The sequence below is a fragment of the Dioscorea cayenensis genome, chromosome 15, assembly GCF_009730915.1.
Source record: "Dioscorea cayenensis subsp. rotundata cultivar TDr96_F1 chromosome 15, TDr96_F1_v2_PseudoChromosome.rev07_lg8_w22 25.fasta, whole genome shotgun sequence".
Taxonomy (NCBI): Eukaryota; Viridiplantae; Streptophyta; class Magnoliopsida; order Dioscoreales; family Dioscoreaceae; genus Dioscorea; species Dioscorea cayenensis.
In genome coordinates, this window is record NC_052485.1 from 7,004,731 (window position 1) to 7,065,678 (window position 60,948).

Below are 60,948 nucleotides of genomic sequence, written 5' to 3' on the forward strand. Positions count from 1 at the left end.
AAATCATGCATGACTCACGAGTTTGTGTGGCAAACTCGTGACTTGTGTCCGTTGACCCGTTTCCCATCTGACTAGGCCCAAGAAACCCAAAAACTCCACCGCCCGGCGAATTACTAAAATACCCTTCAGTCACTTCGAGCCCCACTTCCGCATGAACGCGCATGCCATCTCCTCAATACGGCCCGCATCAGAATGGTAGAGTGCGATTGCGGAAGCGTTTATCTTAGAATCACACAAAAGGGAAATCAAATGCAAGAAGAACAGATAGAGTTTTAACGTGGGAACTCCGAGTACCGGGAGAAAAACCCACAACGGCAAAGGCTAAGAAAATCCACTAAGAAATAAGAAAGAGTACAACAAACTCTTTCAAAGAGGTATGAAAGAAGAACACTCTCTCTACAAATTTTGTGGAAATAGAATAGATGGATTCTCATTACAAATATAATGAAAGAGGCTCATTTATGGGAAGTGCCTTGGAGGATTCTTAATCATGAAGATTGCTTAACAATGAAGAAATCTTCTTAACCATGAAGTTTACTTCACAATGAAGAAATCTTCTAGATAACATTTGGCACACTAATCAAGACATGCCTTAGTGATGAAGAATTCCAACCGAATGAGGATATGAGGCAACTTCAACAAGTTGTGTTATATATATGTATATATATTTGATAAAAGTGGATAAACCACTCATTTATTAAAAAAAAGATCCCAAACAAACCGATTGAGACTGAAAAGAAAAATAACACAGAAGCTCACACCAGAGGTGAGGCACTCTTAGGGAAATAAGAGACCAAGTACAACGAGATAAAGGAAAGCAGAAAGGCAAGCGAAATCACTATCCAGAGACACAGGTCGGCCTAATCTGAAGCTTGGGGAGGACTATTCCTGGGAAGTTTCTTGGTTCATCTCACCTGCAAGTTCCGAAGCCCATTCACTCATAAAGTCGAGATAGCGCTTAATCCTTTGCATAGCTTCACTTGGTGGATGATGAAGAGGGTCTGAAGCTGCAGAAATCCAAGAAAGGAGCATGTAATAGTCTCGCAAATAATTGAATTGAAATTTAATATAGATAAATTGAAAATCCAATTATTTCGATCAAGCCATATGTTCCAGATTAAAGCTCTAGAGATGAGGTCCCAGAGGATTCGAATCTTAGAATTTAATGACGGTATCCAGGAGGTCCAAAGTGTAGCGATTGAAGTAAGAGACGCTTGGAGATCTAATATTTGTTTAAAGAAGAACCAAATCCGTTCAGAGAAATAACAATTGAAGAATATGTGCTCTACAGATTCTGAAGCTTTGTGACAAAGGACAAAAGTATCTGTTGACACTTGAGTTTCCAGAAATTGGGATAAAGTGGGCTGTGAATGCCTCCATCTATTAAGAACTTATAGAATGATTTGACTTTGAAAATTCCATTAGAGTTCAGTGTCCAAGAGTTAAAATCCTCCTATCCGATAGAGCAGTCTGGGAGAGAGGCCAGATTTGGCAGAAGATCTACTGCTAAGGCTATTTAGAACATTGAAATTTGGGAATCCTGGAGTTGGATGAATTGCCTTAAAGTTAACCATGAGAGGTTGCAGTCATGGAAAAGATGAGGCCAAAGGTCTTTAAGGGCTCTCCCATTAGACCACTTATCAAACCAAAAGGAAGTGGTAGCACCATTCCTGATGATTTTGGAAAGACAAGAATGGAACAAAGGCAATAAGGAATCGATTCCTTCCCTAAAGAAAGACATATTTCTAGGTGGAGATTGAAAGAGAATTAAGCAACTGTTCCTCACCCACCATTTACCTAGTAGGGCTTTATTAAATTCATGAAGGTTGAGAATTCCCCAACCTCCCATGTTCCAAGGTTTACAAATTCTATTCTATGCAACTAATCTAATTCCTTTTGAATCCAAATCTGGACCTTTCCAGAGAAAATCCCTTCGGGTCTTGTCTATTTCTTTGATTACCCAGGAAGGAAGTTTGAATACCGACATCCAATAGACTGACATTGTAGAGAGAACCGAATTGATGAGAATCAATCTTCCTCCTAAGGAGAGGTAAATAGCTTTCCAAGGTGTGAGTTTGGAGCCGATCATTCCAATTAGTTTTGCCTAGTCTTGACATCTTGGTCTTCTTCCAGAGAGAGGAACTCCTAGGTAAGTAAGAGGAAGGCAATTCCTGGAGCAGTTTAGAAGTAAAGCAGAAGCGACATTCGTTTGGAAGCCATAATTTGTTGAGTAAAGGTAGATTTTTGAAAAGTTAATGGACAAACCTGAAGATCCTTCGAAGAGGTAAAGAATGAGTTTAATGATTCGAAGGTCCTCTTGTCCTCCTTGCTAGAAGATAATTAGATCATCTACGTATTGAAGATGGCTGATACTCTCATTTTGAGAAATTTGCACACCAACTAGAACTTTGGAACTAAGGGCGTGGTTGAAATTATACTTAGAGCATCAGAGGCCAGTGCAAATAGGAGTAGGGAAAGGGGGTGACTCAATCCACTTTGCAGTGAATATAGCCTTTGGTTGTTCCATTTATGAGAACCTGAAATTTTCTAGTTTTGAGAATGGTATGAATCCATGTTATCGATTGAGGTCCAAAACCCCTAGCGGCTAGAACGTCTAGGAGGAAGTCCGAATCTAAGGTGTCGAATGCGTTAGCGAAATCCACTTTGAAGGCATAACCGAGAAGTTTCTATTTTTGAAGGTTGAAGATTAATTCTTGAGCTGCTATGATATTGTCTGTTATGCATCTTCCTTTTATGAAAGCAGACTAGGAGTCATCCACCAGTGAATTGATGACTTGGCTCAGCCTTGAGGCAAGGATTTTAGAAATGATTTTGCAATAGGAATTGATCAAGCTGATAGGCCGGTAATCAGTAACTTTCATTGGCGCATTTGTTTTGGCTATTAGAGCTATGTTGACTCAGTTTAAGTGTTCAAAGTTAATTGAACCTTCGTAAAAATCTTCACAAATATTAACCAAGGTGTTCTGGAGAATGTTCCAATGTTTTTAGGAGAAGAATATTAGAAATCTATCTGGGCCATCTGCGTTTAGGTAGAAGACTGCTTGCTTTATTTCCTCTACAGAGAAAGGTTGCTCAAGAGGGGCTAGGTCAACACTTTCCTTGTAAATAAATAGATTGCTCCAGTCTAATAAGAATCTATTGTAAGAGGTGGATCCTTGCAAGTTTTTTAAATGATCTGTGAATATTTTGCCAATGGCGTGCATACCCTCAATCCTCTAACCAGTGTGGAGGATGCGTGGGATGTAGTTCTTATTCCTCCTCCCATTTGCCATTAAGTGAAAAAATTTTGTATTTGAGTCTCCTTCTTTAAGCCAGGTGACTCTAGATCTTTTCCTCCAATAGATTTCGTCTTGATTAAGGATGGAATAACGACCCAGACAAGATTGGTTAAGGCGAAGTGATTCTGATTCGGTGAGGGTTCTTCTTTCACTTATGGTATCTAAAGTATTTAATTCCAGAAGTAAGCTCTTTTTTTGGATGTTTGAAGAACGAGCGTTCTCTGAAGCCCAATTTCAAACGTTGGCTTTGAGTCTTGTCAATTTTTTGGAAAGGATGTAAGCGCCACATCCTTCAAAGTTTGAGGAAGACCACCATTCTTGAATGAGGTCTCCTAAATGATCATTGGAGTACCAAGTTTTCTTAAATTGGAATTGTTGGGGACGCGGGGAATGGTCCCCGAATTCCCCAAAATCCAGATATATAGGAGAGTGGTCTGAGCCAAATCTAGGAAGGACATATGGGTAAAATCTTGGATTTAAGAAAAACCAATCATGAGATTATAAAAATCGATCTACCAAATCCATAGAGATTCGGCTTGACCATTGGTCCAAATAAATTCTCGCCCGTGAAGAGGTGGGTCGATAAGATTGTGATCACCCAAGAATTGTACAGAGATAGATCACCCAAGAATGGTCGGGTGTGCAATTGTTATATTTTCTATTATATATATATATATATATATATATATATATATATATATATAATGCTTATTTATTGTTTATATCTTTTAGTAAAAGTATAATCTTAATCAAAAACTTATTGTTGAGTTGGCTTGCATAATGGTGCTATAAGGGTACTAGTGTCATGAGTTCAACCTTGTTAACAACATTCTTAACATTTTATCATAATTTAGATCTTTTTTTCACAAAAATATATTGTTAACATGAAGATGGATAAAAATCTATAGTTAAAATAATTTTGTATTAATTATATTGAAATGAAAACTTCTTTTTTAATTTAACAAAATTTTAAATTAATTATTTATTAAAAAAAATTTCAGAAAATACTATGATTTCAAGTTAATAATATGTTAAAAAATTACACAAAATTTTAGAGATTCCATTAAAAAGAAATAAACAAAAAATGTTGTACAAAGGATTATGATTTTAAATTAATATGTTTATACTAGTGCACACCAATGAATTTATGTTACTTTGTATAACAATATTTTTTTATATAAATCATTCTATATAAGTTCTATTCATTCTACTCACACTGTATTGAAAGCATAAAACATAAGAAAATTTCTTTTGCAACTAATTAAACGAATGTGGTACAAGTTTCCATTACCTTGCAATCATTTAATGATATTTAAGTTCATATCTATGTTGTGCAACAATTATGTGTATATATATTAAGTCCCCCAGTTAATCATTGCAGTTGGTTGTCTTTAAGCTATCACATATAGGTCATGCGTTCAAACACCATAGAAGCAAATTTGGTTTTTAATCATTTTTTTTAATAAAAAAGGGTCAAACCAACCAGCTGGGTTGATCAGGCCAACCTGCCGAGTCATGGGTTGGGAAGACCCTAACTAGTAATTGGCCCATTATAATGAGGGTTGGTTACAAGTTGCTAGCCTGACTTGCTCGGCCTGTTGATCCAACAGGTTTGGCCAGGTTGGGCCATGCCAACTGTCAGCCTGTGCCCCCGCCCCAATTATGAATTATGAATTGGTTACCACTATATTTAAATAATAGAATAATTGCACTGTGGTCTGTAGGACCACCAAAGTCAATCAGTCCAAAAAATATCATAGTGACAATTCTCAATCATTCATAGCTTGTGCATATTTATTAAAAATAAACTCAAGATCAATTTTACCCACTACCAAGAAGGAAAAGTTAAATAATAAAAAACCCAGAGCTGTAACGATTCAAGCCCTATGCCCCAAACCTTCACTTCAAGGAAAGTGGTAAGGAAGTCACCAAAATGGGCTGACTTCACCCCAATTCAGATATTTATTTACCCTAAAGTGACAAAATTGCCACTTTCCAATTTCCTCACTTGAACACTTCTTTAATTTTGAACTAATCTTGCTTCAACATTTTTTATCAAAGTGAGGGAAGTTAAATTTTATATAAGCCACTTTCTCCTATTTTCCCCACTTCTGGAATTCTTTCACTTTTTTATAAAATAAACATCGAAAATATTGGAAGTGGAATTAACTCCCAACCACTTCAAGAAACTGTCACATTTTCCTACTTTTGTACTTCAAACCACTTTTTCCTAAATGAACACGTCCTTAGAGTCATCGGATTGAAGAATAGGGATGGCTAAATTTAGGTGAAAGGAGGAAGAAGATAAGCAATAGAAGAGGAAGAACATAGAGAGAGGAAAGCCAAGGAAGGGGCAAGAGGAGCAAAAGAGGAGCCCCAAGGGGTGGCGCAGAGTAGAGGTAAAATAAAGAGAATCATCCATACCTCCTCCTTTAATGATTTCATTAAATCTATATAAATATTATTTGTTCATAACAACCTTGCCATATAGGCTCTGTCATTCTGCTAACTGTAACAACTCTGTCATACTCCAATATACTGTAATCCTACTACTTAATAACCCAACCTACATAATTCTATTAATGAAATGTATGAAATGTATTACATTATGAATGAATTCTTCTTACTTATGTGATTGGTTTTTCTCACAGGTGAACCCAATCTATACTTTTTTTTTTTACTAAAGAAGATTAACATCAAATTTATTAAGAAAACAAGGGTATAACAAACGCAAAAATGAGAGATAGATCAGTCACTACAATAGAAGCCCATTAGATATGGGACAACAAAGGACACATATACAAAGGAAAAAGGGAACTCAAGAAAAACTCAGAGGAATAGAATAAGACTATAGAAATGCTAGATACTCTCAACCATAAAGGGCTACTCAGCTCATCCCCTGGGATCTATGAAAGCTAGACTCCTCTTAAATGTGTTTACAGGCTCCTCCATCTTTTGACCCTTTGAGTCTAGTACCACATATACCCAAACAATGAACAAATTAGTCACTTTAACAATCACAAAAAGAGAAGAACAAAAATGCGTATCAAAGATACGCCTATTCCTTTTTTCTAGCCAGGCACTCCAAAAAAATAGATTTAGAAAGACTATCCCATATATCTTTTATAGGGCCTCTAAAGCATGCTATCCATGAGCCTCACATCTCATAGAGGGACTCTGGGTGATGGGTTAGACCAAGACTTTAAGAGAGATGCTCCTAGATTTGTGCTACAAAGGGGCAATGGAGGAACAAATGATCAAAAGTTTCTATTACCTTGTAACATAACACACAGGTGGCGGATGGAAGCTTGTTACATTTTTTTTCTCAGATTTTCCAATGTAAGGATTTTATTATCCCAAGCTAATAAAGTGAAGGCCATCACCTTCCTTAGGCAAAATCCTTTCCAGATGATTTTGTTGGGTCGATAACAGATTTCGCCATCGATCAGGAAGTTGTAGAAGGATTTTACGGTAAAGCACCTACTAGAGGTAAAGCTCTAACCTTTCAAATCCTTGGAGTCAATACTTAGTATAATTAGATAGTCATCAATGAAAGGATCAACTTCTCTTAAGGAGTGAATGAAGTTTGGGTCAAAGTCTTTTGCTGTGACAAAAGGGATGGAAGAAACAACAAAAGCTTCAGGTCACAAATAATTGAGAGCAATCTCGCCCACCCAAGTGTTTAACCAAAAGAGTGTAGAGGAACCATCATTGATTGTATGGTAGATACATCTTCTGAAGGCAGGGAGACAACTCAGGAGATCTCCCCAAAAGATTGATTTTTGGGTTGGTGGTCTATGGAATAAGTTTTAAGGCTAATGATGTTGAAAGTAGTTAAATTGTATGACCATAGATCCACACCAGCTTTCTTCTGTTAGAATCTTCCCCGGCCACAAGGTTGAGTTAAAATCAATGAAATTAAGAATTCCCCGTCCACCAGAGTCACGAAGTCTATAAAGCTATTTCTAGTTTACTAGCTTGCATCCCGCTTTTTCTATGTTTGGGCCACACTATAAGAAGTCACAATGAGTGTAATTGATAGCTCTAGAGACCCAAGAGAGAAGTTTGTAAATAGACATCCAATAAGTGGGGATTGAAGTGAGAACTAAATTAACTATGGTGAGTCTTCCCCCTAAGGAAAGCATCTAGCTTTCCAAGTAGGGAGTCTAGCATTGACATTATGTATAAGCATTTCCCTGTCCTGTCGGTTGGGGCACCTGCCAAATATTGGGATACCCAAATAGGTAAGGGGAGGATACCCATTGAACAATTTAAAATATCCACAAGCAATTGATTTGGGAGAAAACCTATCTTAGTTGAGTAAAAACAGATTTTATAGTAATTGATCGGAAGGCCTAAGATACCTTTGAAAATATAAAGAATGAGTTTAGTGATGTGCAGTCTTCTAAACCTTTAGTTGTCAAGATGATCAAATCATCTGCATATTGAATATGGCAAACTTCGCCAAATCTTCCCAAAGGTACTCAGTAAAGCACTCTTGAGGATAAGGCGTTCGAGAACATGGTGTTCAACACATCAATGACTAGAACAAATAGGAGAGGAGAAAGAGGGTGTCCTTGCCTAAGCCCTTGTTGATATCAGACATACCCATTCATAGAATTATTAATTAAGATGGAGGCTTTTGAAGTGTTAAGGATTCATTTGATCTAATCCAATAAGAACCAAAGCCATAAGCATGGAGGAGTTCCAGAAGGAAGTTCCAATCCACCATGTAGAAGGCTTTGGAAAAGTACACTTTGATTATATTCCTTCCTCATGATTACATATAAGATATATTATAGTCTATTATATATGTTATATATTTACTAATAATAACAGTTCTATTTGTTTTTATTGTTTTTTTTTTAATTTTGTTTTTAATTGTTTTCATACATATATATATATATATATATATAGATATATTGACATGATTTTGTCTATTTTTAAATCCGTTTTTATATTTTTAACAATAAATGAATAAATGCATTTATTCTGTTTATATCTTAATTTTGTTTTTATATTTTTTTTATTGGTTGTGCATTATACATTTAGTTATTGTTTTATTAAATTTATCTAATGTATATATTTTATATATTATGTTTAACAAAATAAAAAATTTAAAATTATACAAAGGTATAACTCTTATTAGTTTTTAATAATAAATAATAAACAAGAATGTACATATTTAATGTTATACATGAATAAAACAAATAGATTTACCACACCCATATCATAAAAATAAGAAATAAAAACAAAAATATTCTTAAAGCCGTCATTGTTAGTGTGGGCGCACATATTAGTATATTATTCAATAATGCTGGGTTTTAGGCATGTTGGACATCAACCTCTCATAACATTGATTAATATCTCAAATTGTGAGCTATTATTATGGTTTATATATATCGCAAAAGTTAGAAAAAATATATCAGAAATGCTCTCAAATGAATATCTTTTTTTAAGGCTATTTGCTCATTAAGAAAGAACCAGAATCCTCATCAAACTAGCATTATCACTTCATTACAAATGCAATGAATGAAATTCAATTCATCTGCGGTGTAGAATTGGATATTCAAATCAAGCCCAAATTTTTGAAGTCAACGAACACAGAACAGATCAAAGAACAAAGAGAAAGACAATTTGTACAACAGAATGAAAACCCAAAAAGAAGAGCATTGCATCTCAAGCAGGCCGAAAATAAGAATATGTGGCAAAGAATGACTGCTCAACAGTGAGAAGCAGCAGCAACACAGCAGCCATTAAAGATATGATCGTCCATGGATTGCTGAAATAGTCTCACATCAGTCTAGCTCGCCATTGGTTCCATCTAGAATCATTATACTTGTTCCCATCAAAGAACAATTCATGAAGATAGTTCGTATCAGAAGCATAGTGAATTTGATAACATAACTTCTTGAAAAGATTAGCTGCAGCTTCATCAGTGTTGAGTCCATTGGTAAGAATTCCATTCAAGTGGAGCAAGAGAACATCTTTAGGAGTATCAATTATACAGTCCATGAAAGCAGCATAGATGGTGACGTAAGTACGAGTATCAGGATAGCATCGCTCAAAAGCTATCAGATTGCTGAAGACAGTGTTTGTGTGGTCAAAGAGACAGTTCTGGGATTTCCATTGTGCCATTAGTACTGAATGATATGTCCAGGAAGCTGCTGGCATTTTTTTCTTGACAAATTAACTTGACCCCTGCTTGTTGTAGCTCAGTAGCATTTGGGATTCGTTTAGGTGCGTTGACTGCTTGTGTGATGTCAAGAACATTGTGACTCACTGAAGGGACAAGAGTTGAATGAAACAGGTGAAGCAAGTGATGAACTTGGTTGGCTGGGGGTAATACAGGGTAGGTTTGAGAATTAATGGATGGACGGATGTCACTAAAGAGCTTGAAAGCAAGGTTGACAAGGTTGACAAGGTCAATGCCTTCGTCACCTGGAGTCCTATGAAGATCATGATAATCACTAGAGAGATAGAGGATCACACAAGGAACAAATTTCTTATTATATCAAGGGCTAAAACTTATTCTATGATTCGGGATAATTCATACAAATTTCAACAACTAAAGGAAAAACAGAAAAAACAGTAAGAACTCTTACAACTCTTAACAAACACAAGTTATATATATTACATAGAAACTTTGGTATCCAAAAAGAAATGAACCAGCTTAGCCACATAACACGCGTCTTCACTTAGCCTACTCGACCGCTTTAGCTCCCTTTAATCTACTTCTCTATCAAGCTACCTAGAACTTACACACTTTATTTGATCAATTTAATCTCAACCCTTGATTTGTTTCCAACCAAAACCCAACTGCTTTAACAAACTTTTGAATACCTGAAAAGATGACTTTACCCTCTGAACACATTTCATTCTGAAATCTCTGTCAATCTTCACAACAACACAGTCTTCTCTTCCTATCAACAACACCAACATACTTCAGTCAAACACTAACAGCTTCCCCTTGATTGAAGACTGCAAACACCAAGAGCTTCATGAAATTTAATTTGCTTTCTTGCATCTATACCTTTAATAAATAAATCAACCAACTGATCATCTGATCTGCAAAATTAAAGCTTCACAGTTTGCTTTAACACCAATTCCCGGATTAAATGATACTTAATATTAATGTGCTTTGCCCTATCATGCATAACTGGATTTTTGGCCACTGCTATACATAATTTGTTATCACAAAAAATGTCAATTGGTCCTTGTGTCATCTCACAATCCTGTAACATTCAAAGTAACCAAACTCCTTGACAACATGTAGCACGCAATGCAATATACTCAGCTTCAGTTGATGACAAAACAACAATCTCCTGTTTCTTTGCAATCCATGAAATAGCACCTGTTCCATATAAAAACACTGCACCTGTAGTACTCTTCTTTTCCTTTACACTACCACCCCAATAACTATCAGAAAAACCAATTAGAAAACCTTTCACATTTCTCTTGAAGAAGATTCCATAATCCACAGTACCAGCCAAGTATCTTAAAATGTGTTTTGTAGCTCCAAAAGCCATCTTAGAAGGTTTCTGCATAAATCTACTTAGAAAACTCACAGGAAAAGCTATATCAGGCCTTGTATGTGTCACATACATCAACTTACCAATCAACTTTCTGTATTCAGTCACATTCACTAGCTCTTCATTCTCTTCTGCACATAGTTTGTAATCAGACTTCAAAGGAGTAAGGACAGACTTATAGTACTGCAACTGATGCAATTGCAATAAATCCTGCACATACTTTCTCTGACAAATATGCATACCTTCTTGATCCTGCTTCACTTCAAGACCCAAAAAATAAGACATGAGTCCCAAGTCACTCATCTCAAACACCTTCTTCATATTTTGTTTAAAGTCTTCAATCATCCTTGTAGATGGTCCCATACAAATTAAGTCATCCACACAAATGCATACCAATAGAGATTTCCCTTCACCAACAACCTTTTTATACAAAGTATGTTCACTGGAATTTCTATCAAAACCTTGTTGCAGAAAATACTCATCTATCTTTCCATACCAGGCCCTAAGTGCCTGTTTCAGGCCATATAGGACTTTGTGTAGCCTATAAACATAGGTTACTTTCCCTGCAATTTCAAAACCCCTAGGTTGTTCAACAAATACTTCTTCTTGTAATTCACCATTCAAAAAAGCTGATTTCACATCCAATTGATAGACTAACCAATTATTTGTAGCAACTAATGCCAAGAGCAATCTCACAACTTCCATCCTTGCAACTGGTGCAAAAATCTCATCATAATCTACACCATATTCTTGTACATAACCCTTTGCAATCAATTTGGCTTTGTATTTTTGAATCTCACCATCAGGTGTATATTTAGTTCTATATACCCATTTTACTCCAATTGCCTTTCTCCCTTCTGGTAGCTCACATAGACTCCAAGTTTGATTCTTTTCTATTGCTGTTAATTCTTTTGCCATTGCATTTCTCCAATTCATTGACTTCACTGCCTCTTTATAAGTTTCTGGGTCTGTAACAACTAATGCAAAAGTGCAACCTTCATAGATGTCTTTCAGTGTTCTGACTTTCTATATGGGTGATTCATCCACACTTGCTCCACTAGAATGCTCAGATTGCCCAATTGGTGAACTGCCATTACCATTAGAACTACTGCCATGTCTACTACTTTCTGCTGTTGCATTTTCTGAGTGTTTAGATTTAGACCTTGCTATAGATCTCAGTGTAAATTTTAAAACAGGTAACACAACTACCTTTCCAACTGATTTGCTTTCATTCCACTGCCAAAATTCAGTCTCAGAAAATTTTACATCTCTTCTAACAATAAGCTTTCCAGATTCAAGAACATAAATTCTGTACCCTTTAGTGTTAGAACAATACCCAACAAAAATACCTTTGCAAGCCTTTTTATCTAACTTCTGAAGATGCTGAGCAGGCAAATGAGTGTATACTATGCACCCAAACACTCTCAAATAATTCACCTTTGGCTTTACATTGAACCATGCTTCATATGGAGTTATATCTAATACTGCTTGTGTAGGAGAAATATTTGAAAGATGAACTGCAGTAACAATAGCTTCAACCAAAAATTCATTTGGCAAATTACTTGTGTTTAACATACTCCTAGCTTTCTCCATAAGAGTTATGTTTTTCCTCTCATCAACTCCATTTTACTGAGGGGTATAAGGAACAATTAACTCATGTTTAATACCATGATTTATATAGAAACTATCAAATTCTTTAGAAACAAACTCTCCACCTTTATCAGTTCTCAGAATTCTCAATTTCTGACCTGATTTCCTCTCCACAAAAGCTAGGAATTGTTTGAAACAAGAAAACACTTCATGCTTGTGCTTAAGTGGATACGCCCAAGTTATTCTAGTAAAATCATCCACAAATAACAAAAACTACTTACTGCCACCATGAGATTCAGTCTGCATTGGTCCACAGACATCTGTATGTACAAGATGTAGTTTCTATTTTGCTCTCCATGATTTTCCTGATGAAAATGGTAATCTTGACTATTTTCCATATGCACAATCTTCACAACAAGATACAGGATTTATTCTAGGCAAACCCACTACAAACTTCTGCTGATTCAGACATTTTAAACCATGAAAATGTAAATGTCCATACCTTCTATACCATAATAAAGACCCATCTGCTGCTTGACTAACCAAATTCACCTCCTCCAAACTTGATGCAAAATCTATAGGATATAGATTATTACTGTTTCTTTTAGCTGCCAATACTAAATCACCTGATGCACTAACAATTCTGCACACATTTTTCTGAAACAGCACATCATACCCACATTCAATTAACTGTCCAAGATTCAATAAATTATGAGCCAATTGTGGAATATATTTCACATTATGGATTAGCTTCTGGACTTCCTCTTTCAATTTAATCAGCACTGAGCCTCTTCCAAGCACTTCAACTTCTTTATCATTGCCCAATTTTGTAGAATGTCTCACAGATTAATCAAGACTGTAAAATAACTCCTTCCTTCCTATCATATAATTGGAACACCCATTGTCTAATAGCCAGATAGAAGAAACATCACCATTTCCACCTCCTTCATGTATAATAAACATAGTGCCATATTCACCAGAAGTCCCTTCATCCTGAGAATTACAGCTTGAACCCCTTTCAAAACTTTTATTTTATGACCAACAATGGGATTGAGTATGCCCATACCTTTTGCAATTAAAACACTGTATGTTTTGCAGACCACCTCCTCTGTTAAATTGTTGTCCACTAAATTGCCTTTGCCCTCTTGTGAACCTGCCAAATGGTCTTGAACCAAACGTTCCTCTCTGCCATATATTGCTCTCAGTAACACCTTGCTGCCTCTAACTGCCTAGTCTTTGATCATAACCACTTCCTCTCCAATTTCCTTCAGTTCTGCCTCTTCCTCTAAAACCTCTCATCCTTCCTCTTTGCACATTTCTACCTCCTCTTGTATCTCCTTGAAATACAAATGTTCTATCATCACGCCTCTCAGAATATTGGTTATATCTAGCTTCATGAGCTTGTAAAGCACTACTCAACTCATCTAAAGTCATTGTAGCCATGTCCTATGCTTCTTTAATTGAGGTTACAGTATGCACAAACATTGAAGATAAACTCCTCATGACCTTCAACACAACATCTGCTTCCTTTAATTCACTGCCCATTACTCTAATCTGATTAACCACTGCCAAAACTCTAGTAAAGTATTGTTGTACTGACTCTTCTTCTTTCATCTACAACAAATCAAATTTTTGCCTCAGAGTCTGTTGCCTTATTGACACCATACGATTGGTACCTTGATTCTCATTCTTTATGTGATCCCATGCTTCTTTTGTTGTATCATATCTCACTATTCTATGAAGAATAGTTTCATCTACAGCTTGTTGTAATAAAAATAAGGCCTTTGCATAAATTCTCCAAATCTTTTTCTTTTGCTTCTTCCTTTATACCCTCTTCTATCACCTTCCACAAACTCTATGATCTGAAGAATGCCTTCATACGATAGCTCCAATGCTCATAGCCTTCCCTACTAAAGATAGGCAACAAAAAAGAACTTATATCTTGTGTAGAAGAAGTAGAAGAACTTGAGGCCATCTTTGTCTCAACACCAACCAAACTTCACACACAACACAAACATAACAACTACCTTCACAGAACCCTCATAAACACACCAAAATTCCACAGCCTCTACTACCTCACCTTCATATACTGCATCAAAAGCACATCATGAACATAAACAACAAACATGAGAAAAACTCACTACCAAATGCCATCAACCACAGTTCTGATACCACTGATAATCACTAGATGGATAGAGGATCACACAAGGAAAAAATTTCTTATTTATATCAAAAGCTAAAACTCATTCTATGATTCAGGATAATTCATACAAACTTCTACAACTAAAGGAAAAACAGAAAAAACAGTAAGAACTCTTATAACTCTTAACAAACACAAGTTATATATATTACATAGAAACTTTGGTACCCAAAAAGAAATGAACCAGCTTAGTCACATAACATGCATCTTCACTTAGCCTACTCGACCGCTTTAGCTCCACTTGCCTCGAACTAACCTTCATCACCCTGATTGACTCATCTCAGCAATTGATTCCTTTAATCTACTTCTCTATCAAGCTGCCTAGAACTTACACACTTTATCTGATCAATTTAATCTTGGCCCTTGATTTGTTTCCAGCCAAAACCCAACTACTTTAACAGACTTTTAAATACCTGAAAAGACAACTTTACCCTCTGAACACATTTCATTCTGAAATCTCTGAAATCTCTGTCAATCTTCACACAGCAACACAGTCTTCTCTTCCTATCAACAACACCAACATACTTCAATCAAACACTAACAGATCAAAGAGTATAGTCAAGACAAAGAAAGGGGACTGATTCTCAAGTTTTAGCAGATTATACAACACAAAGTTCCATATCCATAGTGTCCCCAGCAATGGTTCTTCTTCCATCTCCTCATCTCCTTCTCCACGTTCCAACAATATCTCAACATCTTCAACCTAATCATCATCATGATTATGCTAATCATTGTTGTTGCTCGCATGATCTATCAGGTTTCGTCACTTAAGCTAGATGAAGTATGAAGCCACTGTTAATATAATTAGGATCCATGTATAGTTAGTAAGAAACCAAATCATATCACATAATTATAGAATCCATGTATAGTTGGCAAGAAACCAAATCATATCACATAATTACAGGATATACATCAACATTGATTGTAAGCCATAAAATTGTAACACTATCTTATATAAATATGAGAAGGATGCAACCTATAAGGTGAGCAAGTTACAAAACCCTAATTCATTAATTCCTTTTAGCCACCATCAAGCAACATAACCATAGCCAGACACATGATAACTAATTCTATAAGAAGAGTCAGGATATAAACAAGAAGGTTTGGATAAAATGTTAAACTAACTTTCTTTGTCATTTTATTTGATTCCTTTCACTCAAGTAGGGTTTCATTGCATCCCTTCTTTCAATTTTTGAATCCAACAAAAAACTTGTCAACAACTAAATAGCATACCAATTTTACTATTTTAAGTAGGACTTCTCGCATTCAAACCGGTTAAAGGGATTTTTCGTCTATCTCATGCTTAAACCGGCTGTTTTTCATCCAAATCTCTTCTTTGAGCATGTTTTATCTTTAGTTTTTTTAGTCGGATGATTTTTTTTTTCTAATTGATTTTGATGTGATCTATTTATTTTGCTACATGTATGGATTCTAAATTATTATAAAGGTAATTTTATCTATTTACATACAATTAGTATCTGATCCACTTCAAACGTAAAATAGGATAACAAAATATATCCAATGCCGTATTTGGTACGCATCAAAGATAGATAGGATATAAGGTTATCATGACCATATATTTTCCTACTCTTATCAAGTACACATATCGTATTGCATCCATTAAATAGACCCTTAGCTAAATATTAGCTATCTCTAATTGTAGTCAGTGAGCATCAATCTTTAAAGCTTAAAAAACAAACTTTAACCATTTTTTTCTTATTTTCTTTACCTTTTAACAAAAACGACAAGCACTTGTTAGCATTTATATATATAAAGCGTCCTCACCTCGCGGGTGCATGTAGGGGGTGCAACATCACCCATGAAAATTCAAATCTTCACCCCTTTGCATGCTACATGAGGGACCCATGTTGGTGCCTCCAATCACTAGAACAAAGTGGCTTTGGCCCAAATTTTCTTTTCCTCCATAGTTAACCTTTTTCATTTTTTTTTCTTCTTCTTTGCACCATTTTTTTTGCCATCAAGTGCTCTTATTTAAGAAAAATCAAGGATGTGCACATGCGTTAGTTAATATCTCAACACAACTACACCCTCACCTTATATGGGTTTTAGAGTTCGATCTTGGGTCATCCTCAAAATAGACACTCTATGCAAGACGTCCGATGTGATGGTAATAGAAACCATGAACCAGAATAGAAGAGCTTGCCCCACCCATGAGTAAATATTTCATAGTAGCCTCATTAGACCGTACATCTCTCTTGGTATATCCAGATAATAGGTAGGAACATAAACTGAGACATTCTGGAGCTACAAAGAGAGTTATTAAATCGTTAGCACCACATAAAAACATTCCTCCTAGAGTAGCTGTTAATACGAATAACAGAAACTCTGTTATAGCCATTTCTGTACATTCAATGTACTCTACGGATAGAGGAATACATAGAGTTGAACATAGTAAAATAAGAAATTGAAAGATTTCGTTGAAATTGTTCGTTTGGAAATTTCCCGAAAAGCTAATGGATTGAGAGAGTTAGTTTCTTTGAACCAATTTCTTTGTTTTTTGTTTTTTTTTTTTGTTTTTTAACTTTTGTGATTCCTTCAAATTGAATTACATCATGCCTGTCACAACACAACGCATTTTATCATATTATCATATGTTGCCTTTTTTTATAATAATATAAAAAAATCATTGTTGTTATAAACAAATAATTTTTTAATGGATATCTACTGTAGCAATATCACTGTAGCGGATGGCATAGTGTAGTATCATCTAGAAAACACTGTAGCAGCCGACAATGTGGTATTGTAGCACCCACCGGTACTGTTTCTATTCCACCAACCAGGGTATTTTGGACCGTCAGATCAAATCGATCATGGCCGTTCATTCAACTCTTGTAACCCTATAAATACCCCCTCATTTGTATAATTTGTGATATAAAGAGAAGAGAAGGAAAAGAGAGAAATAAAAGAAGAAAGAAGAAGAAGAAGTTAATTCTTTAGGGTTTTTGGTAAATACTATGGCTCTCTACTCTTATTACTATCTTTACATTTATAACATATATATTCTTAACAATTGTTTATATATATTATCTACTTATATGAAGAGAGATTCAATGTCTCCCATGGGACTCCCGACAGCCATGTTGCTTGTCATTCTTTAAAATTATAAAATTATACTCGCATTTTATAGTTAAAAAATAAAAAATTCTCAACTCATCCTTACATTGCTCATCAACTTTAAAATGTTATATAAAATAAAAAAGGGATGAGCTAACAATTGAAAGGACAAGGGTACATTACTTTTTTGAACAAAAAAACAGTAGTGATTCGCTCTCTATTAAGCATGCCTTGAAAAATTAAAAGAAAATTGAAATGGAGCTTTCATGAAAATAGTTATCAGTTTCCTGGAGATAAAAAATAAAAAAAAATCAAAGTCATTGTAAAAAAATAAAAAAGAAAAATCTGAATTTTCCTAAGTTGGTATTTTGGTCGATGTAAGTGTAGTGGATTTCATATTACAATATATATGTAAATCTTGTTTTTGAGAATGTAGTGAGTGTCAAATCCATGTATTTGAAATATTAGATTATAAAATTTTATGTTTAATTAGAAGGATTTGTATATTTAGATTTAATATATAGTCTCAGGTTTAATTAATTATAACCTACACTATTATATTTTATTAATTATAAAATAAATAGCACATTTAATTACTTTAATATATTATTATGTTTTTATGCATGAATTCATTTTATATGTTTGATATTTATATTAAATATAGTATATACTATTAATTATTCTTCGATAACAACAAAATTTAAAATAAACTTTTTGAAATTTAATACACAATAAATTTTTTTATAATTTTAAATTTAAATATATAAATAATTTAAATATTTTAATAAATAATAAAATATTTTTAGAAATATCAAAATGATATTAAAATAGATTTTCACGTGCCTCACATGCCTCATGATAGCCATTTCAACTCCCTGATTTTGGAATATGCTCAAATTGGCCGTATTCCAAAATTCACTTAAAAGTGGGTCAATTGGATTTACAATTACGTCAACTTTTTAAATTTCACCAAACAAACAGAAACTTTTGAGAGAATCATGTAATTCCAAATACATAGAGTTTCAAAACACAAAAAATAATAATAATTGAAAATATTGCATAAACTCAAATCTCCATGTGGAGTGAAAATAACCTACGTTAAAATCACTGCATAGCATAGAGCTAGGTAGTCAAAACAGGGTTGGAATGGACCCGAAGACTAGTATGGTCCGGTTCAATATACAAAACCAGTATTGAATTGGGTGAACCGGTCCGGTTCACACGGTTTCAACATTCAGTAAAACAACTAATAGGGCTTCTTGCTGCCTTCTCCTCCCATGACCCAACACCAAAGCCATCCAACACCGTCCATCCTCTCCCACACATCAAGCACCTGCACCGGCACACCGCTCTTAATTTGGCACCATCGAAGGAGATCAACCATTTTCACGACATTTAGAAGCGGCCATGGGGAGGTACGCCACCGTGATCTGTGATCCATGGAAGAGCAAATGGCTCGGCACCTTCGATATCACTTAGGAAGCCGCACGCAGCCTTCGCGGCCCGAAGGCAAAGAGTAACTTTGGCTACAGCGTCGAATCCGTTCCAGCTTGTAGATCACTGTCTTATGGCCGCATCGGCACCAATCATACGAAGAAGAAAATAGATGGTGAGGAGATGATGGTGATGATGGTGACGATGAATAAGAAGAAACCTTTCTCTTTCAATCTCAGCCTTCCCGTCTATCTCTTCTAACATATCTATTTTTAATTTCTTGGAATTTTATTAGGTATATTTTTTAGTCAGCCGATATTGTATAGGTTTTATGATTTAAAAAATTAATGTGATATTTAATATATTTTATTTTATATTTTTATTTATTAAATCCGGTTTGACTGTTGTTGGACCTTTTGACCCTTGAATCTTGGTCTTCGCCGGTTCAAAGGTCGGGTCTGGTTCTAACCACCTAGACATAGAGATATTGATTCCAAACAGTCACCAATGACAAGTGGGACAACCAAAGTTGAACACTCTATGCCTCTAAGGGCTATTTCCCTGTATAGACCCCATTTTTTTATTTTATTGCCACAATAACCCTAGAACTATTATTTCTAAAATTAAAAAAATGTGATTTTTTGCATTTTGACCCTTTATTTTTTAAATTATTAAAATAGTTTATTTGTAATTTTTTTACCGAATTTTTTAAAAAATATTTTGTTGATTATTCTAAAATTTATTATCTCAAAAACTTTTTTTAAATAATAATATATTATTAATAAAATAGCAAGCATCATTTGAAAAATAGGGCTATTTCATCTTATTTTTTTTAATTTCACTACCACTTTATAACCATAATTTTATTTGTGTGCACTCATAAATATTTTAAAATTAAATTAACTATTGTGATATTATTTTATAAATTGTAAATTTATTATTTTCAATAATTTTTATTTTATTTAAATATTTTTATTTGAGTAACTTGCTTGTCATTTAAAAAAAAATATAAAACCATGGAGCATAGGCTTAGCTATAATCCTATAAGAGCATATACTCTACTGAAAAGGAGAGAACACATATAAATGAATTATTGCCCATTGCATTTACACCACATTATTGAAAATAATAATAAATTAATATATTTATAATTTGTAAATAATATCAATAATTGCTAATTTAATTTTAAAACATTTATGTGTGCATACTAACAAAATTATGGTTATAAGGTGGTAGCAAAATTTTTAAAAAAAAAATCAAATGAAATAGCTTTATTTTTCAAATACCGCTTGCTATTTTATTTTTAATAATAATATTTTCTTATTTAAAATGGTTTTTAAAAGATAATAAATTTTAGAATAATCAATAAAATTTTAAAAAAATTCAGTTGAAAAAGCCACAAACTATTTTAATAATTATTAAAAAATAAAGGTCAAAATGCAAAAAATCACCGTTTTTAATTTTAAAAATATCTAATCAGCAATCCAATTAGACATAAATGCTGACTAGGCCATGATTTGATGACCCTGGGGGTGTTTGGATGATATCAATGATTACCTTTGCTAGAACAACAATAATCATTGATTGCACATTATGTGTTTGAGTTGTAATTTGGGTAGGTAATGAATCCTTTGGATGGGTAACCACAATTCCCATGGGTGAATGGATCATTCCCCCATGTTGGGGGAATACCCATTACTTGGCATTGCGATACTCTTTTGCCCATCCCAAATCTACAAATGGCCCATAAATAAACTACCTATATATATATATATATATATATATATATATATATAATATAAAATAAATATAAATATATTAATATTAAAATAATTAATATTTAATTATAATAATTATATAATAATTATATTAAATAAATATTTATTTCAAATATAAATCATAAATTTAAACATTAAATTATAATAATTATAACTATTGATATAATTAACATATATTACTTAATTTATATATTTTTAAGTTATTATTTTTTATTTTTTAAATGCTAAATATTTTAAAAAAACATTATTATTATTTTTTATTATTATTATTATTATTTTAATATTGGATAGAGAATATAATTATTAATAATAATGTATAATAATAATAATTTTTTAAAATAATTAGCATTTAAAAAATAAAAAATAATAATAACTTAAAAAGATTTTAAAAAATTCACTTATTGTTTAAAAAAATAATTATGTCAACAATAATAACAATTTTAAAAAATGGCTTGAAAACTAAGAAGATGTAATAATAATAATAACAACAACAACAACACATTTTGCAAAATAAATACGATTGAAACAAATTATTTTTTAAAGAAATTAATAACTTAAAAATGGTTTAAAAATAAAAGATTATCTCACCTTTTGTGTTTTTTCAAAAGAGAAGGGTGTAAATTTACAAAAAAAAAAAAAAACAATATCTTAATATATTTAAATGGCCAACTCATCACCTAGGTGATGACATGGCATGATGTCATGTTTTGAAGCCCGTGTTGATAAATAAATTTCACATGAGTCATTTTGATAATTATAAAAAAAGGAAGGTCATATTAGAAAAAAAAAACCCATTTAATTTATTTATATTAAGGACATGAAAGTAATTTTATATCATCTTTTCATTATTTTTTCAATTCTCAATAAATTACTCTTTTACTTTTCCCAATAGCATTGAGTGCTCCTTCCAACCAAACACCTTTTTCATTCTCATTCCGTATGCATTCCTATCCTCCCCTCTCATCATTCCCCTCTATTCCCCTCTATTCCCATTATGATAATCCAAACACACCCTAAGATCATTTTGACAAATATAACGACCCTAGAGCCATTGTGACAATAATATGAGAAATAAGGTCTATATAAGAGAATAGGCCCGCATTTTATTATTTTGAGCCAATTCTTATTTGACATGAATTTATTAGGGAGTGCCAAAATTAGTGGCAGGAAGTGACAACTGAAGTTAATTGTGAATTATGCGCCAAGAAATAAAACTGTCAATTATGTCTTGTGATATTTATTTAAAAAAAACTCAAGATCATTTCAATCCAATATGAAGAAGGAAAAAAAAAAAAAGAATTGCAGGGAGACAATGGGAGTAACTCTCGTTCTCCACTCCATGGTTGCATGGTGGAGGGTTTATTCTAAGGAGATCAGTCAAGCCACTATAACTGATGCACTTTTGTACCCATTTGTCCTTTGTTTTGTTGCTTGTTGACTTTGTAAAAAAACATAATGGGAGACAATTATGTATATTTTGTTGGAGTTATTCTCCGTATAGTCTCTGTATTTTTCAAAACGCAGCCTTTTGATCCTTGTACTTTTTTTGTTCCTTTCAGGTCCCTATACTATTTCAAATATGCTCAATTTGTTTAAGATAGACGGCCATCATGTTTGCCGTCTAATGATGCTGACATGGCCAACATGTGGCTTCCTTTATATCGGTTTAAAACTTAATCCTGCTTTAAAAACTAAATAAAAATAATAAAAAATATTAAAATATTAAAATAATCAAACAACCCAAATTTAGAACCCCAATTACATTACTCTCTTTTTACTCAATCTTCCTTTCTCTCCAGAGCTCCATCCCGATCATCTCCCATTCTCTTCTCAGATGAGCGTCGCATTCCACCCCACAATCAGTCCTCCCCATTCCTCCCTTCTAATGAGAGAGAGAGAGAGAGAGAGAGAGAGAGAGAGAGAGAGAGAGAGAGAGAGAGATCCATCTCCCTTCCATATTACCGTAGACCGAGACCTTTGCTACCAAAGATGCCCACCAAACTGCTCACCTCTCCTTGTTTCCGCAAGCACTCTGATATCTCCAACCCCAAACCCTCTCCAAAGCCTAAGAAACCGAAATCCTTTGAATCCAACGCAATGCCACCGAGAAAGAGCCCTAGATCTCGACCAGTCACCCAAGAAGTGGACTAACGCAGATGAGATCACGCTCTTGAAGGGCGCCTTTGTGTTCTGGGATAAAATCGGCAATGTTCCTGCTGCGCAGGTGATCCATTCCTTCTATGATTCTACTAAGGACTCTGTCAGTGCTCCTTTCGACCCAAGCCAGGCCTACAATAAGATATAGCGTCTGAAGGCCATTCACCTTAGTAACCGCTATTCTGGTCTGACGCCTCATGATGCTGTGATCTATGAGCTATACTCTGAGATTTAGGGTGTTAATGAGAAGAAGGGTGATAGTGATGATGGGGATGATGACGCTAACAAAGATGGTGATGGTGATGGTGATGGTGATGATAATGATAATGATGAGGAAGAGAAGGAAAAGGATGATGAGGGTGTTAATTATCCGCACCTCAGTGCTTTTATGGCTTTACATCAGAAGGATCATCTTCATTTATCCAGTACATTCTTGAATGAGGGTCTGAAAATGATTAACCCTGAGAAGGCTAAGGAGCTGGAGGTGAGGTTGATGGAGCATTGCTGTCGAGTTGCTAGAATTCAGTGAGAAGGTTTGAACTTTGCAAAGAAGTTCTTAAGATACTGATGGGATCTTGAATGTTCACAAACCAGCAGAGTCTTTCACTTCTTTGTTTGCTTAAAAGTTATGTCTAACAGGATGCTCAATTAGCTGGATTGCTAGTAAACTTTTTGGGGAAACTAGAAATGGATGCTGCTGAGAAGGAAGGGAAAGGCTATTCAGAGTGAAGGAATGGGGAGGCTGATTGGGGGGGTGGAAGGGGACACTAGTTGAAGAAAAGGATGGGATATGATCGGGATGGTGGTTGGGGTGTTAGATTTTATCAAACTTAATTACGACATCTATGTCGTATATTATATGCAGAAGCATGATCACTTACCTCCAACCATAGCAAATCGTTGAAGACGACGAGAGCCTTTGAGTCCACACTTAAAGTAACTAGGGACTTTTCCAATCTATCCCGTCCTTTCCCACCGATGGAGCTAGGTATTTGCAAGAACGATAGATTGGGGATCCCTAGTATTGTCCTATATATAATCCTTACCATCAAAGGATTAACTCCACTTAAAACTTAAGTAAATAATTTTCCAAAGTGCCAATTGGGGTTAACTTAGGACTCCTATTTGATAAAGTCATGGACCGCTTTATGCTGTTTGAATTCAGGTTGGATTAATATCATCACGAAGTTAATTCAGAATAGAACTCAAACTAACATAGGGGAGAAAGGAAGAAAGTAAATTCGAGTTGGCTTATATTATGGATCCGAACTATTTTTATTATTTTAATATTTCTTTTTCCACTTTTTTATTATTTTCTTGTAGTCACCAATTAAAAAAATTCAGCTGTGAGGATTAAGTTTTAAACCGATGTAAAAGAAAGTATGTGTTGGCCACGTTAGCATCATTAAATGGCAAACATGACGATCATCTCGTCTCAACCCAATTGGGCATGTTTGAAATAGTATAGGGACCTGAAAAGAGTAGAAAGTAGTATAAGGATCAAAATGTTACATTTTGAAAAGTACAAAAACTATACGGAGAATTACTCCTATCTTGTTTAAAGGTTATCACATGAGAAGAACATTAGTTTTATTATTTACCATAATTTTGCAATTATATTTTTTCAACATTACATGGGCTTTAACTTTTCAGATTTTTCGTACTTGTTTTCCCTGCTTATAAAGGCAAAAAACAGGAAGTTTGGCTATTGAGATGCCTAGAATTTTTTTGCCAAAATTTTAAAAAAAATGTCTTACCATTTTTTTAATAAAAACTGAATGTGCAATTTTATGAAATATATGACTACAAACCACAAACACAAGTGGTATAGATACTACAGGTGAAAGTTTTTTTAGGACAATGTTTTGTATTTTTATATCATTTGCTTATATTTGGTTGTAGATGAACTTGATGAAAAGGAATTGTTTGAATATAATAATTCATTAGAAAATAAAGTAGATAACATTCTTAACCATATAGAATTCAAGTAAAAAAAAGCACTCACAAAAAAAAAATGAAGCAATAATCTTTTTGCAATGAACAATTTTATTATGGTGTTTTTTCAATAAACTATAAAGGATGACTATGTTTGCATTTTCTATCATTTTAACTTTATAAGACTTGAAATTATCTTATAGTCTCAATAAAATGCAATATTATTTGATTGTACAATTTGTTATGAATATTAATATTAAATCCATGCCTACTAACTCTGATTGGAGGATAAAAAACAATTAAGTGATTAATCATGCATCATTTATATATATTAGTAATGATTTCATTCATTTTATCATTATAATATGTCCATAGAATTGTGAGCTTTTTTTTTCAAACTTCTAATGTCGTTTTAAATTGATTGTACAATTTCTTATGAATATTAATATTAAATCCACGCCTACGGACTCTGATTGGAGACTAAAAAAAGAATTTAAGTGATTAATCATGCATCATTTATATATTAGTAATGATTACATTCATTTTATTATTTCAATATGTCCATAGAGTGAGCATTTTTTTTTTCAAACTTCTAATGTCGTCTTTAATTGATTGTATAATATGTTATGAATATTAATATTAAATCCATGCTTATCGACTCTGATTGCGCAATCAAAAAATAATTAAAAATAATTTAAGTGATTAACCATGTACCATTTATATATATATTAGTTATGATTTCATTCATTTTATCATTTCAATATGTCAATAAATTGTGAGTATTTTTTTTATTTTTAAAACTTCTAATGTCGTCTTTAATTGATTGTACAATTTGTTATGAATATTAATATTAAATTCGTGCCTACGGATTCCTATTGGAGAATCAAAAAGTAATTTAAGTAATTAACTATGTACCATTCATATATATTAGTAATGATTTCATTCATTTTATCATTTTAATGTCTATAGATTGTGAGTATTTTTTTTTTCAAACTTCTAATGTCTTTTTTTTAAAAAATTTTAAAAAAAGTTAGAGAATCGTTCAATGTGTTACATTTGAAAGAATTAATAAAGAAGTTTTTCAAAATTTAAACAAGTATGTTATTTTTGAAAGTTTGAGTAACGATCTCTAATAGAATATTGTTTATTTGGTGTTTTAATATTTAATTCAATTATACTTAGTTACCTATCAAACATTATTATTAAAATCATCATTATACTTAGTTAACTATCAAACATTATTATTAAAATCATCGATGACACTAATGTCGTATGAAAATTATTATTATAGTCATCTATTACGACCATATTTCCCATGCATTGCACTGTCATAACACTAGTATGTTAATCAAATTAAAATTTTATCTAATTTTCACTTATTTTAAATTTATTATTTATTTAAATAAATTATTAAATATATTCATTTAAAAATTAAAATTTTTATAAAGAATATGTTATATATCCCATGCATTGCACTATCATAACACTAGTATTCTATTACGATCTTATGCTAATTTGTTTGGTGAAATGAAGAGTACTTATTATTCGCCAATGGCGTTAAGGGCCCGTTTGGTAGACATGATAAGGGCCATAAGATATGATAGACTATCATATCCTATTATTTTTCTTTATTTAGTGTGCCAATAGGATATGATAATATTATCCTATTGACCTAATTTATCTTATCGAGGACATGATATTAAATCCTGTGGGGGGACTCAGGATATAAACAGGTAGGATATGATAAAATTTTAAATTTATTTTTTTACCCTATTTTTGGTTTATTAAACTCATCTAGGGTTTGATTATATGCCTTCTTTCCATCTTTTGATGCTTGGGACAAAAAACTTATCAACAACTAAATAGGACGCTAATTTCACTAAGTAGGGTTTTTCGCATCCGAAGTAGTTAAAGAGTTTCTCCATCGATCTTGTGATTGAACAGAGAACTTTATTTTTCATTAATGGGTTTATTACTCTAACTTTTTATCATATTAATGACTTTGTGTATGATTTTCTCCAAGAAAATAGGTATGAAGTATAATTTTTGCAAGTTGGTGATATTATGATCTATATATTTGTGGGCATTACGTTTTTTAATAATTTAATAGAAACTCATAAAAATACCGATAAGTAAATCATTAAGGAAAAAAATTTAAAAAAAAAGTTTATTTTGAAAAATAATATATAATTATATTATAAAGGGTAATTTTGTCTATTTACATATCATTCATATCATATTCTATCATTATCGGGTCCACCTCAAACGTAAAATAAGATAATAAATGATATCCAATGTCTTATCGATCCGGTGCGCATCAAACATAAGATAGGATATGAGCTTATCATAAGCATATCTTTTCCTACTTATATGGAGTCCTCATATCATATCCGTTCATATCCTATTATTTCCACCAAACGGACCCTAAGTGTTTTTCCATGTAAAACATTCATGGGTGTTTAATATTTTGACCTTTTGATCTATATATATGATAAATTTTTCATATTTGGTTTCCTTACTAACAAGTAACTAATTAATTAAGAGTCTGTTAACGGGTTAGCTAGATGCATCAGCGAAAAAGAATTTTATGACACAAATTTTATAAGATCATAATCATTTAGATAATCATATTTATCAATTAATTTTTAAATAAATTTTTATTATAGTTCAAAAATAAAAATTTAATATTAAAATATATAATTTTGACTAGCATTAATTAAAACAAAAATTTATCACTCATTCATAGTGCCTTTGTTGTCATCCTCATTCATGAATTTATTTATTTATTTTTTTTAATAAAGTGGATTAACCACATGCATTAAAAAAGCAGAAAAAAAACAACAAAACCCCACAAGAAGTGGCGAGAGAGCATTCATAAATTTATTATCACAAAATTTATCGTGAAAAATTTGTTATGAATATTTATTATAGTGCAAAAGTTTTCCTCCTTGATGCCCTCGTTTTCATCCTCATTTATGGACTGGGGCACACAGCCTCATTTTTCCGTTCGACCTTTATTCATCTCCCTGTATATGATTCAAGTAAACACTTAATATTTACATGGTATTTGGTTGTACGTAATATTATATCACTTAATGTTACAATTTAGGTATATTATTATTTTGTGAACCAAATAAAAAATTGTACAATTTCTCATATGGAAATCATATTCCTAGTAATTCTATTGTAAACAGTAATCTAAAATTCCGCTAAATAACCCCTTAATATATATTAAATTATAGTTATTTAATGATAATTAATAATTAATCACTTAACAATAATTATTAAATATCAATATTTAATAATCAACTTATTGTTAATTATTGAAAAATCATTAATTATTTAATATTAACCCTTCTTAATAATAAATTTGATTCCTGAATTAATTCTAAAGTTTTATTAATTTAAAGAGTATAATCCATTTTTATTATATAACATTAATGTTTATTACTAAACAAACTAAACTATTTAAAAAATTAAATAAATAAAACTAAAGAAAATGCAGTTTTACATGTCATTTAAAAACCAGTGTAAAGAACTGTTGGTAGCCAGTGATATCTCATTAAAATGGTAAATATGCAGCCAATGAATCGAAACACCTTGGTCTCGTCCACGCTTCCTCAAGGTATATATAGCATTCCAAATTAAATGTATCATCAGAAATGCTTTCGTTGTAAAAGCAGAGCATTCTGACTTAAATGTATCAAAAGAGACAACTTAAGGTATAGATAATTAGCATTAACCGCGAATGCATTTATTTCAAAACCATACAATGTTTAAGATCTTGGTCCACTGGATAATGCCATATTAATTCATGCTCTTATGTTTAAGATGTTTTACCATATTTTTGCTGGTGTGTTTGCGCATTGCCAGATGTATGCTGCGAATGGCCCAGTTAATCTCTCACCAGCAAAACCTTCTGCAGGTAAGGCATCAGAAATTTCCTTCAAGTCTTCTCCTGTGAGCTTTATGTTTAATGATCCAATGTTGTTCTCCAAGTTCTCCATTTTTGTAGTACCTAGAGAGATGTAAAAGGATACAACAAAAAGAAAATAATATTATGGTTTAACCGAAATAGTATAGCAGATTCATACATGCACACAATACATTGTGATCAAAATTGTCCAACTCCTTATACAAGTTCAGGAGGGGCTAATCGCACATTGGTGTCCAAATTTCAAACATAATAATGTTACCTTCTTATACAATTGAGACAGAATTTTTTGTCATCATTTGGAATTTGAAGTCAGAAAAACATATCAACTGAATTTAACTTACGTTTCAGTGTAAGCACAACAAACAGTCACACAACCAGAATTCTACATTTCAAACCTTACTTGTGATTTTGTAGTCTATATTTGCAGAATTCTTTCTCTCTGTAAAGATGATAGACAATTCAGTAGTCCATTAGGGTGAAGTAATTATTTCCTCATTCCAAATCAATCATGTATCTGCTAATTCATATTTTAAGTAGCCTGTGCTTGACAACCTCATAATTCCTTCTTGAAACTCAGTGGGTTGTTTTATTTCTTTTTTATTTTTTTCATGCAGAATCAATATAGTACATGAGATTATGCAAGAGAACTCTCTTCAATGGCACATACAAATGCATCTCACCAAAGAGAAGTTATGTAAAACGTATGCAACAAGATAATTTGTTCGTATTATATGACAATGGAATAACATTAATATTTCAGATTACCTGGGATGGGAACAACATCACTGCCTTGATGAAGAAGCCAAGCTAAAGCTAACTGGCTTGGGGTACAATGATGCTTTTCGGACAGGTTAGTTAAACAGGCATACAGAACCTTGTTCTTCTCAAAGTTGTCTCCAGAGAACTTTGGGTGCCAAGCCTGAAGAACATTAAAGAAAATCTTCTGACAAAAGAAAACAGAACTCTAATTTCATGCTCTTAAAGCAAAAGTATCATGAAAGAAATAAAGGGTCCAACAGATTACAAACCAAAATACTTTCAGAAGGCAAATTCTCGACAACTGCTTTCCCGGCAAAAAACCCACTACCAAGGGGACAGTATGTAACTATACCAATCCCAAGTTCCCTGCTCATAAAAGGAATTGTAAATTCATTTCATGGCAGCATGTCAGACAAATGTAGAGAACTGGAAGCAGCCAGCATGCAGGGCATTCATAATTTGGTAAATTACTCCGTTGCATATACAACAATTAGATAAATACTTAATTTTAGTTTTAAGTTGATGTCAAAACCAGATGGCATCAAATAGCAGTCTTCAGACAAAGATATCAATGATTGCCTTGTGAAATTAGCTTTTAGGTTCTTTAATGAGTTATGTGACAATGTAGTTTATTATTGTTTATCTTGTTGAAAATTGAAAGCATCCATTCTCTACTCTTTTTTTTTCTTAGAAATACTTTCTCATTCCGACACAAGAATTTTTACGGAGGAATTGTATGATATTTCCAAAAAGCAATTTCCTGCAACATACATGTCATATGAGTCTCATTTGATTGTTTATTGAATTTTCCTAATTGTGCATCAACAAAGAAAATATAATATCATGCATTTCATGTTTACTTTTTTTTTTTTCGAAATCAAAGCCTTTGTCTAAAATGAAGAGGGTATAGAATTTAAGGTTGCAACATAACCCAAACTGCAATGCATCTATGATTAATGGTTATCTTCAACATAACCAGAATCCTCACTGATCTAGCCTGTAACACAAGCAAATCGAACATATATTCTATCTCATGCAATTTGTGAGGATCATCATGCAATTTGCTAACAAAAAATGTCTGAAGAGATAATTATATATTCAATCTTCTGAAGCATCAAGTGCTATACTAATTTAGCCCAAACTGAATAAATAAGGCAAGGGATTACAGTAAGAATTCAGAGAAAATCGCTATATGATTCACAATCTACAAATTAAGTGATGGGAAATTAACCTGCAAAGTGGAACAATCTCTTGTTCAAGATCACGAGTCCACAAAGACCATTCCATTTGAACTGCAGAAATGGGATGCACTGCATGAGCACGCCTGATGGTATCCGGGCTGGCCTCTGACAAACCAAGGTACTTCACTTTCCCTTCTTCAACCAATTTCTTCATCTCACCCACCTACCAAAATATATTAATCATACTCATACAAGCAATATGAACTAAAATTATGAGCAAAAAACAAGATACATCAAACAAGTTCTTACAGTATCCTCAATTGGAACAGACTTGTCAACACGGTGCTGATAATAAAGATCAATGTAAGCCACATCAAGGCGCTTGAGGCTGGCCTCACAACAAGCCCTCACATACTCTGGTCTCCCATTGATCACCAGAGAGCTGCCATCAAAATTCTCAATCCCAAATTTAGAAGCCAATTGAATCTTCTCTCTTGGTAACTGCTTCAATGCCTAGTAAAACATCAAAACATAATCACTGGCCACTTTGCAGTTATAGAAAAAGGTGGTGAAATCTTTTGAAAGAAAGATAGAAAAAGGAAAGAGACCTTTCCAATGAGGATCTCATTGGAATGAGGACCATAAACATCTGCAGTGTCAAAGAAGGTGATGCCTTTGAGAAATGCTTGGATGATGATGGATATCCCATGTTCCTCTGAGACTGGAGGATTGTAGAGCCCAGTGAGACCAAGACAGCCATAGCCCAACCTGGAGACCTGAAGATGAACAAATAGGAATGATGATGACTACACAACCATTAACACCTGAATGGAATGGAGATGAGGATTATGGTGAACCTCTAGTCCTTGGCTTCCCAGCTTCACTCTTGGGGCATGGACATTGCTCTGCTTCTCCATCTGGATCTCTGAACTCTATCCCCTCACAATGGTGGCAGGCTTTTTGCACAGAGATATTTTAAATACATCTCTGACGTGAGCAAAATTTTGTTTTGTTTTGTTTTGTTTGTTTGTTTTTGATATGTTCATGTCCATTTGCGCCTCGGAAATGCAGAGGTGAAAGTTGGACTGAATATGAAAGGTTGGGTTCTCCCAATGCTGTGTGAAGCCTTTTCCCTACTAAATAATAGAACTCCAGCTGCCGAAGAGCTTCTGGGCTCCCAAGTTAAGGCCCGCTTGATGAACTCCAAGAGTTTTTTTTATTCAACATGCAAGTTAACTGCCCATTTGAATTCAATGTGTTTTTTAAGTTTTATTCAGAAATGCTTATTTTATGAAATATTTGTAATCGTAATGGTATGTTTGGATTCTCATTTAAAAAATATATATATAAAAAAATAATTCTAGTATTTTTTTTACAGAATTTTAGTATTTTTCAGAAACTAGCAAATTAATGTTTTAAAAAAATAAAAGCACCCGTATAGGGTGAAAAAAAATGCTGAATTAAATTATTTTGGCCAAAAATATTTTTAAGTAAATCACATTATTATCTGTGTCCTTATGTATAAATTGGATAGATCACTCACCTAAGCCAATATTATGAGAGATATTTTTATGTCCACCAGCTACACATATATAGGTTTGTAAATGCAATTGGCTATATGAATGAAATTCAATTTTTATTTTTTTTTTTTGAAAAAAGTGGATATACAACATTTATTAAAAAGAAAAACACGATCAAACAAAACACTAACCACAGATGCCAGAAGTCAACCCACCAGGAGTGGGGAAAAAATACAGGACACAACAAAACCACAAATTCAGTCTTTCCATGCTCGACTGCAACAAAACATTAAAGAACAGATAAAATTGAAATAAAATAACTTTGGATAATAACTGATCACAAACAGGTATAATTGAAAACAGATTAATTATGAACAAACATATATATATCTACACAATGAAGCTGAGACTAATGCAATCATTTCATATGTTTGATCACAATATAAGCACCATTCAATTGAGAGCTAGAGAGGGCCTCATTCAACCATGGAAACATGCATGATTCAAATAAACTTTTATTATATCATCCAAACAGAGATATATGAAACAAAGACACGTTTTGGAATCTCAAAGACATGATCTGGGAAGTGGTGTGTTTGCATGTTTCCAGCTGAATTTTTCAGCAGTTCCATAAAAGGTTCTAGCACCGGCCACCTCTTCTTCTGATACTAAATCAGAAATCTCTTTCATATCATCCTCTGTCAACTTCACTTGTAAAGCGCCAATGTTACTGTCTAGGTTCTTGATTTTGGTTGTCCCTAAATTATAAGAAAGAAGAGAAGATGTAATGAATCAGAAAAATTCCTATAAGAAATTTATTAAATGCTTACCAGGAATAGGAACAACTTCATCCCCTTGGTGAATAACCCAAGCAAGAGCTAGCTGAGCAGGGCTACATTGATGTTTCTTAGCCAAATTCTCTACTCTCACATACAATGCTTTGTTCTTCTCCAAGTTCTCACCAGTAAACCTTGGATGTCGAACCTAACATTCCGTCAAAAATATACTTCAACTTTGCTAATGAACCAACTTCTCGTGAATGCGTGATCACTTGTACATACATACCAAGGCTGTGTTTTCAGAAAGACTTTCTGCGACTCCTTTGCCACCAAAAAATCCCCGGCCAAGGGGACTGTATGGTACTATTCCAATCCCAAGTTCTCTGCATAATAATAAAGAGCAATTCATGTCACAAAACTCAAACAGTAAGATGCGGAAAAATTAAACTCTGAACTTGATTTGGACCTGCAAAGTGGGACAATCTCTTGTTCAATATCACGAACCCACAAGGACCATTCAATTTGAACTGCAGATATGGGATGCACTGCATGAGCCCGCCTGATTGTATCTGGGCTCGCCTCTGATAAACCAATATACTTCAATTTTCCTTCTTCCACCAACTTTTTCAGTTCTCCAATCTATACAAACATTATTATTAATATGGATTTCATTATGAGCTTTTTTTAACACAACAAGCGCCGCCCCCAAGGGGTACTCTTGTTCTTTACATATATGTTGGAAAAGAGAGAAAAAAAAAGACTCACAGTTTCCTCAATAGGAACAGTCTGATCAATCCTATGCTGATAATACAAATCAATGTAGTCCACTTGGAGTCTATTGAGACTAGCCTCACAACAAGCCCTCACATACTCTGGCTTCCCATTCACCTGCATACCAAGTCCAGGCCTCCCCCTCACAATGCCAAACTTGGTAGCCAATTGGATCTCTTCTCTTGGCAACTCCTTCAATGCCTACAAGTAGCAATTTTTTTTCAGTTTTCTCTTCTATATATTGAATCATTTAGAAATTAAAAAGAAAAAAGAAAAAAAAAAGAAAAACATTAGGATTTACCTTGCCAATCAAGATCTCATTAGTTAGAGGTCCATAAACATCAGAGGTGTCAAAAAAGGTGATCCCTTGGTTGAATGCATGCTTAATGATGGCAATTCCTTTCTCTTCTGGCAGAGGGGAGTTGTAAGCACCAGTGAGACCCATGCATCCAAACCCCAACTTTGATACCTACATGGACAACAATAACTACAGTTAAAATATTCTCAGTCAAAGAAAAAAATAAAGAAAAAAGAAAAAACAAGTGCTTCAAAGGAAATGAATATTGGTATAGTGAGTGAGACAAGCACCTGTAGGCCCTGAGTTCCCAGTTCCACTCTGGGGATCACCGTCTTCTTTTCCATTTCTTCAGTGTAAACTCTTTTGAGAAACTGTGATTGTTGTTGTTCTTTTGTCTTGAATTTATAGGATTCAAGATCTGATGAACTCACAGGGAAGCTCTGCTTGATTTTGAGGCTAATGCAGCATATAATAAATTACTATATATAATATATATATATATATTTCTAATGGGGGGCCCTGCCATTTGAAAAATATCACTGGGATAGCCAAAGCAAGCTGGTGTGGCGTTCAAAAGCCATGGGGTAACCAATGTTCTGGATTGCGCAACTGATGAGCTCATCGAGAAAATCATGTGGATGGTGGCAGGCAACGCTTGTTTTAAAAAAACAATAAAATAAAATGTGGAAGCGTCCTACACCAACTATATCTTAGATTTTTATTCACCGAACTCAAACCCTTATCCTTTTATATTAGAGTATGTATCAAATTTTGTCCTATTCTTACAAAATTGAATTAGTTATTTAATTTTCGTAATATTTCAAATATTTTTTTTTAAAGATGGATAAATCACTTTAATCAAAACTAGAAACGACAATCAACCTTCTCAAACAAGGAAGAAAAAACAACAAATAAGAAATACAACACACCCAAAACAAGAGAAACAACAGGCTTCCTCAGAGCCCAACATAACTAGGAGAACTAGCCTGTGGTCAGCTCCTGAGCCTCCTAGGCCGTCAGGTCCCCCATGGACAACTCCATCCTAGCTCCTAAAAACTCCAAGTTGCGCTTGATAGTAGAAATAGAATCTTCTAGCTTCACTCTTACACCGTCTACAAGTGCATCAAACCACGACAAAAGCATACTATCAATTTTCAAGATAATAGTATATGTAGGTAAGATATTAGCGTTAAAAATGCGATCATTTCTAGCAAGCCAAATATTCCACACCAACGCATTCACAACTAAGTCAACCATATCCCTATTAGAAAGGCCTCACTGCAATCAGTATCCAAGAGCACCAAATGTGGCTCATAGACAGAGGCGGCCTGAGCAGATTGAGAAGCCTATCAAAATAATCTCACATCTCTTGAAAAAACAAGCAATGAATGAAAAGATGATCGATAGATTCAATATCTGAATGGCACGTCACGCAAGTTGTTGTCGAGAGCCTATTACATCTTCTCAACTCAAGATTTTCAAGAGAGAAAATCTTATTCTTCCACATCAGCCAATTAAAAATGTTAATTCTTCCCTAGCAATTATTTCAAATATTACTCTTATGTAGTTTGAAATATACAATAGAATATATGTTTTTTTTATATTTTAATATAAACTAAATGTTTTTTTTACAAAGGCGACAATCATCAAATCAAAGAACAAGCAAGTATGGAGGTGTACCACCTACGGTGGTTTAAATGACCTTTTAGGGATAAACCCCCTGTCATGCAAACATGGAGGGGAGGATGAAAGGTATTCCTCACATAGAACTCTCATAGGAGACTAAATGCAATACGAGTTGATAAACTCGAATTCGAGACCTCTCAATCATACTACATGGTAGTTACTGTTGGGCTAGCCCATGGTTCTTATAAGCTATTCATTTCATTCACTTTTTGTATTTGATCTTTTGAACTACAAAATTTAATTATTTTATTTATTTCCAATGTTATAAAAAAATAAAATAAAATTACTATCCTCACAATAGATTAGTAATATTTTATTTTCTTTTTAATTCAAAAGTTGAGCGTTGGAATTCTATTTATACATTATCTACATTTTTCAAAAAAAAAAAAATTTGCTAACTTGAATGAAGGTAGTCAACAAAGGAGAGAAAAACAAAATGAAGAAGTGTCTGTAATGAGTGGTGATCCCACTTACTTGGTTCCATGGGATTTAAGATAGAATCGAGAAGTGTGTGAACCAACTCCACAAGATTAAGATTTATAGTAAAAAAAACTATTTCTTATTTTAAAATATGATAAAGGGTAAGTTAGGTAATTTACCTATCAAACCTTTTCCCCCTTTTCTTTTCCCTTTTTTTTCTGCATTCACCTAGTCGTTTGTTGAAGCGGATGAGGAACGCAAGGCCAGTGAAGAGTTTGAGAGCCTTCGTGCTAAGCTTCAAGAAAAGGTTAATAAGAAGGTCGAAGAGTTGGAAGAGGAGAGAAGGATGCTTCGAGTTGCTGAGGTCTGGACAGAGAAGCAAGTCCAGATAAAACTTTCTGACTATCATTACAATCACAATGATTTTTAGGTGCTTGATATCATTTCTCATGAATGGATGTTTAGATTTTACAAAGCTTGGTATCTCATTTTTTTTTTTGTGGGATTCAATACAACTCTTCATGTCATCCATTCCAATCCATTTGAATGATGGTTTTTAAAAGGTTTTCAATTTATCATAAGAAATTTTTTGTTTAATTATACACCAGTTGAATTCATATGATGTCATTATAGGCACATACTTCATCCCCTAATGTGCAAATGTGGACCAAAAGTTATCCTCAAATCAACCTTGTAATCCATGAATTAATTTAGATATTTTAGTGAAAAATAAAACATAAATTCTATATTTGAAAGAGTAATGTATGTTTTTTTAAAAATTGGCAAACATAATTATTACAATAACACACAATACAAGGGAAGAGTAACTTAATTTAGGTTTAAACAAAACACTCAAAGCCAAAAAAAAAATGTTTAAGAAAATAAATTCATATCATTTCCTTTCTCATGCTTGGGGAAGCATAGACCAAACCGCTACTCAACAAAAATGAGAAACACGCCCAAGTCACTTTTCCCTTGGAATTATCCATCATCATAGTTAATCTTCTTACCTACATGAAAAAAAATGCAACAAAAATAATAAGAACTAATTTTGATACAAAATTCCAACATAAGATGAAATTTGGAAGCATGCTCTATGATTTTGAAAATGGATATGAAAGTTTCTAATTCTTCCATACATGTTTTTCTATCATATCATATTATATTATATAGATCAAAATCATCTAATGAGAAAACATGGATTCATTTATAATGCCACTGGTCACATTGGAATGCATGTGTACTTTGCATAATGATCAACATAACAAAGCTTTATCATTTGTCAGATGTACATATATGCAACCACCAACCATTCAAAAGAACCATTCAAAATACCAAGAAAACCAATCTAATAACATTCCAAGTGTTGATATCTAATATATGAATCTAATAACATTTCTGGTGTTGATATCTAAATTATGAGTAGCTAAAAAAATTTGAAATTAGATTGCAACTTTCATAAAATGTGGCTTTCTTAGCTATCAGGCTGCACACAAGACTGCAACTGCATCAAATGGCATTTAGGAAGATTGCAAAGCTTGTTCTTAATAATAGTTTTAACAAATCTTCTGTGTAATCATGTATTCTCCCATATCTAATCTCAAAAAAACAAAAAAAAAAACAAAAACAACAAAAAAATAAAAATAAAAACAAACCAAAACAAAAGATGTTGTACTATCACTACAAAATAAGATTAAAAAAAAAAGAGAGAGAATCCATCCATTGGCTGGAGGATAAGAATCCCTTTCATTGTCAAGATCTAGTCTCATAGCATGGCCCAACAATTCTTGGCCATTCAATTCAAGATTCAACTCCCCAGATCTACAACACAAGTAAAATGTGTTATTTCACAGAACACAGTCTCAAAAAAAATGTATATATAAAAAAATAAAAAAATATAAATAAAAAAAAGGAAAGGAAAGGAAAAAAATGATAAAACATTAAGCAACAATTCAATTAAAGTAACTTATGTCCGTCATTAACTTCCTCTTCTTGTGATTTTTCTCCCAAAATACTTTCTTTATTCTGCCATTTCCTTTACATTTTACTAGTGGAGGGTCATGGATTGTTACTTCAGTTGATGTAATTGTTTGTTGTGATGATCTCTCTCCATTGTTACTATATGAAATTTTAGGGTTTTGCATTTTAATAGCCTTCTCAACCTCTTCGCTTGTCCTTCTCAACGAATGCATAGCTACTTTATAAACTTCTATAGAGCAAGAACCCTTAGTTGTAATTTCTGATGCTTCATGTGAAAGACTACTATATCTGAGCGTTAAATGAGACTGACATTCTTCTTCTATATATTGGTCATTTTCATAAAAAACTTTCCTATATTTTGCATCTCTTGTCCAACACTTTAACTTGTATTATCTTGGAATCTTATCTACATTAGCCACAATGAATACCTAAGTTTGTGATGACATAATAGCCTTGTAAACTCAAACTTATAACAAGTACAACTCATAAGAAGACTAGATGCAAAGCTAATTTTAGCAAGTCTAACTTCTCTCTCTGGTATCCAACATTTATATATAGTTATACCTTCATTCTCTTCAATTTTTCACACTTGTAGTGAAGATTACCAAGTAATTCTTCTTAGAATTTTGCAAACATAGCTGGTTTATATAATTTACTTGCTTCTTCTTCAATGGCATATTAAACATTAAAGATGGGTGCACATTATTCATTTTCTAGTCAGTTTCAATTTCTTTCTCTTGATGTTTGATTAGTGCCTTCTCAACATTTTGAACAAAATCCATTAACAACATTTTTATGCTCAAAAAACCTTGAAAATTTTGTTTATGCTTTCACTTCGTTCGGTGGTAGAGACATATCTATACCAAAAAAAAAATCACGTGAGTATACAGGAACCTACTGTTTGCGCTTTCTATACATTCTCAATATCCAATCATTTTCTTTCAAATCATATTTAACGTGTAATTCATTGCAATTTTTTCCTTTCAAAATCTTTAATGGCTTCATGAAACCTGACATAATAAGACAAATCTTTGCCAAACTTGGATCTCCTTTTGAACAGTCTACTTAAGTGACTTTTAGTATATTTGAAAAATATGGCATAAGCAATAGAGATGAATAGTCCTTGGTAAGACTTGCACAATTGCACCAGTAATAGCTGAATCTTGATAAGTGAGAATTACTTTCGGATGACATCCCTTCATTGCTTGCAACCAATTCTCAAGTACCCAAATAAATGAATATTCTGTTTCATCTAAAACCAGTGCACACCCAAATAATACATTTTGTAGATGATGCTTAACCCTTACAATTGGAACAAACAACATCCCATATTTATTTGTTCCTTAAGTCAGATCCAAGCAGACTCCTTACATTACTCTAAAATATACTTGTTAATTTTCCATCCATATATAGTTGGAATGCATAAAAAAAGTGAGGGTTCTTTATTTGCATTGAATTTATGTAATCTAACCATCTTTGTGAATCTCCAATAGACAATTTTATTTTTATTCTGGTGTGTATGTAATTTCTTGCATCTAGCTTGATGAATCCAACATATCGACTTGCTTGAGATTCTTCTGAAATATACTTCATCATAAGAATTGTTCTGATGCCTGATTGGCTCATTTTATCAATCAACCCTCTTTGACTTTCATTGAGTTTTCTATATGACGGCAAAGAATGGCATTTTCTTGGAGTTGCTAATATATGATTATGCTCCCCAACAAACATGGAAACAACCTAGAATCCATCTGTGATTCTATTTATCAAAAGTCTAGCGTTGCAACCACAACGTGTTTCACCCTGATGTCTCTTCTTATTGGCTTCATTCTTCTTAAATCTTTCCTCCCTATAACCTTCTTTAGAGCATGTACAAGCGTCGGCCAATCATACTACCATATTTCTTAGATTTTCTTGTTGCTCATTTTCTCACACTGAACCCTTTTCTGTATGCATAGCGATCATAGAACTTGCAAGCCTCATGCATAGAATCAAACACCATGCCAACATGTGGTTTAAGAGAAATTTCTTCTTGATAATTAGTAATATATTCATTGTTATCTTCTCCTTGGCCTTCATTTTGTTCTTGGACTTCATTTTCTGCAAAAGGTTGATCTTCATTTTCTTTCTTTAACACAAATTCACTTGCATTATATATGGTCATCCACTTTCCATACTTCTGGACCTAAACTGTGTATCTCATTGATATTTGCCATTTTCTACAAATATATATATATATATATATATATATATATATATATCAATAACAACACTAAGACTATTAATTGCTTTGTTAGATAAATAAACAATGACTGTATGTGACCTTGGGAATTGATAATAAACAGAGTAAACAATATATTTAAAAAATTTTCATTCACAAGCTGCATGTATGAACATTAGGTTACTCACATTCCTATGAAAAAATCCCAATTTACAAAATTTGTTCTTTTGAAATTGTATCACGACCTTTGAATTCTTTGTTTCTAAACTTTCAACTTGGATATGATAAAATGAGAGTTATTTCTTTATAATATTCCAACTATCTACAAATTCTGTTGATCCATACAAGATCTTAAAACAAAAAAATAGAGAAAATATGGAAAAATAATTGAATTAAAAAATAGATAAAAAAGGAAACAAACATTTTATCATATATTCCTAAACACAAAACCTTAAACCTAATAACAATTAAAGGATCATTCATGCTCTGAGATTGCCACCAAAGAAGAGTGGTTGGAAATAGCATGTGAGGAGAACAAAACCTAGGCCTGGCAAAAAGAAAAGAAGAGATGAGAAGGAACCTTAGATCGGCTACAGAAGGAGGAGATGAAAAGAAACTCGGCTTTGAGGAGTAGATCAAGATTGCAGTGAAACCTTGATCATAAACCTTTAGCCTCATAAAGCTTCATTTGGACTCGTTTCTCTCTCCAAACCTCAGCAACTCAAAGCATCCTTCTCTCTGTTAGGTAATATCGTAAAATTAAATAACATCATCAAAAGCATGGGGAAGCAATAATAAATTTGCGATATGGTCTAATTGTTTTAATGAAGACTTGAATATTTATTAAAAGGCCTAAATAATTACCTCTTAATGTTTGAAAGCCTTTCTTTGATGTGCTGAATTTCTCTCAGATTATCGTAGATCTCCTAGAACTGAACGAAAGTCCCACGCCTCTAGATCACACGCCGGAATAAAGAAACAATCTTCTCTTATTCTCTAAATAAGAGATGAAGAGAGGGCTCGAGGATTTTTCTCACTAGAGAATTAATTGACTTCTTCTAGGGTTAGAGAGGAGTCATATTTATAGAAACTTCATAAAACATGATAAACATTATTCAATTATGAGTCCTATTCGAAATATGAACCTTCATAATATGATAAAAATTATTCAATTATGAAGTCATATACAAAATATGAACCTTCATAATATGATAAACATCATCATAGAAGTTCTATTAGAAATATGAGTTCTAATATAACTAAAACCACTTTTGTCTTTGAGTCCTTATAATTTTGATTATCTATTTAACTTCATCTAATTTAAATCAAAATTTAAACTTAAGACAAAAATCCTAGACCAATTTACAATTTCACTCATCCCATGAAGTAAAATTATAAATTGATAATTTTACCCCTGCACTAAAAAATGAGACTGATTCTTTATTTTTTAAGCGTGACTCCCTAGGTTCTTTCCAATTAGCAATGGGAGGATACCAAAGGGCGTGGGTGACACCTAGCCTGCCCCATAGCCCTACGTCATAACCCAATCTAACACGAATGAGTAGATCATTACGAACATTTCCAATTATGATTATTATATGTGTATAAACCTTTTGTTTTTATATCCCAACCGAATGAGAGCCATGGTAATTGTCAAACTCATTGAATTAAATCATATGCAGATAACTATAGTAGGGTGAGATTACCAAACTATCCTTCGTATCCCACACGATTAGTTTGACTGCCTTGGCCAAAGTCTTCTAATCTCACATACTTATAATTGCATAGGATACTAACTCGTTTACTTCCAAGAGAACGAATTCTTTCTTGAGGATAACTCACAACTGTTATTTGCCCGACATAGTCGCACTTCGAGTTTATCCCTACCAAAAGGTAAACTGAGCCTAACAACTCTAGTAACAAACTAGTCGTTACAAATACATTGTGATCATAATACCTCAAGTCTGAGGTCCACTCATATGATCATAACCAATTATCCCAGTCATTGACTGTCAAAGAGTAAAACCCATGCCATTGGTTTGTTGCTAGTCATGTTCAAATACTGGTCCTAGTGATGCATTTATGGCATATGCTCCCACTATTCCATAGTGTTCAACTAGCACTCTTTGTCAAAGTATATGCCATATAAATCCTTACTAACCTTTAACGCCCAATTAAAAGTTCTTCAATTTGTGAACTATTTAAGTGTATAAGTATCAAACCCTTCTAGTGCTCTCCTCTTTGTTCCACAAAGAGTAAAAGGTTTAACTTAATACCCATGGATTATGATATTTAAAACTAATTATAATGCCATCACAGGATTTATATGAACATCAAAATAAATGCCTATTTAATAATAATAAAAATGTATAATACAAATGAAATGCTCTAATACAAGTATCCTCGTTAGTATTCGAGGGCATAATCCTAACATTCTCCTCTTCCAACTCCTCCACCTTCTTATCAACCTTGTCTTGAAGCTTAGCAGAAAGGCTCTTAGACTCTCCCTGGCCTTGCTTTCCTCAACCACTTCAATGGATGACGAGGTGAACTAAGAAGAAGGGGAAAAGAAAAAGGGAAAGGGTTTGAGGAGGTAAATTACCTAAATTACCCTTATTCATATTTTAAATAAAAAATAGTTTTTTTACCGTAGATCTCAACCATGTGGAGTTGGTTCACCCACGTCTCTATTCCATCTTAAATCCCATGAAACCAAGTTTGTGGGATCACCACTCCTCTAATATAGTTTGTGCTTGTGCGCTTTGAAGTGTTTAGTTAGGTTAAAAAATCAAGGTTGTATTTAATTAGGATAGTTGATTCTCTAGCCTCTATCTCTTCTGCCTCAAAGTTGCAGAAATTGAACTGAAACACTTATGGTCAATCCTATTGATGATAAAGTTGACTTGGAGGAATTTTTGAAAAAAAATTGGCATTGTGCTTAAACCTAATGTTTCAAGAGATACGGAAATAACAAGATCCCTATCATCTTAGCTTTTAAAGCAAACACCAGAAATTTGAAAAAACTAAGCGATAAAAATATTTGAAAAAAAAGGTATGCACAAGTTACAGTTGAGTCAATGAGGGTCATGCTGCACACACATATATAGAGACTGGGGCCATCCTCGCACAATCATTGTTTACATTCAGAAATGTGTCTTCACCCACCAATAGAATTCTTTTCATTTACCAAAAAGTTCTTGTAGAGACCCGAACACCAATAGACCTCCTATTATTATTATTATTATTGGGGGTCAATGATGGTCTAAACAAATGTGAATAGAGAAGGGCATGGGCAGACTTTTGGCATGGAACAAACCCGCCCAAACCTGCCTAATTAATTGACTCGACAGCCTAGAAGGGCTTGTTTTCTTTTCCTGAAATTTTCATAAAAACTTATTTAAAAAGTAACATTGTTTTCCATGGGTTTGGAATTATGGATCATTTGAGCATTAAAAAGCTTTATCAACTGCTCTACCTCGTCTTGGTTGTTAGTTATTGAAAATAAGATATATATATATATATATATATTTGGTAGAATACTCTATTTAGTTCCTCTATTATACATAATATGCCCTTTTGGTCTCTCTAGATTAATTTTTTCAAGGGAAGTCCCTCTATTATTTGAATGAGCAAAATCATGTCCAGTTTGTGACAGCCGTTCAAGTTTTCATCCATGGGTTAATGTGGCATTTATAAAACTTAAAATGTTACTAAAAAATTATTTCCAAGAATAAAAATTACTTTAAATAAAAAACAAATCCGGGTCCAAATCTGACCTGAACTTGATATCTAAATCAACGGGCTTCTAACCATCTTTTAACTTCACCCCACCGCCCACCGCCATCTGGTCGCCATCCCCGCCACCATTGTCGAATTGCCACCATTGTTGCCGCTATAGAGCGATATACAGGTTGTTTCTTTACCGGTAGGCCATCTCATCTTCTAAGACCCGCACGAATTAGGGTTTCTCACCAATTGCAATCTTCATCCATTTTTCTGTTGGCTTCACTGGCCTATGCAATCCCCATCCATCATGAAGCGGGCAGGCAGTTTAGCATAATGGAGATCATAGTTATTCTTTGTTGGCTTCACTGATCATAGCTATTCTTTGTGTATGGAGATTAGAATGTTATTCTTTATGAAATAATAGAACAGAATGTTATGTACAAGCGGTTTAGCAGAATAGATTGCTTGATACCAGTAAGATGAATGGCTAATATGATATTTCTCCAAATATACAAAATCTTACGACAACTTATAATAGCTTAAATTTAAAAAAAAAAAAAAATCTGAAAATATCATTGCACATCAATATCATCCAAATAACATAGAAAAAAAATAAAAAAAGAAAACAAAAGCTTGAAATAAGAAAAACAACAAGATGAGACCTCAAGCATTTATGCTTTCTCAAGTTTCTGCGCACGGCCTGACAATGTCTTCTCAGCTACACAATGTCTCCAACATTTTGAACATGGCTCCTGTGAAGCCATTGTCATTGACAGTGGACGACGGGGTGACGGCGACCGGGATCTCGGTGTGGATGACAAACCAAGCTATATGCGAAGGAGGAAGATGGTTAGTGTTCCCTTGCAGCGGCGACAGCGACCAGTTGGCAATGGGCAATGGGGTGAAGTTGAGAGATGGTTAGGATGATTAAATAGGCCATTCTACCTATATATATATATATATATATATATATAGTTGACGCTTTCCACCTTATGATTTGTTAAGAATGTCCACATATATATATATGAACTTCAATATTCTTGAACAGTGGTAAGGTTAAGAAAACTGCCAAATTGATACCATATTTTTTTAAATTAGTTGTAAAAAATATTTTGTGTGTCCTACAGTTGCAATATAGTGCGAGGACATTTAATGCAAATGAAAATATATGGGACATAACAAATTTCAAATAATCTCTACTAAATATATAAACGCAAGTTTGCATAAATAATCGGAGATGTACTTAAATTTGATAACAAAAAACAAAAAATAAGAAACTTTGAAGCTAATAGATTCTTGCTCACCGATAATATAATGAGTACAAAAATAATAGCACCATAGAGATTGAGACGTAAGCCAAGGGCTAGGTGGGCAATAATGGTGATGTAAAGTAAGTGGGTAGCAACTCTAATCTAAAATAAGAAAATTTGGCAGGCTTAAATTTTTTTTTTCACAATCAAGAATATATACAAGACAATTTGATTCGATAGATAACTGAATTAAGTCTAAATGTTTTATTTTTTTTAATTATTTTAAATTGTCTCAAATTTTTATGATTTATTAAAGTTATTTTTAATTTTATAATTTGTTACATTTAGATTTTTTTTAAAAAAAGTTGGTTTTGTTACAAATTTCTTTTTATTTAATTGTTTTTATAGCAATGCAATAAAAACTCGTATGAGGGATGATGAGACCGTTTGGTTGGCTTTTTAATTGCCCTTTTTTTTTGACAAATTGATGACAAGTACCTAACTCAAGACCTCTCAAATACAAATAAAATAAAAAACCACTAAGCTATGCCTTGGTGCTTTTAATTGCCCAATTTGATTCCCATAAACAACACTTATTAATTTAATAATAAAAATATATTGAAAATAATAAAAAAATCTAATAAAATTAAAAATAATAAAAAAACATTTATAAATCCCAGTTTGGACCTAAAGGGCCCACACCTAGCGAGTTGTGATACCAGGCTAGGTTCCGATCTTTCTTAATTAATTGATCCAATACTCGTCGGATTTGCCAAGCCAACTCAGCCTAGCAGATAAGTATTTTGGGCCACATCTGTTTTTTATGGACTTGGATCTGCTAGGTCGGGCTCGGCAACCCAAATTAATTGGTTCATGCCCACCTCTAAATGTGTTTGCAAATAAATTATATTATTAATACTAAAAGCCTAAAAGTAGCTACTCCCAAGTAGAGGAGGGCACGGGCCCGTCATTTGGCCTGGCCCGGCAAAACCTGCCGTGTCAGATGACACGGCGGGCCGGGCCGCGAACCCGTAACCAGCCCGCACGCCGAGTTGCCATTTTTTTTAAAAAAAAATTCAAGGATTAAATGGCATCTCCACAAGTTTGAACACGACCTGTAACAAATTAATGTAGCGCTCTAACCAACTCCACCAACCTTTGTTGGTTGTCCACAATTATATATAATATATATATATATATATATAATTGTTAAAAACATACAAAAGAAAAAAAAAAAACTGAATATACATTTAATACAAATAAATACATATTGGACTTAACAAATTCTTAATTATTTTTAACGAAATATAAATTTATGTAAATAATTAAAAAGTGTGCTTTTAGTATAAAAAAAGCGACAAAGCATATGTTTTTTTATGGCTCGTAAATGTGGGATGCAACATCACTCTTGAATTATTTAATTCAACTAGGATTAGAACCCTCATCACTCCGCACATCACACAAAAAATTTATTTTTTTCTTCATCGACAAACATAATAAGCATAAAAAATAACACTTTAGAATTCAAGACCAAAAGTAAAGCTTAGATAGATCTAAATAGATATAAATAAATAAATGGGTGATAACTCTAATAAAAAAAATTAAAGAACTAATATTTATCACATAAAAAAAATTGTACATATCTTTTAATCAGATAGATAAATGAATTTAGTGCAATGCTTTCTTTTTTCTAAAATTATTTTCAATTTTTTTAAGTTGTCTCAACTTTGTCTAATTCATTCGAATTAATTTTTTTATTTTTAAAAATTATTTAAAAAAAAACTTAATATGAAATATAGTTTTATTTTTTTTTAATGACAATGAGCATAAAAATTGTGGAAAAGGTGGCTAGGAGGTGAAAGCCTTTTAGAAGTAACCCAGGATTCTCATCAAATTGATTTTTGAGTTTTTAATATAATAATATTTAATACAACAATTAAAAAATCAAAAAAATAAACCGCCGGGCCTGGCGGGCTGGGCCCAAACTCAGCAGGTTGAGTAACTGCCGGGCCGGGCCCGGATCTCTTTTGACTGACCCGTGACCCGCCGGGCCGGTTAACCGGCCCGTGCCCACCTCTACCCCAAAGAATGCAACTTTGGTGATGACTGATGACCATTATGGCATTATCGTGGCAAACAAAATGCAAGGAAAAGAAGAAACTCCCTTCAACATGGGGTGTGGATTATACATAGTTTCATGGAATATTTATTTATTTATTTTGTATTGTTTCTATTAATTTAACAATCAATTAAAGAACTGAAATTGGCCAATAACTTGTCTGAATGATTATGAATTTCTATTCACAAGAATTCTAATTACTAAATTTTAGATGAACCATAAAATATCAAATAAGTTACCGATAAAGATGATACAAGTGCCTTCATCTCACACATTTTAATCACATATCCATTCAATCTCAAACCATATATCAAGCAACAACACAAGGACCATTTGTCAGTTGAGAGATGGTCTCATATATATATATATATATGTAATTATCCATCTTTTATTATATTATCCAAAATTTAGATTTATAAAACCAAGACATGGTTTGGAATCCCAAGCTGATTTGGGAAGTGGTGTGTCTGCATGTTTCCAGTTGATTTTTTCAGAATTTCCATAATATGCTCTGGGATCTGCCGCCTCTTCCTCTGATACTAAACCAGAATTTTCTTTTATGTCTTCTTTCGTCAATTTCATTTGTAAAGCACCAATGTTACTATCCAGGTTCTTGATTTTGGTTGTAAAGAGATATTAAAAAAACACATAAGTTATGGATTATGGAATTAGAAATACATATCAAGAATGGCTAAAACAATAACGTTGGATTCAAACAAAGTGTTAGAATAGATAAATACTAGTAAAAATTAAATAAGAGTAATTACCCACCGAAAACAGTAAAGAACAGATAAAATTGAAATAAAATAACTTTGGATAATAACTGATCAAAAACAGGTGAAATTGAAATCAGATTAATTATGAGCAAACATGTCTGCACCACAATCATTCCATATTTTTTATCACAAAATAAGCACCATTCAATTGAGAGCTAGAGAGGGTCTCATTCAACCATGGAAACATGCCTGATTCAAATAAACTTTTATTATATCATCCAAACTGAGATACAGGAAACAAAGACATGTTTTGGAATCTCAAGCTAATCTGGGAAGTGGTGTGTTTGCATGTTTCCAGATGAATTTTTCAGCAGTTCCATAAAAGGTTCTAGCACCGGCCACCTCTTCTTCTGATACTAAATCAGTAATCTCTTTCATATCATCCTCTGTCAACTTCACTTGTAAAGTGCCAATGTTACTGTCCAGGTTCTTGATTTTGGTTGTCCCTGAAATTATAAGAAAGAAGAGAAGACGTTATGAATCAGAAATTTTCATATTAGAAATTTATTAAATGCTTACCAGGGATAGGAACAACATCATCCCCTTGGTGAAGAACCCAAGCAAGAGCTAGCTGAGCAGGGCTACATTGATGTTTCTTAGCCAAATTCTCAACTCTCACATACAGTGCTTTGTTCTTCTCCAAGTTCTCACCAGTAAACCTTGGATGTTGAGCCTAACATTCAGCCAAAAATATGCTTCAGCTTTGCTAATGAACAAACTTCTCATGAATTCATGATTACTTGTAGTACATACCAAGTTTGTGTTTTCAGGAAGTCTTTCTACAACTGCTTTGCCACCAAAAAATCCCCGGCCGAGTGGACTGTATGGTACTATTCCAATTCCAAGTTCTCTGCTTAATAATAAAGAGCAAGTCTTGTCACAAAACTAAAACAATAAGATGGGGAAAAACATAAACTCTGAACTTGATTAAGACCTGCAAAGTGGGACAATCTCTTGCTCAAGATCACGAGTCCATAAAGACCATTCCATTTGAACTGCAGAAATGGGATGCACTGCATGAGCACGCCTGATTGTATCTGGGCTCGCCTCTGACAAACCAATATATTTCACTTTCCCTTCTTCAACCAACTTTTTCAGTTCTCCAATCTATACAAACATTATTGTTAATATGGATTTCATCATGAGTTTTTTTTTACCACAACAAGCGCCTCCCGCAAGGGGATTGGTTACTCTTGTTCTTTACATATATATAAATATATATATAAGAAAAAACAAAAAGACTCACAGTTTCCTCAATAGGAACAGTCTGATCAATCCTATGCTGATAATACAAATCAATGTAGTTAACTTGGAGTCTATTGAGACTGGCCTCACAACAAGCCCTCACATACTCTGGCTTCCCATTCACCTGCATACCAAGTCCAGGGCTCCCCCTCACAATGCCAAACTTTGTAGCCAATTGGATCTCTTCTCTTGGCAACTCCTTCAATGCCTACAAGTACCAATTTTTCTCAGTTTTCTCTTCTAAGTAATGAGCCATTTAAAAAAATTAAAAATTAGGGATTTGCCTTGCCAATCAAGATCTCATTAGTTAGAGGTCCATAAACATCAGAGGTGTCAAAAAAGGTGATCCCTTGGTTGAATGCATGCTTAATGATGGCAATTCCTTCCTCTTCTGGCAGAGGGGAGTTGTAAGCACCAGTGAGACCCATGCATCCAAACCCCAACTTTGATACCTACATGGACAACAATAACTACAGTTAAAATATTCTCTGTCAAAGAAAAAAAGAAGTGCTTCAAAGGAAATGAATAATGGTATAGTAAGTGAGACAAGCACCTGTAATCCCTGAGTTCCCAGTTCCACTCTGGGGATCACTGTCTTCTTTTCCATTTCTTCAGTGAAAACTCTTTTAAGAAACTGAGTGTTGCTGTTCTTTTGTCTTGAATTTATAGGTTTCAAGATCTGATGAACTCACAGGGAAGCTCTGCTTGATTTTGAGGCTAATGCATATTCTTAAAAGGGAGGCCCTGCCATTTGAATAATATCAATGAGAAAGCCAAAGAAAGCTGGCTTGTTTTTCAAAAGGTGTGGGGAAACCAATAAATGTAATGTTGTAGCTTGCGCAACTGATGAGCTCATCGAGAAAATCATGTGGATGGTGGCAGTCAACGCTTTTTCCCAAATTGGCTTTAATTTCTTTTAATATTGTAAAAATGACCGTGGGAACTATAGACTATCACAACAATGTCCAATCAACACATATGTGTTGAGTGGGTTTTTTAAGTTAATTTTTTTTTACATTTTAATACATCATTTTTTTAATAATTATTTAAATAATTTATTTGTGGTTTTTTTAATCTAAATTTTTTTAAAAAATTGTTATTAAAATAGAAACCATTATTTGTAATTAGAATTATTATTAATTATTAAAAAAGTAATTATTTTAAATTGTTTTAGTAATATTTTGATTATTATTAAAGTGGTAATTATTTAAATTTTTTTTTTATTATTAGTAAAATATTATTATTATAGTAAAAATTATTTTAAATTATTTTAGTTATAAAATCACATCCAAATCATAACTTTGATTCAAGCGCACCCTGGTGATCAAGTGATCAAGCGACAATTGTAGAGTAGGCGTCTGGGTGACGGCGGCATCTAGATGCGACGCCCCACCATATCACTTAGCATCACATAAAACCCTCTTAGGTCAAGTTTTGTCGTGCTAGCAAAACCCAGTGCCCTAGGGACAAGGGCCTCCACCGTAAGCGTGCACAACTCATTCTCCTGCCGAGGTTCGGGTGGCTCACTCGGATCACCGGGAGCCATCTGGACATTCCATTGCCATGCGCACCATGTCTCGCGCGATGGAGAGCGCCGCGCCTGTCACGCCCCGAACCCAGCTCTATGGACCTGGGACGCCGACAAACGGCCGTACACCTACAAGGCCAAAACCATGTAGGCATACAAGGCCTCAAAACCTGATCCAAAACAGAACAAAGAATCAAACTCAGTGGATTGCAAAAACCAATATAAACTTATACAAATAAAACATAGCCCCACAAAAAACGGGACTTAATACATGCTAATACTCGACGATTGTCTAACGATCCCCGCTAAGCTATCCGCCACTCAACTCTACTCTTGATCTGAAAAGATATTAAACAATAAATTATGAGCTTCACAGCCCAGTAAGCACCCACTAAAAAATTATAGGGATCATTTGCAAAAATAAAAAATTATCAAAATCAAAATCAGAAATCAAATTTATTTCAAATGAACATAGATGTCAAAACCAAACATATAGGTCCCCCAAACAACTATTGTCAAAACAAAATAACAGAACTCATATATTTATCCTCGGTGACCCGAGCCAGAATATCAGAACTCATAAGTTTACCCTCGGTGACCCGAGCCAGATTTATCAAAGGCCGTTATTCTTCACCGACGGAAAGCGGTGGGAAACTATAGTTTCTATATCAGAGTACATGTCGACACGGTCAGTGTTTAACCCCCAGTGACAGGGTTATTGCAAAGTTAGTTTGGGGACTACGAGTACTTTGTCAAAAATATTTCATGTTCACAAAACAATAAACTATCAAAAATTCATACTTGGGCAAAAATGCAAGTAATTTGCAAATCACATGATCCCATTTTTTTATCATATCAAAAATAATCCGAGTTAATTGAATCCAAACATGAATAGATAATAAAGAAAAAAACACAATAGTAATTAATCGGAAAGTAAATAAATATCCGAATTCAAAAAAATTAATTAATCCAAATGTAAATAAAAATATTTAAACCTTTCAATTAATTCTAATCCAAAAATAAAAATATCATTAAATGGAGCTTTTAAAATAATTTAAAAATAATTCCAAAAAAATAATAATAAATAAATAATTCAAAATATAAATAAATACATAAAATCATTATTTTTTTCTCAAAAATCTTCGGATGTTCGGAAAAACTAGAGTATATACATATAATATGATTTATATGTAGGATACTTACTCGATTAATGACTAGATTTTTTTGAATTCTTACACCAATCGAGTATTTCTCGGGAAGTCCTAATTTGAGAATAACCCATCGAATTACAAGTAAACAAATTCTAAAAATTCACACGAATGCAAAAAAACAAATCAAACACTAACAAAATTACCAAGGTCAAGACCAATAACCAACTCACCTACAAACCTTAAGATTAAAATCAGCGTAGCTTTGCAAATTCTAACCCAAATCAAAAAATTTCAAACTTATGAGAAAACTAGGCATCTTCATCTAAAACAAATCCAAACCTCACAATGATTTTAGACCTACATAATTTAAGCCACCAGTATTAAAAATCATACTTATGTAAACCAACAGTTTCAGACATGCCTATTGCAATAAAAAATATCTCACAACATATAACTTCAAAAGTAATACAATCTTCCTGACAACAAGATGACTCAGAAATGAACAACTTTCCTATTTTTTACCTTATCCAATTCAGTCTTCATGATTATCAAAAATGGCCATAATTCTTCAGGCTATGCACAGAAATATCATCTGAGACACTTATACCAATAGGGCTATATCTCACAAACTACAGATGCATAAAATCTGAAAATTTTCAGGTAATTAGGTAACATCAGAATATATAACTTTGTTATATTACTATTCTCCAAATTCCATTTACAAGACCATCAAATTGTCTAAGCAATCGTAATGTTCTCTGCAGAAATTGTATGGAGCACACCTATAGAAATCTGCTCATATCTCACAATTTACATGGCTAAAAATTCTGAAATTTTGCAGGGTCAAATATAACATCGTCCTATATAATTTTCCTATATAAATATAAATCTAAAACAGAACTTACAATTACGAAAATAATCAAAAACTGTTCAAGGGCTGAACAGAAATCCTGTCCGCGTCACCTGCATCTAAAAATTTATAATTTGCAGGATACCACTCCAAAAATTCTGAAATTTCGTAGTAAGCTAAACAAGATCTCGATCTACATTTTTTCTATTCTGATCTCTTCCAAATTCCATCTCTAGATCTTTGAAATAAATTAGAGATCTCTACTGTGCTAACAGGGACTTTCTGAATTTTATCCTCAAACTAAAATCAAATCAATGCTCACCAAACTCTAACCCAAACTAGTAACATGTCACAAACAAGCATAAGAAAGAGCAATAACAAAAACTCAGAACCTTACCTCAACAATAACAGTGAAAAGAAAGACGATGAGACCCTTCTCCCATTCTCGTCGCCGACACCACCCGCAAAAAGGAAGAGAAAGAGACGAGGCAAGTCTCTCTCTTCCTCTCCTTTTTTTCCCTATGATCTAAAACCGAAAAAAACTGAAGAGACGGCTAGGGTTTTGAAACTAAACAAAAACAAAATCAATGGTTAAGATTGAAAGTAAAACCAACGGCTAGGATTAAGAGATAAAAGCAATAGCTAGGATTTGATTAGGGGTGGGGCTCACAGCGCCTGTGACCCAGTGCACCTAAACAAAGGATCACCGGCGCGGTATGGCAGATGGAGTAGAAGCGTTTGGGCCTGCTCTTGAGTCAAAATATCATTAAAATAATCTAAAATAATTACTGTTTTAATAATTAATAATAATAATTCTAATTTCAAATAATATTTTTTATTTTAATAACAATTTTTTTAAAAATTTAGGTTAAAAAAATACACAAATAAACTATTTAAATAATTATAAAAGAGATGAGGGGTTAAAATATAAAAAAATTTTTTTAATTTAAAAGCATAAGCCTAGTCAACACATGGACGGTGACTGTGCATTAATGTGAAGATCTACCGTCATTTTGACAAATAAAATAGCGTTAGAGTCATTTTGACAATATAAAAAAAATTGGGACTAATTTGAGAAAAAGCCCAATCTTTATTCACATGTCAAACCTTAACCTTCTATATTAGAGTTAACATATATCACACTTTGTACTATTCTTAAAGTATTGAATTACTTATTTAATTCATAATATTTCAAATATTACTCTCATGCAGTCTGAAATATACAATAGAATATGTATTTTTTATATTTTAATAACTATATAATAGAATTTTTGTATTTGATCTTTTGAACTGAAGAAAATTTAATTAGTTTATTTATCTCCAATATTATAAAAAAATACTATCCTCATAATAGAATAGTAATATTTTATTTTCTTTTAAATTCAAAAGTTGAATGTTGGAATTTTATTTATACATTATCTATATTTCTCAAAAAAAAAAAATTTGCTAACTTGAATAAAGGTAGTCAACAAAGGAGAGAGAAACAAAATGAAGAAACTTCTCTAATTTAGTTTGTGCTTGTGCGTTTGGAAGTGCTTAGTCAGGTTGAAAAATCAAGGTTGCATTTAATTAGGATAGTTGATTCTCTAGTCTAGTCTCTGTTTCGTCTGCCTCGAAGTTGCAGAAAATGAACTGAAACACTTGTGGTCAATCCTACTGATGATAAAGTTGACATGGAGGAATTTTCCAAAAAATATTTGCATTGTGCTTAAACCTAATGTTTCAAGAGATACAGAAATAATGAGATCTCAATCATCTAAGCTTTTAAAACAAGCGTCAGAAATTTGAGAAAACTAAATGATAAAAATAAAAAATAAAAAAAAAATGCAGAAGTCACAGTCAAGTAAACGAGGGCCGGGCCCCACACACATAGAGACTAACATCACCCTTGCACAATCATTGTTTACACTCAAAAAATATGTATTCACCCAACCACCAATACAATTCTCGTCACTTACCAAAAATTCTTGTAGAGACATAAATACCAATAGACCTTATAATAGAAATTGAGAGTTAGAGTCTCCACATTTTCAAAGTGAATATGCAAGGTATAAATATCTGGATTTGATTTCCAGATTCTAAATCTATCAAGATGTCCTCTATTGTTTATTGTCATTCGAATGCCTCAGCAGCTCATGATGATAATTGGGATGGTTGGTATTATCTCTGGATGCTCAACATTGCCCCTTGCATGAAGCATTTCACCCGACTTTTATTAAGAGACAAACTTAAAACCAGAGAATACCTTTTTAGACTTAAAATGGGTCCTCAAGCCATGTGCACCTTTTGTGGATTGGATAAGGAACCATCGATCACCTCTTTGTTTATTGTTCTAAGGCCCAGGTCTTTTGGAATATTCTCAACTACATTTTGAAAAAGAACATCCTTTTCCCTCATGGTATTTCCAATGGTTTTTGGCTTACTGATTGTCAAGCCAACACCTCTATGTTTTTAAAGTCTATCATTACAGCTGGTGCTTGGTTCATATGGAAATCCCGCTGCAGTTTGATCTTTAATATTGAAACTATGGACTTGCATTTGATCACTAACAAAGCGATTGCCCATCAGGGAGTTCTCTTTCTCTCCTATCCCTTGTAATGGTAAATGTCTAATTCTTAACAACTTTTTTTCTACAGACGGTCCTTTCTTATTTACTAGTGGGTCTTGGAAGGAAGACACCTATTCTGGCGCTGTTAGTTTCCTAATAGTAATCATTCTTCTTCAACTCTCTTAGTGGGAAGCTGCCCCTTGTCAAACACTTCTGCTTCTACAGCTGGGGACGATCTCATTCTTGTATCTCATGCTTCTCGTAGGGCTGCTAGAAACATTCAGTATTGCATGTCTTTTTATTCCTTTGTTACTGGTCAATGCCCTAACTACTCCAAGTCTCAAATTCTTTTCCCTTCGTGGTTTAACAAACATGTTACTAAGAGTATCTGCTCCATTTTAAAGCTCAGTTATGCGCCTTTTCCCTTCAAATACCTAGGCATCCTGATCTCCCCTAAACATCTTAATGTTAATGTCTTTAAGCCTATGGTTGATAAAATCAAACGCACCACCTCTAAATGGATTAATTTTCACCTTTCCTACGCTGCCAAACAAATTCTTATTAATTCCACCACTTTGTCTATTCAGGTCTACACCATGTCTGTCTATTCGCTTCCTACTTCTATTATTTCAGATATCTCTAAAGTGGTTAGAAATTTCTTCTAGAGTAGAAATGTAATAGAAAGGGCATCCATAATGTGTGCTGGAATTCTATGTTGACAGGTAAATCTGAGGGGGGCTTGGGAGTTAAGGACCTCTCTCTTGCAAAACACTCGTTAATGGCTAAACACATTTTCAAATATTTGAACAATGATAATTCAATTTGGGTTGACATTCTTCATGTTAAATATGGGAGAGTCAATTTTTGGCAAGACGCCATTCCTACTAAATGTTCGTGGTTTTTTCGCGGGTTATGCTATTCGGCCAACTTTATTAAACACTATTGCAAAATCAACTCTGTTAACCCTGAGTGTACTTCTTTTCTTTGGGACCTTTGGATTTTCGACATTCCGGTTGCCCTGAAGCCCACATACATTAATATGGATGTTGATCTTTCCAATGTTGTTCTGTCGGATCTGGTCTCGGACAATCTGTGGGATCTCAATTCACTATCTCTAATTTTTGGTGAGCTGCCTAACACGTTTAATTCTGAACATGTTACGGTCGACCCTGATCTTAGAAATAATTGGATTTGGTTGCCTAAACCCAGTTGTAACAAAATCTCTTCAGTCGTTTATCCTCATTTAAACAATCAATCATCCTTTTCTGATTCTTGGGTTGGTTGGAATTACTTATGGAAAATCCCAGTAGCCCCACGAGTGAAGCATTTCATCTGGTTGTGCATCAAGGGTCGTCTGTCTACATTTGCCTTTCTTAACCATCTGAACATTGGTCCGGATCGCCCCTGCATCTTTTGTGGTCTTCACCGTGACACCATCAATCACCTCTTTAACGACTGTGCTAGTGCCCAATAGATTTGGAATCAAATCATGCTCAAAACTAATCAGACCTTCAGCTTCCTGGATGATTTCCAAACTGGCGAATGGATCTTAACTTATCATACCTCTGCAAACATTCTTGCGCTCATCGCTGCTGGCGCTTGGTTCATCTGGATTTGCAGGTGTAATTATGCCTTTAAACATGAGAGACCGAATCTTGATATTTCTGTGATCAATGCCATTGCTCATACTAGAGAATTTGCATATTGTTCCAGTGTTACCATTGGAAAAAAGTTCATCCAGTTTAACTTCTCTCACATGGACGGTCCTTTCCTCTTCACCCACGCTGCTGTCAACCATGCTCGTCAGGTAAGATCCATTGGTTTCTTTATCTCTGACGCTCATAACTGTGTCTCTCTCGCAGGATGCGTGTCGCAGCCTATGAGAGATAACTCTTACGACGAGATATTCGCCATTGAGGTTGCTCTATCGACTGCCCTTGAGCACTGCATCAAAGTCAAAAGAATCTTCTACTCTCATCGTGGCGCCCTGGACATCCTTCATCGACCTGATTCCATGCTTTCTTGGAGATATCAGCTGCAAATAAGCAATCTTAAGTTTCTCTTGGATTCCAGCCTGCATCCAAACATTGATTGTATACCTCTTCCTTGGCTTAAACCGGCTGCTGATCTTGCCTCGCTGGGGTTTCGTTATCTGCACCTGAACCTGTTCTTCTCCGGACGTGACCTCCCTCGTTGGATTATGCGATCATTCTCTATTCAAGGCTACTCTTTATTGTAACGATATAGTTATTTGTTCTTCCTCCCTTCATTTTAGTGTTCTCAGCTCTTGTTTTTTATTTTTTAGTTTCTAATAAATTTAGCTTCTCAGTTGAGAAGTTCTTCTAAAAAGCACTTTCTCTTGTCTTGGATATCATCAAAGTTAACCTTTCCTCCATTCAGCACATTCATCTCCGACAAAGATCTCCATGAGAATCTCAGCTTCGGTAACACTCAGTAGCTCTGGAGAGCTGAACCTTGGTTCTGATACATCAACAACCGTTTGCTAGATTTAGGAAACCCAGAAATTCATTATATTCCCTCAAATTGGAATTTTGTGGCTATTCGGCTGGCTTTACATGGATTGAATCTTCATTTTATCTCTTTATTTCATCAAGGCAAGGATCTTTAACATTGGATCATGAAGACAATTAGGCTCAATTGTTTTTTTAATGTAACTGTAGTTTGCTTTGTTTTTGTTTCTATAGTTTTCTTTGTTTCTCCTTTGGTTGTTGTTTTCCTTCTTTTGTCCTTTATTTTGTTCACCTTTCTTTTTTATTAACAAAAGCATAAAAGCCTTTGGCTCTTTTTTTATCCATTGTACACATTTCTAATTATTATTATTATTATTATTATTATTATTATTATTATTATTATTGTTGGGAGTCGATGATGGTCTAAACAAATGTGAATAGAGAAGGGCACATGCCAACTTTTTCCCTAGAACCGACCCACCTAAATGCCCCTTATCAGTTGACCCGACGCCCGAGCAGGCCTTGTTTTCTTTTCTTGAAATTTGCATAAAAATTTTATTTAAAAAGCAAAATTGTTTTTTTGGAATCATGTATCTTTTGAGCATTAAAAGGCTTTATCAACTGCTCTACCTCGTCTTGGTAGTTAGTTGTAGAAAATTATATATATATATATATATATATATATATATATATATATATATATATATATATATATATATAATACCTTATTAGTCCTTCTTTTATGCATAATATACTTTTTTGATAGCTCTAATTTAATTTGTCTAGTGGAAATCGCTCTATTATTCGAATGAACAAAATCAAGTCCAATGGGGGATAGCAGTTTAAATTTCCGTCCATAAGGGCTGACATGGCATTTATAAAACTTTAAATATTATTAAAAAACTATCTCTGAGAATATAAAATACTTTCAATAAAGAAAACGGATTCAAGTTCAAATCTGATCCAAACCCGATACCTAAATCAAGGGACTTCTAACCATCTCTCAAGTTCACCCCACTGTCCACTACTATCTGGTCACTATCGCCGCTACAAGGGAACATTAACCATCTTCCTTTTTTGCATATGAGTAATTGTCACGCCCCGAACCCAGCTCAATTGGCCAGGGAAGCTGACAAACGGCCGTACATCTACAAGGCCGAATCCAAGTAGACATACAAGGTCTCAAAACCTGATCCAAACATAATAAAGAATCAGACTGAGTGTTTAAAAAAAGAAAACAACTTATTCAATCAAAACTTAGGCCCACACAAAAAAAAATGGTATTTATTACAAGCTAATTATTCGGCGAATTGCCCAATGATTTTTACTGAGCTGTCCACCACTCAACTCTACTCCTGATTTGAAAGGGAATGAGAACAACTTAATGAGCTTAGGAGCCCAGTAAGCAACCACTAAAAATATCGGGATCACAAAATGTTCAAAAAACTTTGAAAACATACAAAATGTAACATAATGAAATAAATATCAAAATGAACTCAGAAATCAGAAATAAACCAAAACAGATTTAATTTAGCAAAATAACAAGCATATAAGTCCCCTAAACAACTAATGTCAAAACAAAACTTCAGAACTCATTTATTTAAACTTGGTAACCCGAGTCAGATTTTAGAACTCATAGTTTTACCCTCGGTGACCCGAGCTAGAATATCAGAAGCCGTTATTCTTCACCGACGGAACGGTGCAAAACTATAGTTTCTATGTGAGAAGTACGTGTCAACACGGTCAGTGTTTAACCCCCAATGACAGGGTTATTGTACAGTTAATTAGGGACTATGAGTTTTATAGCAAAAATATGTCGGGTCCAAAATTATCATCAACGCAATAATATTGGAATTCAGTGATCCCATTTTCTACAAAAATAATTCCGATTATATCAACAATAACACATTTAGCAAAACAATAACTAATATTTAACAAATATATGAAAATAATTCATTGGTTTCTATAATAGAGGGAAATACGGTAACTAGAATTCTGATAAAAATTAAATAAATAAATTTTTCATTAAAGCCCACAAAAGCCAGCATAACTAACTAAAGATTTGATAAAAATTAAATAAAATGTTTTCATGGAAGTTCACATACGTCAGACAGTGTTCAAACCAAGACTAACAACTATTAAATGACCATTTAAATATTCATTTTAAAAATCTATTAAATAAACCAGCATTTAAAACTAAGTAATTAAATAACTAATATCATTAATAAGATAAATATGTGAACAAAATAAAATTGGTAATTTTTCAAGAGTCAAAAATGCGTATACATATATGTGTATTTATATGTGATTTACTTACCTGTCAAACGGCAAAAACTAAATACACCCTGAAAATAGACTTCCACAGAATACTCTATATTTGAGAGCACATCCCAAAGATATTAAGACGCTAAACATGCTAAAAAAATACACAAGGATATACAGTGGATCAAATTCCTGCACTATCATAATACTTAAAACATCCAACAATTCAATATATATATATGTGTGTGTGTGTGTTAACTATTCACACACAAAACTTCTCCACTAATCCTTATGAAATCAAAGCAAGCACAATATCCAAATCCTCAAATCAATTTAATATATATTGTAAATAAAGCACACTAAACTTCAACTGGTCATCTATACATACATTTTTAATTTTTATTTTTATTTTTACACTCAGACTGCAAAAGTATCTACCATACAAGAATAGTTTCTAATAAAAAAAACAA

At 33.4% G+C, this 60,948-nt stretch overlaps 3 protein-coding genes across 3 annotated transcripts; all 3 read right to left on the reverse strand.

Annotated features, from left to right (window-relative positions):
• Positions 1-27,836: 27,836 nt before the first annotated feature.
• On the reverse strand, positions 27,837-31,886 carry LOC120278080 (perakine reductase-like). Its single transcript, XM_039284985.1, has 8 exons — positions 31,735-31,886; positions 31,486-31,653; positions 31,187-31,390; positions 30,928-31,100; positions 29,966-30,062; positions 29,703-29,856; positions 28,841-29,018; positions 27,837-28,026 (listed from the first exon to the last, which is right to left on the reverse strand). Exons 1-8 carry the CDS (start codon positions 31,792-31,794, stop codon positions 27,996-27,998), a joined length of 1,065 nt encoding a protein of 354 aa, XP_039140919.1. The 5' UTR covers positions 31,795-31,886; the 3' UTR covers positions 27,837-27,995.
• Positions 31,887-32,876: 990 nt separating this feature from the next.
• On the reverse strand, positions 32,877-34,720 carry LOC120276735 (probable aldo-keto reductase 1). The gene is made up of 7 exons (XM_039283414.1): positions 34,536-34,720; positions 34,249-34,416; positions 33,942-34,148; positions 33,643-33,815; positions 33,463-33,559; positions 33,228-33,381; positions 32,877-33,155 (listed from the first exon to the last, which is right to left on the reverse strand). Exons 1-7 carry the CDS (start codon positions 34,587-34,589, stop codon positions 32,965-32,967), a joined length of 1,044 nt encoding a protein of 347 aa, XP_039139348.1. The 5' UTR covers positions 34,590-34,720; the 3' UTR covers positions 32,877-32,964.
• A 13,893-nt stretch (positions 34,721-48,613) lies between these two features.
• On the reverse strand, positions 48,614-50,453 carry LOC120276699 (probable aldo-keto reductase 1). Its single transcript, XM_039283378.1, has 7 exons — positions 50,222-50,453; positions 49,953-50,120; positions 49,670-49,876; positions 49,358-49,530; positions 49,177-49,273; positions 48,943-49,096; positions 48,614-48,869 (listed from the first exon to the last, which is right to left on the reverse strand). The coding sequence occupies exons 1-7, from the start codon at positions 50,273-50,275 to the stop codon at positions 48,682-48,684; spliced, it is 1,041 nt and encodes a 346-aa protein (XP_039139312.1). The 5' UTR covers positions 50,276-50,453; the 3' UTR covers positions 48,614-48,681.
• Between the last annotated feature and the right edge of the window lie 10,495 nt (positions 50,454-60,948).

What these genes read in the sequence shown, in the direction of transcription:
- LOC120278080 (XM_039284985.1), bottom strand. Translation starts at nt 31,794, where the DNA reads ATGGAGAAGCAGAGCAATGTCCATGCCCCAAGAGTGAAGCTGGGAAGC. An exon ending in ATGAGATCCTCATTGGAAAG is followed by an intron (nt 31,391 to 31,485) that starts GTCTCTTTCCTT and finishes ATGTTTTACTAG; the next exon opens with GCATTGAAGCAGTTACCAAG. An exon ending in CTGTTCCAATTGAGGATACT is followed by an intron (nt 31,101 to 31,186) that starts GTAAGAACTTGT and finishes ATATTTTGGTAG; the next exon opens with GTGGGTGAGATGAAGAAATT.
- LOC120276699 (XM_039283378.1), bottom strand. Translation starts at nt 50,275, where the DNA reads ATGGAAAAGAAGACAGTGATCCCCAGAGTGGAACTGGGAACTCAGGGA. An exon ending in TGGGAACTCAGGGATTACAG is followed by an intron (nt 50,121 to 50,221) that starts GTGCTTGTCTCA and finishes TTGTCCATGTAG; the next exon opens with GTATCAAAGTTGGGGTTTGG. An exon ending in GAGATTGTCCCACTTTGCAG is followed by an intron (nt 49,274 to 49,357) that starts GTCTTAATCAAG and finishes ATTATTAAGCAG; the next exon opens with AGAACTTGGAATTGGAATAG.
- LOC120276735 (XM_039283414.1), bottom strand. Translation starts at nt 34,589, where the DNA reads ATGGAAAAGAAGACGGTGATCCCCAGAGTGGAACTGGGAACTCAGGGC. An exon ending in TGGGAACTCAGGGCCTACAG is followed by an intron (nt 34,417 to 34,535) that starts GTGCTTGTCTCA and finishes TTGTCCATGTAG; the next exon opens with GTATCAAAGTTGGGGTTTGG. An exon ending in TTTCTGAAAACACAGCCTTG is followed by an intron (nt 33,382 to 33,462) that starts GTATGTATGTAC and finishes ACGGAATGTTAG; the next exon opens with GTTCGACATCCAAGGTTTAC.